At 36.9% G+C, this 72,089-nt stretch overlaps 2 protein-coding genes and 1 long non-coding RNA gene across 3 annotated transcripts; all 3 read right to left on the bottom strand.

Annotated features, from left to right (window-relative positions):
* Positions 1-37,062: 37,062 nt before the first annotated feature.
* Positions 37,063-37,783, bottom strand: LOC110891968. Its single transcript, XR_002565722.2, has 2 exons — positions 37,736-37,783; positions 37,063-37,266 (listed from the first exon to the last, which is right to left on the bottom strand). It is a non-coding gene; the product is annotated as an uncharacterized LOC110891968 (long non-coding RNA).
* A 21,859-nt stretch (positions 37,784-59,642) lies between these two features.
* On the bottom strand, positions 59,643-66,933 carry LOC110890113. Its single transcript, XM_035979389.1, has 8 exons — positions 66,526-66,933; positions 66,353-66,421; positions 61,204-61,335; positions 60,877-61,118; positions 60,455-60,781; positions 60,295-60,378; positions 60,011-60,199; positions 59,643-59,900 (listed from the first exon to the last, which is right to left on the bottom strand). Exons 3-8 carry the CDS (start codon positions 61,328-61,330, stop codon positions 59,736-59,738), a joined length of 1,134 nt encoding a protein of 377 aa, XP_035835282.1. The 5' UTR covers positions 61,331-61,335; positions 66,353-66,421; positions 66,526-66,933; the 3' UTR covers positions 59,643-59,735.
* Positions 61,395-63,996, bottom strand: LOC110890112. The gene is made up of 3 exons (XM_022137683.2): positions 62,456-63,996; positions 62,309-62,375; positions 61,395-62,225 (listed from the first exon to the last, which is right to left on the bottom strand). The coding sequence occupies exons 1-3, from the start codon at positions 63,946-63,948 to the stop codon at positions 61,476-61,478; spliced, it is 2,310 nt and encodes a 769-aa protein (XP_021993375.2). The 5' UTR covers positions 63,949-63,996; the 3' UTR covers positions 61,395-61,475.
* Positions 66,934-72,089: the final 5,156 nt, after the last annotated feature.

The following is a 72,089-nucleotide window of genomic DNA, read 5'->3' as shown; positions in this document are numbered from 1 at the left end:
TGATATTAATATGGGATAAATGTTTAAAATTCAGATGGCCGATGAAGGAAATCAAGGAAATTTGAATAATGTAACCAGAGTAACATTAACGTGGTTAATGAGAATCCAAACATTAATAACAATGGAAACCAAATGGATAATAGTGTCGTTCAACATATTGTGGCACAAGGAATCATAGATGCAATGCCATATATTATTCAAACTGTTAGGGAAGCCGATAACAAGAGTAAGCATAGCAGTAAGCGACCAATTGAACTTGAAAATAGCGTGAACAATGGATCTCTACTTCAAGTGCCCATTCCTAAAAGAAGAAGAACCATGCCTTAGGTTGTTCCTATAAAGAATTTTGGTCTTGTAAACCAATGGAATTCTCAGGCAACGAAGGGGCCATTGCAACCCTACGCTGGATAGAGAAGACTGAGGCAGTCTTAAGAATAAGCAAGTGTGCTGAAGAACAAGGGCGTAGCTTTCAAGGGGCCGGGAGGGGCGTCCGACCCCCTGAACTTTTCGCTCAGTAGTGTTATGTATGTACGTTTTGTGTAGAATTTTTTAGGTATATACGTTTTCGACCCCCCGGTTTTATAAAAAAAAGTTTACTATATAGAATTTTTAGGTTCGGTGATTTCCGACCCCCCGGTGGAAATTTTCAAGCTTCGCCACTGTTGAAGAAGATAAGATATTGTTTGCTTCTAATCTATTTAAGAATTCACCACTAGAATGGTGGAACACTATCCTCCAATCAAGAGGAAGTGATAGAACCTACAATATGGAATGGGAAGAATTTACGAATAAGGTAGAAAGGAAATTCTACCCACCTAATGAGAAGGAACAAATAGCAAACAAATTCTTAAATCTTTGGATGACTGGTGTGGATAGTAAGGGATACACTAAAATATTCTTCGAATATGCTAGAATAGTACCAACTCTTGCTTCACCAGAACCAGTGTTAATCTCCCGTTATATCTGGGGATTAATTGGGGAGATAAGACATGTAGTCAAGGCAGCTAGACCTCAAACCATAGAAGAAGCTGAAGAACTAGCAAATACCTTGACTGATGAATTAGTCCGTACCCGGGAAGAAGATCAAAGAAGGAACCTAACCCAGAAGCTCACACAAGAATTTCGTTCTGGAAATTTTAATCGTGGGAAAAATATAGGTTCTACCTCTACACCTTACTGTAAAAATTGCAAAAGAAAGCATTCAGGAAGATGCTCCATATACTGTAACTTTTGCAAAATATCGGGACACAAGGAAGAAAACTGCAGGAAGAAAACTAACAACAAGATGTTACAATTGTGGAGAACAAAGTCATATCAAACCTAATTGTCCAAAATTTGCTCCGGCTACAAACAACAAGAATACTCAAAATGCTAGAGCATTTGTTCTGACTGCAGATGAAGCCAAGATGACTCCAGATGTCATAGCTGGTACGTTTTTAGTTAATGATATTTTTGCTAAAGTATTATTTGACTCTGGTGCAAACCAAAGTTTTATTAATACGTCATTTTGCAAATTCCTAAATCAATCATTATGTAAACTACCACAAGAATGCTTAGTAGAAACAGCCAATGGAGAAACCATTAGAATTTCTGAAATCTTGCAGGGAGCAAGCATAAAAATTTTAAATCAGAAATTTATTGCAAACCTTTATCCTATGAATCTGGCAGGATTCGATGTTGTTTTAGGAATGAATTGGTTAATAGCCAATAAAGCCAGTATTTTATGTGATCAAAAGTCAATTCAAATAAATTCACCAAAAGGTAAAATGATCACAATTAAAGGAGATAAACCTTCTAGAACTACAAAATTCATCTCTGTGATGAAAACTGCAAGTTACATAAGAAAATGATCATTAGTGTATTTGATTTCTATAATCACTAACACTAAAGGAAAGGATTTAAAAGATATTCCAGTAGTATCTCAATTTTCAGATTTATTTCCAAAAGAATTGCCAGGGCAATCTCCAGATAGGGAAGTCGAATTCAGAATTCATTTAATACCAGGAACATCACCAATTGCCAAAGCACCCTATCGTTTGGCACCCGCTGAAATGCAGGAACTGAAGAAACAGTTAGACGAATTGTTAGAAAAAGGATTTATACAGCGAAGCTCATCGCCATGGGGAGCACCGATTTTATTTGTCAAAAAGAAGGACAGATCAATGCGTATGTGCATTGACTACCGTGAATTGAACAAGGTCACGATTAAGAATCGGTATCCATTACCAATGATCGATGATCTGTTCGATCAACTACAAGGAGCTCGATTTTTCTCAAAAATCGATTTAAGATCAGGATATCATCAATTAAAGATACAGGAAGAGGACATTCCTAAAACCGCATTCAGAACAAGGTATGGTCATTATGAATTTACTGTCATGCCATTTGGTTTAACCAATGCCCCAGCTGCATTTATGGAAATGATGAACCGAATATGTAAGCCATATTTGGATAAATTCATAATTGTCTTCATAGATGATATTCTAATTTACTCTAAGAGTAAAGAGGAACATGCAAAGCACTTGCACTTACTTTTAAGTCTATTGAGAAAGGAAAAGCTTTACGCTAAGTTTTCCAAGTGCGAGTTTTGGTTAGAACAGGTACAATTTCTTGGACATTTAGTTAACCATGAAGGAATTCATGTGGATCCAACAAAGATCGAGGCGATTACCAAATGGAAAACCCTTAGTCACCAACCGAGGTCAGAAGTTTCTTAGGATTGGCCGGTTATTATAGAAGATTTATTCGAGATTTTTCTAGAATAGCCATTCCCTTAACCAAGTTAACCTGTAAATCCATTAAGTTTGAATGGGGACCAAAACAAGAAGAAGCCTTTAGAATCCTTAAGCAAAGATTAACCCATGCACCCATACTAGCGTTACAAGAAGGAACTGAAAACTTTGTAGTCTATTGTGACGCTTCTAAGTTAGGTTATGGATGTGTGTTGATGCAACATCAAAAGGTTATAGCTTACGCATCTAGACAACTTAAGACTCATGAAGAGAATTATTCAACCCATGATCTAGAATTAGGAGCTATAATTTTTGCCCTTAAAATTTGGAGACATTATCTTTATGGTAGTAAGTTTACCGTATTCACTGATCATAAGAGCTTAAGGTATGTTTTTGGGCAAAAGGAATTGAATATGAGACAAAGACGTTGGATGGAATTTCTTAGTGATTATGATTATGATATTCAGTATCATACAGGAAAAGCAAATGTAGTTGCTGATGCTTTAAGCCGAAAGTATCAGGAAAAACCAAAAAGGGTACGATCTTTTAAATTAAATCTACAAGTAGATTTAAATGATCAGATAAGAGAAGCACAAGAATCAGTAATCAAGGAAGATCATGAAAAATTAAAAGGTATGCTAAAAGAGTTAGAACAAGGAACAGATGGAATTTGGAGATTCCATAAAAGAATATGGGTACCTAAATTAGGAAACCTACGTCATCGTATATTAGAAGAAGCACATAAGTCTAAGTATATGCTACATCCAGGAAGTGATAAAATGTACCAGGATTTAAGGAAAGATTTCTGGTGGATAGGAATGAAAAAGGACATAGCAACCTATGTTTCTAAATGTTTAACCTGTTCACAAGTCAAAGCTGAACATCAGAAACCCTCAGGTTTGTTACAGCAATTAGAAATGCCAGTTTGGAAATGGGAATTAATAACAATGGATTTTGTTACTAAATTACCCAAAACAAAGAAAGGTAATGATACAATCTGGGTGATTGTAGATAGGCTAACCAAGTCAGCTCATTTCCTACCAATGAAAAAAACTTTTAGCATGGAACAATTAGCTAAAATTTATGTAAATGGAATAGTTTCATTACATGGAATTCCTTTATCAATTGTTTCTGATAGGGATAGCCGTTTTACCTCTCATTTTTGGTCAAGTTTTCAAAAAGCAATGGGAACCAAGTTAAATCTAAGCACAGCTTATCATCCTCAAACAGACGGACAAAGCGAAAGGACAATTCAGACAATGGAAGACATGCTTAGAACTTGTGTAATTGATTTTGGAGGTAATTGGGATGATCACTTACCTTTAATAGAATTTTCTTATAATAACAGTTATCACACAAGTATCAATGTTGCACCTTTCGAAGCACTTTATGGACGTAAGGGCCGAGCACCAATCTGTTGGGCAGAAATTGGGGAAAAGCAACTATCTGGACCTGAGATAGTACAAGAAACAACCGAAAAGATTATTCAAGTCAAGGAACGACTGAAAGCAGCACGTGACCGACAGAAGAGCTATGCTGATAATCGATGCAAGCCATTGGAGTTTCAAGTAGGAGATAAAGTATTATTAAAAGTCTCTCCTTGGAAAGGAATAGTAAGATTCATAAAAAGGGGAAAGCTAAGTCCCAGGTATATTGGACCTTTTGAAATTATTAGAAGAATAGGAGCTGTAGCCTATCAGCTACAACTGCCAGAGGAAATGGCAGGAATACATGATATATTTCATATATCTAATCTCAAAAAGTGCTTAGCTGATAAATCGCTAATAGTACCTCTTAAGGATATAGAGGTAAATGAACAACTCAAGTTTGTAGAAAGGCCTCTACAGATTGAAGATAGAAAGGTTAAGAATCTCAAGCACAAGAGATTAGTTCTGGTCAAAGTGAAATGGGACTCCAAAAGAGGACCTGAGTACACATTGGAGCTTGAATCTGAAATGCAAAGGAAATATCCGCATTTGTTCCAGTAGATCTCGAGGACGAGCTATAAAACAAGGTGGGGAGAATGTAACAACCCTCAGTAAAATCAACACCCTCATAATATTTCCGACACCCTAGTATATCTTAAAATGTCCCAATATGTCTTTATATACACCCCATATAAGAAAACCGAGCCCGAAATATATAAAATCGTATTTAAAATAAATAAAAGTTTTAATCTAGGGCTGAGGCGGGCCGCGTAAACCAACCTCAACCTTCATGCGGGCGGTATCAAGGCTCAAAACTGACTTCGTTGATTTTTAAGTTAAGGCGGGCTGCGTAAGACCTCGTTTAAGCTAAAGCGGGCCGCGTAAGATCAACAACGCAGCGACACCAGAGGTCGACACGTGTCAACATCGTGGCTAATCTAGGCGATGACCCGGATCACCTAAACCCTACCCGGGCTAGTACGTGGGCCGCGTAAGCCCCGCTTATCTTTTACGCGGGCCGCGTGAGAGTCCAGTTCAGTAAGTATAAATAGAAGGCATCGGATTTCATTTCGAATTCGCTCACAACGTTTCTGTATCTCAAAATTCTGAAATATTAGGCATAGAAAGCTGGTATTATACCCCCTAATTAGCGAGGTTCTGCTCCATTGTAAGTATTATAACCCCAGTTTCGTATTAGATACGCTGCCTGATAGATTTAGGGTTCCGTAACAACTGTCGTGGTTCTGCCCGACGTAGTTGTTGGAATACCGTCTCGGGGAGGGTATCATTAATATTTTCAAAGGGTTATAATACTAACCTACGTACATTTGTATAAATTATAGATTATTCCCAGGAAACCCTTACGCGAAGTCTAAGATAGCAATGTGAGTTTATCCTCTTTTTGTTAACATTTTTGAAATATTTTACAAAACCTTAATTATTTTACAATGTGATTAAGCGATGATTGAGTCTTTGTAGTTCTTCAATTACTGTCGGTATGTTGGGGTTTTGTATACAAAATTTACTACTGCGAGTAGTAAGTCGGGGATGACAGTACGTTACCATTGGACAATGAGTTAGCCAATGTGTAATATGACCCACAAGTCAGGATTGACAGTACTGAATGAGTAATAGTGTAGGAATAAACAATGTGATCGCTCTCAGTACTGTTTTAATTAATAAAATGTTTCTTGATTAAACAGGGATTCACTCACCAGTATTTCCCACTGACAAATGTTTTTAAAACGCGTTTCAGGTAACACAATATGACAGCCAACTAGTAAAAAGCCAGCTGGAGAGCACTGAAGGCTTGGAAAACATGTGGCTATAAAAGTTACCTAATAAACAATGTTTTAAATTCAATGAAATAGAGTTTATCCCTATAAATGTATTGTAATAAGAAACTTGGGTTTTGCCCAAGTGACTATTAATATTAAATATGGTGGTTTTACTCTAATAAACATTTCCTAACTACGATCTTGATGTAATTTCCGCTGCCAATTTAACAAGCTGATACCACCAAAACTCTGAGTTCGCATCCGCCCGTTCCCGGGATAGATAAGGGATCGGGGGTTGCGACATTGTATCAGTGGTTGACTTAGGAAAAGTTTCCCAAAAATCATCCGCTGATGCCCCTTTTTCTCGGTACTTGGGACTTCTTTCTTCAGCAGAGGTTACCATTTTAAGGTCACCAGTGTATAATGGAAACACACCAGTGGGCACTATGGTTCCTGAAGAAGAAATTGCCTTCAAGGGAATCCCACTAATGAAACTATTGTCCAGGTGTAAACCAGTGGGTTCAACACCTGTAGTAGCTGCTCCACTTGAACTACTGACAGGAATTACTTGTAATTCCTGCAGTGTAGCCTCCTCAACTGTTGGTGGGTTAGCAATGATAGAGGCACCAGACTCAGTCACTTGTGGTATATTCTCATTGACAGGTGATTGAGAAGAACTGATTTGTGTCTTGGCTATATCAAGTGCATCCAACAGAGGGCTGTGGAAGTTGTACAGTGAGGATAGGGGTAGAAAGAGAATTTGCCCTGGGAGCTGGGCTGTGGAAGATAGATTCGAGTGAATCCATTGCTTCATATTGTGGTGTCCCTGTGGATACAACCTGATCCTTTTGAGAGAATGCAGGAGGAGTTTTAGGCTCAGGTTGAGGTCTTTCTTCCAACTGCTGTGAGGAAGTAGCAGAAGTGGTTATTGGTGACTTTTATGTTGTCACATGTATAACCTCTGGGACCTCATCTTCCAGAGTTACCTTTTTGGTAGGTTTGGGGGGCTTTTGGATAGTTTTCGTTTTGGGCTTTTTGGTGATTTTTGGTGTGGGTTTCACAGCAAGGGTTGTGCTGCTTTGATCACCAGGAGCAATGGGCTTAACAGCAGGAGCCTGAGGAGCAGTGGTTGCTGCTAAATTCTGCTCAAGGACCTCTGTTTGTGTTTTTGAAGGTTTTGACAACCTTTTGAATTTTTCAGAAATTAGGCTGTTTATTTGAATAGGATTTCCTTGGATAAGCACATGTGCATTATCCTTTGAAAATTTCTTTTGAAGATAAAAACTTAAAAACCTTGGAAACAATAAAAATGATTTTTTATTAACATTCTTAGCCATATTATTGAAAATTTCCTGAGAGTAGTTAAAATTTTCTTCAGCCATGATAGCATAGCCCAGGTATTGGATTTCAATGGGATTTCATTAAAATCTGTTGTTTTATTTAACACACACATGAGGAGGGTACGGAATAAAAACCTCATGGCAGGTGGAAAACTACGCTTTTGTAAAGTATCTTTTTTCATTTCTTCTTCATACCCACTCTCGATGAAATCAGTTTGGTAATCTGTTTTTGGGAAAGAGCTTTTACCTGTAAGATCATTGATTTCAAAAATCTCTGAAATGGTTTGAGGTGTGATGGTAACTGGAATTCCCCTTATTGATGAAGTAATGGCTAAGGGTTTTTTGTCCTTTGTTTCAAGCTTAGCATTTTTTCCAGAACTCTTGTTAGGTATCCAGGTAAATAGGAGCATTACACGTCAACAAAGTTTTGTACTTTGAAGACGAGAGTGCATCAATCACGGAGTGAAAGGTTATGTTTTGACTTGGTTTTTCAAGTATACACAGGTAGTTATGAGGGGTTTTGAATGGAAGAGCCATGGTGAATCGAAGATGGGTGAAAGCGAATGAAGAAGATGAGTGATTTGAGAGTGTTTGATGAAAACTGCGTTTTGAAAGGAATTTTGAGTTCGATTCGACAGTGAAAACCCTGTTTGGGGTTTTGATCAGGGTTTTATAGGTGGAAAAAGTGTATGCTGACGTGGCAGCGGTTACAAAAGATATGACGGCTAAGTACTGTCCACGTAACAACCTCTGATGAATAATGGATGACAGTTGTTTAGGAAACCACTGATGGAGCAATATCAGTGGTTTTCAACGGTAAAATGAAAACAGTGGCTGACTATAACTATCAGTGGATAACCTATCAGTGGATTAAAACACTGATGTTTAACAACAGTTTTTAACAAGGACAAGAAGAGAACAGAGGTTGACTTTCAGCAGTGGATGTTGAAACAGCTGCTTGCTTTTTGCTTTGCCAGGACACTAAGCAATTGCCTAGGAATTGGCACCCTCCTGAAGTGGACTTCCTTGTTGTATTGCATCCAGATGCCCACCATAACAACAATCCCTACATTCCCTAATATGCCCAAAGTATCCTTTCCTCCATTGCCTTCTATGCCTACCATCCCAAACCTTCCAACAACTCTTCCAAGCATTCCATTCTTCGCTCCACCTCCATCTAAAAAGTAGACAATGGACGATCTCTGCTAGATCCGAAGAAAATGCGTAGATTCATTGATCTAGCCATTAAAAGGGTCCTTGATACAACTATTTTACATGATTGTTGAGTGTTTTCTCATATACTTTTTGTTTGTTTGTTTTTTTCTGCGTTCTCTGTGTGGTTTGATATACTTTGTTGTAATATATTGTTACTGTAAATTGAAAAACTTCTAGTATGTTAAACCTTTTAGTGTTAAAGCCTCATATTTAATTTATATGGAAAAACTGATTTATCTACTATTTATTCTTATGAAAATCGTTTAACAACTGAATAAATAGTCATGGTGATGTAGTCCTAACATACATATAAAGTGAGGTGATTACCATGGAGGTTTTGTTGTGAATATTTAAAGAGAAAATCAAAAGAATAGTTTGATCAAATCAGATAAAAAAAATATGACCACTTGGAAGCCATTACTTAAAAACAGAAAATTACATTTAAAATATCTTAAAATCGTGTAAACTATTATGAATGCAGACATTTAGGCCCATAAGCCAAGCCCAACCTAATGTTAATGGGCTCCAGGGTTGTTATTGTATTGATCTATATATATGTACATGATATTGTGATGAATGAATAGGTTCTCTTTATCTCTTGTTTATAACACGTTATCAGCACCTTGCTCTTCATCAATACCTAATTGAATCGAAGAGTGCTTATTTAATAACCATAATCCCGTCTCGTTTTGGTATAGTAACAACCCCACGCGAAAGACTTGAAAGATCCGTGTAAACAATGGAATGCGGCGACCTTTTGGCTGCGTGATTATTATGACAGAAACAAAGGAAAACCACAACCAACCAACATGTGTGAATCGGCTGTCATCCTTGTGAACATTCAACCGCCCAATCAACCACAATCAGAAGTTTTGGTCGGCAACCTAACAACGAAACCCGAGGACACATGGATCAAATTTGAGGGTTTACTCAAGTGGACGAATCGCCAACGGAGATCATATGTTAATGCGAGTCACTACAGGAAATCATTGTTGCTGTCAAAGTGTTAACACCTGATAACTTTTGCAATAGTGGTACTTTAAGCTATTCGTTAATCTTCACTGCTCCCCAACTTGAAAATTCATTTTGATGATTCCCAAAAATATTTTAGAAATCTAGATTAAAAAAATGGAAAAGAAAATATGCTATTAGGGTTCCGGTGACGTGGGTTCCATTCTAAGGAAGATGATGTAATATTTCGTAGAAACGTCTATATAAACGACACTAATATTATTCATTTTCATTCAACTTCTATTCGTTTCTTCTATATTTTTCTTTATTCAAATTATATTACGTTATCAATGTCGTTTTGGGGAAACTTTTTCGGTAGTGACTCGGCTAACGAGTCGAATCAGGAGAGTGATCAAAACAATCAAACTAACAATCCGGGTTTATTTGATCTGAATGTTCCGTTCAATCTCAATTTTGCGTCTGATGCAAGTCAGGATCCTTGGGGTTTGGATGCCTTTCAAGGTAATTATGCCGATTATTATCCACCGCCGCCTGTTGGTTTCTAATCCTGTCCTGCTAGTGGCGGACCGCTGCTCGGTAGTTTTCAATCTCCTCCCGGTAGTGGTGGACCGTCTTAGGGTCCAAACGGTGACAAGGAACCTAGTGAGTTTAAAACCGACCAGGTATAACATTTATTTAGATGTTTATTTGTCGTACGTTTGATATTATTGTTTTTACGTTTGAAGTTAAACAAACGACCAGTTAATAAACCTTAAGCAAAAGTAAAGTAAACTTAATCTCAAAACACATACCAAGTACGATTTCTTCAATTTCAGCTATACGAATAAAAAAAAAGTTTGTTACTTCTATACGAGCCATATACTATCATACGGCCCGTATAGAAGACATAAACAATGCTCGTATACTGAGTATACGAGCGAATAAAAAATAATAAATGTTATATACGACCCGTATAATGTTATACAGGCCGTATACATTCATTAATTCTTACATATAAGTGTTTCGTTAGAAATTTGATAGCATGGATGATTTGGTGGAGTGGTGTAGAGAAGTCGGACGCCAAAATGGGTACGCCATATTCCCCAAACGCACTATCGACGAGAAACCCCCAAGTGGGCAACCGTTAAAAATTTGGTTAACGTGCGATTGTGTCGGCCACCACAAGCCAACAGCCACGGTGAGACGGACCGGGAACAGGAAAACTGGTTGTGAGTTCCAACTGACAGGAACATACAGAAAGAGGTCACGGTGTTGGGATCTAAGGGTTGACCATGCTCAGCATAACCACGAACCATTTGTGTATCCAGAGGGTCATCTGTCTCTAATGAGGCTGACTCTAGAAGATGAGAGGACATTAGAGCAACTGACGTACCAGAATATGAAACCATGAGACATGTCGGCGAGAGTCCAACGCATATACAACGCGTGCCAAATTGGGTCGAATTGAGCAAGTCGGCGAGAGTCCAACGCATATACTTTTCCACCACTTGAATATAGTTGGGTTTGTTTTCTTCCACGGAACATCTGAAAACGACGAAAGGGTACAGGATGTTTTCTTTATCCACCCGGAGTCGAACAGGTTGTGGCGCGCCTTTACGCATGTGTTGCTTATAAACTCCACCTACAAGACAACCGGTACAAAATGCCGCTAGTTCAGATTATTGGGGTCACGTCCATATACTTATCGTTATGTGTTATGCATGCGTTCATTGCCAACGAGAAAGAGGAAAACTTCATGTGGCTGCTACAGAGGTTGAAAGACTCACTAGACGGTGCTATGGAGCCCCGTGTAATAGTAATGGACAGAGATCTCGCCCTCATGAACGTATGTGCAAGCGTGTTACCGAACGCTAGACACTCACTTTGTAGGTGGCACATACAGCAAAACATTGCAAAATATTGCAAGCCAAGCTTTAACACAAGAAGGCTGGGAAAAGTTTGTATACAAGTGGGGCAGGCTAATTAACTGATGTGTGTTAAGTGTGTTATATTTTAGGTATATATTTTAAGCCCTTTTTACACTATTTAGCCAAGTTTTAAATTTTTAAAACACGATATTTACTAACACTAAACACACATATGGGCAAGTGCACCCATGGTGGACGTAGTATAGTGTTAGTAAGATACCGAGGTCGTCCAAGGACACAAGAGCTTTTAGTACCGGTTTATCCTCAACGTCTAACCAAATCAAAATGTTAGAAAAAGGTTTTAAATTAAGAAAATAAAACTAACTAAAATGCTGAAAAATAAATAAAAATAAAAACAGATAGACAAGATTAGGGGTGTGCACGGTTCGGTTCGGTTCGGTTTTTGGGCAAAACTAAAACCGAAACCAAAATGTCGGTTTTCGGTTTTTGAAAACCGTTTGGTTTCGGTTTTTTTCGGTTTCGGGTTTTTTGGTTTTTACACCGGTTCGGTTCGGTTTTTCGATTATTTCGGTTTTTGAAACAACATTATGTAAGATTAAAAGATAAAAGATATCATTTCAAATTTAAGGATCTTTCTTATATATTTACATCTAAGTTATTATATTTAGCCTTTTTAATTAATAATGTTTACATAAACTTAATCTTCTAATATATTTTTATGTTTCTCTAAAGTTTTTATTAAGACATTTTCTTTTATAATACTTTGAAGATTCTTTAATTTTAATATTAAATTTTGTTATTTGTTGTAGGCAATAAATAAATCATCTCAATTATAAACAAACATGTTAATGTTTTTATTATAAATACTTAATATTCAAGAATAAATAAATAATTTCTAGTAGCATGGGTTAAACACTTAAACAACTTAAACTTAAACGTAAAAATATATGTTTTTTTCGTTTCGGTTCGGTTCGGTTTTTTTCGGTTATTGAAAATAGTTATCCAAAAACCGAACCGAAATTTTCGGTTATTAAAAATCCGAAATCCGAACCGTTGGTTTTTGTTTCGGTTCGGTTTTTTCGGTTTCGTTTTGTCGGTTATTTCGGTTACGGTTCAGTTATTTCGGTTTTCTGCTCACCCTTAGATAAGATAAATCACTTGGATCCGACTCGTGTGTAGTGTAACCTTTGATTATTTTTGCACTTTTGCACTTGTTTAAGAGATTATCTTAGTTATTGTAGTAGGCCCCTCTTTTGAAGGCGACGTTACCCTCAACCCAGTAGTTTGAGTCAGCAAGGATACAATCCTAAAGGGTCGGATTATTGAAAGATAATTAATTAAGTTATTAATGCATAATGTGGTAGGCCCCTCTTTTGAAGGCGACGTTACCCTCAGCTAAGTAGTCTGAGTCAACAGGGATACAGTCCAAAGTAGTTGCGTTAAAGTTTTAATAGTAGTTTAACTTATGAGGGGATCAAAGAGTTTGGACCCCCGCCATCCAATACCTTTGGGTATTGAAGGAGGTCCTACTAAATTTGACCCAGGTCCTTTGCAGGATCTATACACTGAACAACGGCAAGACTCTTACCAAACCGTTCCCTTAACCCCCGACCAGGTAGCCAACATACCTCCATATAGACCGTGGAGATATGAATGGTGAAAATCTTTTATTTTATATAGACAGTAAAATAATGCCAAGACACCACAGACAAACGATAAGAAAGAATCACCTTCAACATAAGAAACTAGTAATTAAAGTCGTTAATACAAAACCAATTAAAAAGTGCAAAAGATTAAAAATAAAAAGTATTACACTAAACACTTGTCTTCACCAAGTGATGTAAGAGACTTAGGCAAACATGGCCTTTGATTGTCAAGAACTCTTACGATCAATCTTGGATCCCGAGACGACTCACACACTCTATGATGGACAATGGATGATGGTGGTGGATGATGGTGTTGTGATGGTGGTGGGTGGTGGGTGAAGTGTGAGAGAGGTGGTGTGCCAAGGGAAGAGTTGCAAGAGCTCCAAACACTCCTATTTATAGGCTGAACAGGAGCTCGGGCACGGCCCCGTGTCCGCTGGGCACAGCCCCGTGTCCATCTGACTCTCTCTCTTCATTAATTGTAATTCGCAATTACAATAAATGCGCCTGCAGGAAGTTGACCACGCCCCCGTGTCCGCTGGGCATGGCCCCGTGGTGGGCAACAGAAGCTTCTATGAGTTTGTTTTTTCTGCTGGCACTTGGGCACGGCCCCGTGCTCACTGAGCACGGGGCGTGTTCAGTCTTCTGTCTTCTTTGTTTTGCTTGGGAAGATGCTGTCGGGGGGTCGTGCATATCACTTTTGTTCCCTTTCTTGTATTTATGTTAGATTTTGCTGTCTTTTTGCTTCTTTTGTTATTTTGAGCTCATTTAATCCTGAAAATATAAAAGGAAGACAAAAACACAGTTTTTCCAACATTAGTACTAAAAAATGGTTAGTTTTAAGCCACAATTGATGTAATTTATATGTTGCATTTTGTGCACATCAAATACCCCCACACTTGAATCTTTGCCTGTCCTCAAGCAAAACTCTTTATAATGTGGCTTTATTCACTCCCAAATGGAATGGGTAGAAGAGAAGGTTTTTGGGCTTGTCATAGAGTGTCGGGATTTCCAAGATTATTTAGGTTTTATTTTTATTTATTTACAATCCTATTCGTCATGATTTATTAAAAACATTTCATAAGATAAATTATTTATTAGGGTATAACATACCTCTTTAAAATTCCATTTATATACAAGTTCACATACCTCACGGGGAATCACTCAACACTCGGCCGAAGGTGTATTTGTAGTGAATCACTTCAGAGCGGCATGGAACTTACTCCTACCATAAGCTTGCCAAGCAATCAATCCTCCTCCTTTTTAACTATATACCTTTGTAAATATCAAGAGGCCTTTTTGGGTGAAGGGTTAGGCTTGGGCTAAAGGTGGGTGGTTGGGTTAGTGGTTAGTAAAAGGGCGAAAAAGCGTAACAAACGTCGGTTTTTGAAAGACTTTTTATTTTTCACATTTTTTATTATATTTTGATGAACCACTTGTTTCAAATAAAGTTATTTCTGATGAACTTGTTTGTGTGTTTAGTTTCATCAATATATATATATATATATATATATATATATATATATATATATATATATATATATAGTGGAGGGTTCAAATGAGAAGACATTTTTTGTAAGAATAAAAAAGAACAAAATTCAACCAATAAGAATGCTTCATTTACTTCATTTAATTTTTGTATTTAATATAAGTGTAAGGGTATATTGGTAAAGCTAGATAGATCATTAATTGTTAGTCTTCCTTTTTAATAGCTAACTAAATTAAATTTGTAACTTATTTTCAAAAAAATAGATCTTTTCATATAAGAAAAAAAATTAATTTAAAGTGTAGGATAAATTATGAGGTGTGTAGGATGAATTACGAGTTGTGTAGGATAAATTTCAGTATGTGTAGGATAAATTTCAAAAACGTGTAGGATAAATTTTGATGTGTCTAGGCAAAAATTTTAGTGTAAAGGATGATAGTCTTTATGACTAATTAATTAGTCAAAAATAATAATAAATGAGATGAGAGAAAAACTATTTAATATTTTATAATTGTACCCTTTGTTCTTTTTCTTCTCAATTTAATTTTCTTCTCAAATGAACCTCCCCCTATATATATATATATATATATATATATATAGTGGAGAGTTCAAATGAGAAGAAATCATAAATTAAGAATAAAAAGAATAAATGATACAAAGGTAATTTGAACAAATCATTTAATAAGTATATTATTTATTTTTGCTATTCAAATAATGAACTCTAAAGTATATCTTATAAAATAGTTGTGCACCTTACACAATAAAAACAATCATGCACATGATCTTACATATTCAACGTTTCCTACACTATTAAAATAATGATTTGGCATAGGGTACAAAATGTGTAGGACTCTAAAACTTTTAAATAATTTTGCGACTCATAATAAAATATGTGTAGGAAACAACACTTTTAAACATTTTTTTCACTTCTAATAAAATTAGTGTAGGATCCAACACATTAATGGTGGTGAAGAGAAAATTATGGTGACTTTAATGAGACTTGAGTAACTATTTAAAATATTTATTAGTATTCTACATCAAATTGTCTATATTACCCTTAGTAATTAAACCATTAATTAAAAGTGGACAAAAATGATATCTTAATTCCCAACCATTGATCAAAAAAATAAAAGGTCTAGATTAATTTATTTTTCTTCTTTCAAGAAGATTCTTCTCAAATGAACCCCCATATATATATATATATATATTTAACTAGGAAGAGTCATTAGAAAACCGAACGTTGTTACTAAAAGAAAGGGTTAAAAATAAAAAGGTTTAGGTGGGTATAAAGGGTGATTGTTTTGGGTTAAGAAATGAAAAGGTTTAGGCTCAAAAGGGTTAACTAGGGGGATTTTGGATAGGTGTTAAAAAAAATGAAAAATAATGGTGTAGAAAGAAAAAAGGGTTAGTCCTAATGCTTCCATCATTTACTTAGTCGGGTTTAAGTTGGTAAGGACCGGGAATGTATTGTTTTGGCAAGTTCTAGAGTCGTACGAACCAAGCAGCCATTCACACAAGAAACGAAAAATGAGCATTTAGTGTAAAGATATGTATTTGTATGCTCGATAAAGGCCCAAAACTCACTTTTGTGGGAAAGGGTTTTTTATGTGATCAAATATATGTAATCAAATCTTAACTAAGTTTTTCATGCCTTTTCATAATTTTCTTATGTTGGTTCTTTTTATCACGACGCTATCGGTTGTAAATTTGTTAAAATATAACCTTGTTAGAACTTGAATTTCCAACTTAAACTTAGACAAGTAAAAAAATGAAAGTTTTTTTGAAAAACAAATTTGGGGTGATTAGCAGTTCCAATAGAGTTTTGTGTAAGGCTTGTTATTAGGACTTGCAAGATTCAAGGTTTTAGCATCCCCCCCCACACTTAAATTACACATTGTCCTTAATGTGTCCCAAAAATATGTTTTTAGGTTGATTGAATGTGTAAAATGGTGTTAAAAGCAAAATTTTATGTTACTAGCATCCTGGACATGGCCCCGTGGTGACCGGGCACGGCCCCGTGTTCAGGTGCCAGCGACAAAAATTAAAGAAAAGAAACAGAAGCCTGGACACGGGGGCATGTTCAGTGAACACGGCCCGTGTCCAGTTACCTGAACTGGGCAATTTTCTGGAGAGTGTGCAGCACGGGGCCGTGTTGGGCGGACATGGCCCGTGCTGAGCTTACTGTAATGAAGAAATTGTTGTCGGATGGCCCTGTTTTCGTGCATGGGGCTATGTTTCTCGTTTCCCTTGTTATCCTTTACCATCATGAGTGTTTATTACAACATTATCCAAACCTTAAAACCACCATTTCATTAAAAACCATAGAGAGGTACATAGTCCTAGAATGCTAGTAAGTTAGATAAGTAAGCACAAGAAGCTTAAACCAAGGAGTTCTGGCCTACATGTTATTCTAATTAGCAAAATTTCTGAGAAGATAGTAGTCTCGGTTGAATGCGGCTTCATAGAACTCCTTCCTCCAGGTATGGACTCCTCATATGTCGGCGAGCCACTCCTCTATCTCACTAGGGAGGAGGAAGGAGGGCTCGTTGGCGTCGGTTTGAGGAGGTGCAACTTCCACCGGGACTTCTTGTAGATTTTTAAGAGGAGGCTCCGCTGGAATGTCACCCCATCCGGTAGGGTTGTTGACTCCTAGGTTCCAATCCTCTTGAGGGAGGACGGGTTCCATGGGAGGTGTTACAAGAATATTTAACCTCTGGTGCAAGAGGTTAATCTCTTGAAAACCATTTTCCAGCCCCACCATAAGATAATTTATACGGTCTATTAGGACCTCCTCTGCCGAAGTCATTTCATCGAGAGCTTCTCATAGCGCCATGACGTAGTCTACAAGGGTAGCTTCAATGGAAGGCCTCCTTCCACTTCTACTGTTTCTTTTGCATGGACGATGTTCCACTGTTTTCACTTGACATTCTACGAAAGTAAACCGAAAACATCTTAGTGTTAATGAAACAGTACCTTGGACACGGCCCCGTGCTCAATGAGCACGGCCCCGTGTTCACCTTTCTGCAGAATTTTGAAACAAGGAATCTTGAAGTTTTAAGTTATTTGTCTAACTTGTGAAGCCTTTTTGAACAATAGTAACCTAAAACAATGTTATACAACTTATTTTTAACAAGATTCTTTGAACAAAACTCAATAATCCTTGCCATAAAGCTTGAAATCTCAAGCTTTAATGGAGGTTTTTGGAGAAAGATGAAGAAGAAGGAAATGGATAAAAGAGGAAAGGACAAGATGGTTGTTGGAACCTTCTTTTAGAACATACCTAGGATGGTAGGAGAGAAGATCCCTTTAAATCTTTGTCCCTGGATGGTCCAAATGTGCAGGATTCTTGGCTGCATTTATAGAAAACGACAGCATGCTGGACACGGCACCGTGTCGGCTGGACACGGCCCCGTGTGCAGGCAGGATCCTGACACAGTTTGTCCGTATTCTGACGTAAGGTCAGAAAGGAATCTTTTGGTGGACACGGGGTCGTGTTGGCTGGGCACGGCCCCATGTCAAAAGGCTGATTATGAAGTTTGTCTATTTTCAAGGAACTTATCTGGATCGGGTGGTTCCTTACTGGATGGAACAACCCCAAAGTGCCTAAGATACCTTAATTGATCTAGATTAAGACGAGAACGCAAGAGGTTGTTGGTGAGGGTGATTCCTATGCTAACTGTAGGTGGACAAGTCCAACCCTTTTCCGGGCTCTTGTTAAAGAAGGTGTATGCCGAATCACTCAGGACTATGTATGCATCAAACGAAGTCGATGGGGAGTCCTTCACGGCACAATCGGCACAGGGACGACTATCGTCCAAGTCTTCGCTAGAGTTGAAGGTATTATCGAGAGCAGCGAGGTTGTTTGAATGCGACCCCAACACTTCTTCTTGGTAATCGTCTTGAGATGAATTAAGGAAATCCATCTTAAGTTCTTTTAACCAATTAAGAACTAGATCTTCTAGTTGAAATAGTTCATCAAGAAGCATTTCTCCTTGAATATCTGGTTGGGCGCCTTCGAGGGAGAGATAAGGATTATTTTTACTTTCGCCCCTCTTAAGGCTATAGGCAAACGATGGGTCTATATAGTGGGGCATATAGTTTAGAAAATAACATTCTAATTCTTTATGATCGCCTCCACATAATTGACACCACGTACCAGAAGAGTGCCAAAAGTAAAAAAGATCATTATCACTCATTTTTGTGTCAAAAATTACCAACCGTCGGGATTTTACGGTTCTGTTTTCAGTAACTGAATCTTGGGCACGGGGGCGTGTTGAGTGGGCACAGCCCCGTGTTCAGCTTACTGTCTGACTTAAAACAAGATTGCCAGTTCCAATGATTGGGCACGGGGGCGTGTTCAGTGGGCACGGCCCGTGCTGAGTTCTGCAGAAGCTGAAAAATTAAGAAAATCCTAAAAAAATAAAAAGAAAAATAAAAAAATTGATTAGGCCGCTGATTCCTAACTTTCTTAAAATCCTTGTGCCCCGGCAACGGCGCCAAAAACTTGATGTGCGTGAAGTGTGTTATATTTTAGGTATATATTTTAAGCCCTTTTTACACTTTTGAGCCAAGTTTTAAATTTATAAAACACGATATTTACTAACACTAAACACACATATGGGCAAGTGCACCCATCGTGGACGTAGTATAGTGTTGGTAAGACACCGAGGTCGTCCAAGGACACAAGAGCTTTTAGTACCGATTTATCCTCAACGTCTAACCAAATCAAAATGTTAGAAAAAGATTTTAAACTAAGAAAACAAAACTAACTAAAATGCTAAAAAATAAAATAGAAATAAAAACAGATAGACAAGATGAATCACTTGGATCCGACTCGTGTGTAGTGTAACCTTTGATTATTTTTGCACTTTCTTACTTGTTTAAGAGATTATCTTAGTTATTGTAGTAGGCCCCTCTTTTGAAGGCGACGTTACCCTCAACCTAGTAGTTTGAGTCAGCAAGGATACAATCCTAAAGGGTCAGATTATTGAAAGATAATTAATTAAGTTATTAATGCATAATGTGGTAGGCCCCTCTTTTGAAGGCGACGTTACCCTCAGCTAAGTAGTCTGAGTCAGTAGGGATACAGTCCTAAGTAGCTGGGTTAAAGTTTTAATAGTAGTTTAACTTATGAGGGGATCAAAGAGTTTGGACCCCTGCCATCCAATACCTTTGGGTATTGAAGGAGGTCCTACTAAATTTGACCCAGGTCCTTTGCAGGATCTATACACTGAACAATGGCAAGACTCTTACCAAACCGTTCCCTTAACCCCGACCAGGTAGCCAACATACCTCCATATAGACCGTGGAGATATGAATGGTGAAAATCTTTTATTTTATATAGATAGTAAAATAATGCCAAGACACCACGGACAAACGATAAGGAAGAATCAGCTTCAACATAAGAAACTAGTAATTAAAGTCTTTAATACAAAACCAATTAAAAAGTGCAAAAGATTAAAAATAAAAAGTATTACACTAAACACTTGTCTTCACCAAGTGATGTAAGAGACTTAGGCAAACATGGCCTTTGATTGTCAAGAACTCTTACGATCAATCTTGGATCCCGAGACGACTCACACACTCTATGATGGACAATGGATGATGGTGGTGGATGATGGTGTTGTGATGGTGGTGGGTGGTGGGTGAAGTGTGAGAGAGGTGGTGTGCCAAGGGATGAGTTGCAAGAGCTCCAAACACTCCAATTTATAGGCTGAACAGAAGCTCGGGCACGGCCCCGTGTCCGCTGGGCACGACCCCGTGTCCATCTGACTCTCTCTCTTCATTAATTGTAATTCCCAATTACAATAAATGCGCCTGCGGGAAGTTGACCACGCCCGCGTGTCCGCTGGGCACGGCCCCGTGGTGGGCAATAGAAGCTTCTATCAGTTTGTTTTTTCTGCTGGCACTTGGGCACGACCTCGTGCTCACTGAGCACGGGGCGTGTTCAGTCTTATGTCTTCTTTGTTTTGCTTGGGAAGACGCTGTCGGGGGGTCGGGCATATCACTTTTGTTCCCTTTCTTGTATTTATGTTAGATTTTGCTGTCTTTTTGCTTCTTTTGTTATTTTGAGCTCATTTAATCTTGAAAATACAAAAGGAAGACAAAAGCACACTTTTTCCAACATTAGTACTAGAAAAGGGTTAGTTTTAAGCCACAATTGATGTAATTTATATGCTGCATTTTGTGCACATCATAACTCAATGACCGATTATGACTACAACTACTGGTACGAGCGTCTACGAGCAGGACTGCCAAACAAAAGACGTACTAGTAAGTTTCCTAGTAATTTTCTTATTAATCGTACTTATCTGACTTGTCATGACTAAACTTCACTTTGTATTCAGAGATCATGGACTACTTGTTCAAAAACTGGTTAGAACCATATGGAGACCGGTTTGTTTCTTACTGGACCGACCAGCATTTGAACTTCAGACAGCGCACAACCAACAGGGTAGAGAGTCAACATGCGCTCTTGAAGAAATACCTTGACGAACCCAACCACACGTTGGATAAGGTTGTACCGCTTATCGATCAGCTAGTGAAAAACCAGGTCACTGAAATAAAAGCCAACATTTAAGCAAGCAGGAGCCGGATAATAGGTCCATATAACGAAATTGTTTTTGATCTCATTCGAAAGAATGTTTCACATGCATGCCTGGACCTGTTATCAAACGAAGTTCAAGTAATAGAGATCATAAAAGCAGCTAATGGTACATGCGTGTGCCATTTGTTTACAAGCTGTGGGTGATTCAGTGGGCATTGCTACACAAGAGTGATACACCCAACCTGCAAGGCATAGCACGTTTGTCCAGTTATAAAGTGATCATCATGAAGTACCAACGAAGGGTGCTAGGCAAAGGAAGGGTAAGCAAAAGGTAGCAAAATCAATGGAAGAGGCACTGACATTACCTTTACTGCTTGCACTACAGTTTAACATATTCAAGCACTACCAACAGTTCATACCACGTTGTGAGTGCAACGCAGGAATGGTTCTAGTAGAAGAATGTGGTAGAATCGATCAATGACGAGGTGCGGAATCCCTCGACATCGTCAGAGAATCACCAACAACGATATCAATGCTTAACATGTCCAATTTCATTAAGAGAATGTGAAAGTACAACAGATCCGTATGCAAACTGGACAGAGCTTCGCTATGACAATCAGGCAAAAGGTTCTAGACAAATGACCCTACTCCACTATTTATAGGCAAACCAGGGAGGTGTTGGTGTCATCTGATTGGATGGCCATCCGTCCGGCCGGATGACACATGCCATCCTATCGGATGAGACTTGATAGTTAACGTGTCGTTCCCTGTTTTGTCTAGATACAAAATACATACATATACAAATATACAACCACACATACAGGACAAAATACATAGACTCGATACAGACGGAAGCTACAGACATAATGCACTAACAGACTCCCCCTTCGATGTAGTTGTAGTCTTCCTTCCTACATAGTCTTTACTTCACCTTCCTGCTGCGTCTCCTAGCCTTAGCTTTCTGTCTCCTCGCCTCTGCTTGTTCAGCTAACATTTTCCGTCTAAGAGGCCTGCCGATCTCATTCCAGTACTTTCTATACTCAAGATCACCATCTCTTTTCCTATCCCACCTTGGGATCTTCTTCTCCTCAGATTCAATTGGCGTTTGGTCCGTTGGTGGAGGTCTCATTAGTTTTCTTCTTCCCACAACTGCAGCTCTCTCAGTTATCTTTCTAAATTTCTCGTTGCGCTTCTCTTTCTTTAGAAACTCCTCCAACTCTAAGTCTCTGAACTTTGTCTGCCAATATCTTCCTGAGTTGATATCCTTTTCAAAGCATAAGTTCGCCATCTTTTGATATTGTTGAGCCTGTGCTTTATCAGGAGCATCATAAACAATCTTGTTGAAACATAAACGTTCAACATCCTTCTTCGAACAATTCACCAACCACATAGGATCCAACACATTGATCCTCCTTGCCTCTCCTGTCTTCTTATCAAACAACAAGATAACCGCTTCTGCTGTGCTTTGATTGTACATCCAACCATGGAAGTCTTCATAAAAATCATGTTCCATTGCACGCAGTGGCATATTCTTTAAACATCTCGGCGGTTTAATCTTCAATGTTACATCTTTTTCTCCTGTGATTGGATCAAATTTGACAATCTGCTTTGAAAATTGTGGCTTCCAATCAGGAAATCTATTATTTCCCTGGAGCTTTATGTAGTCCCATAACTTCTGGTCGTGTATCTTCACATCAAGACCGTAATAGAATTGTTTGATATTCTTGGTTTGCACTAGCTATTCCACATCCCACCAATGGAGTGTCTTTATGTTTGATAGAAACTCAAAATACTGACACCCCTGTTCCCTTCTATAGCATACACTTTCAAGTCTTCAAGATAACCCCAAGACAGAATGTCACCCAGAGATTTTTCTGGATGATCTGTGAAGTATTGCAGTGGTCTCTTGTATTTCCTTTCTTTTGGCATATCCTTGAACCAGTTCTTTCTTCCTTCTAACAATGTTTCTTGTGGTACTGTCTCAGGAATACCCTCAGTTGATATCTTTTCCACCACTTTCCTACGTAATTCATCTTCATTCTATGACTTGAACATTTCAGCAAACGTTGGAAACGTGTCATCAACACCAGAGTAACGATAGGGTGTATCTTCTTCAGATATATCAGAACCCTCTTCAACTTCAACATGATTGAAATTATCAGCTTCATTTGCAAGCTTAAACTCATACTCTCTCTCTCTGGCGACGATGGAATCTCATCTTCTATATCAAACTTTAGATTACCGTCATCCATCCCTAATTCCTCCAACATCTCTTCTCTGGTCCTAGGTACCTCTAACTCCCCCTCAAATGCAGAATGTAAGTAAATAACTTTGGGCTGAGTTAGAAATACCTGATCAGCGTGTTGTTTGCCAGAAGAAGAAGACTCCTGATGCTGATCCTCCACTTGTTCATTCAGCTCATCGTTAAGAAAATCATCAAGCAATTGCTGAACTGAAGGCTTCACAATTAGCAACCCAGTTGCCCCTTGATCATCATCGTCTTCATTTTCACGACATTTATCAATGTCTTCAAACAACTGATCTAACTCCTCATCGTCAAACTTTTCCTCTTCCTCTTCTTCTTTCTCTTATTTATAACATAGTAATTTCACATCAGCTGCTCTCACCTTCCCTTTCCGTTGTTCAACTTTCACCATACGAATGACATCATTCAAATTGCAAGGCCGAGAGACTGATTCACCCATAAGGACAAAGCCTTGTTCTGGATCAACTTCCGTATGTTCTTCATTCACCTCTGCTTCTGTCATTTCAACATCATCACCTTCAGGGTGACTAGAAGAACCTGCAACCTCTTGAGTATCAACTACTAACCCTTTCTTTTTCTGTGTCGCTTCTTTTTCTAACTCTTTCTCCCTAGCGACTCTTCTTTCCTCAACCCTTTGAATCTCTAACTCATTATACACAGCTTGGACATTGATTCCAAGCTTGTGTTCCATCACTGTATATAGCATATTCAGCTGCTCGTCTTTTACAATCTTATCTGCCCTTAGAGCTTCAATCTCTTGCCTTAGAACTTTGTTTTCATTAGAAGACGCCTCATGAAGATCACCAAGCATTTGATGCGGCGTCTTGTTTGTTTCATTCATGTTCTCATACTTTGCATTACTTCTACAAGCTCTGTAGTGAGTTGATCAATTAATTTAGCATTATCACCCAGATCTTCTATCAATGCATCTATTCTTTCAGCATGATCATTCACTGCTAACTTCATCTCCTCATTCACTTCCTTAGCCTTGGCAAGCTTCTTTTTCAATTCATCACGATCAGTCTCAACTTTTTCCTTTGCCTTTTCAAGACTACTAACTTTCTTTGTCAGATTCTTGATCTTTCCATCATGAAACATGTCGTAATCGCCTTCAGGATATCATCAGTAAATTCACCATGAATGTTTGGAAAACCTTCAAATAAACCAGGAGAAGTAACTTTCTTTGGCTGTGACTGCTCTGGATCATCTGTAATGTGAATAGTTGGATTCTCTGGTGGTGGTGGTGGTGTAGACTTTCTTTCACCTATGAATTGAACTTCATCATCATCACCGACTTTCTTCTCAACTCTAACATGTTCTGGACTTTCAGGCTTTTCCTTTTCAGCTTCTGCACCCTTGGTAGTTTGAACCTCAGGTGCTTTGACACTTTGAACTTCAACCTCTGGAATACTTCGAGTTTTTTGCACTTCTGGAGTTTGAATACTTTCAACTTCTGGAGCTTTGCCACTTTGCATCTCAGGCATTGTAGCTGACCTCTTCCTGGCTCTCACATTCCTTGGAATAACTCCTGTTTGAACAGCTTTGCGCTTCTTGCGGAGTTTCTTTTTCTCTTCAGGTAGGAATGTAAGTGGAATCCTCTTCATCAGAATCTTTCTTCTTCTTTTGAGGCTTCACCTTTAGCTTTATTTTTCCAACTCCAATCTTTGACGTTTCAATCTCAGGCTCCGTATCGCTTGAATCACTAACAGTTGCACTTGAATCCGTGTGAGCAACTCCTTCAACTTCTTTTTCTTTCAAGCTTTCAGCCTCAACGTTCTTTGCAGCTTTAGTAGCTTTGGCCTCTTCATTCTTTTTCAGATAATCTCCAAAAGACACATTCATCAGATCAACACCTTGTTGAATCACATCTTCTGGAGGAATTACTGTTCCATCAACAAGTCTTGGTGGGGACTTTTTCTTTGCTGGCTCTGCAAAACAAACATCAATCATTAATTAGAATGATATAACAAAGTATAATCAACAACTTTTGGCTCAACCACTTTAGGTGATACTTTAGGTGACCTTTTTCTCTTTCCATCCTTCACAAACTAATACCTAAGCTTCTTTTCATGCATCTGACTCAATCCTTCAGTCACATCTTCAGAATTACTTTTCTCATGTCTCCATGCATCATTCTCAGGTGCCATATAATTTGGATTTGCAATCTTACAAATCATTCTCTTAATTCTTGGCTCCGGATCATCTTTCAAACCTTTATATTGATTCAATCTACTCAAGGTCTCACTTGTCCTGTGATTCAATTTTAGTTCATCATCAGGATCTTTCGGAAGATCTTTCACTTGATCATCTAACAGCAACTGAATGAATCTTGGATACATGATATATTTTTCACCTCTGATGTTGTCAATCATGTGATCAAACAACACTTGTGAAATGTTGTATGATACAAGTCACTTAAAATATTAAATTTTAACAAAAAATGGCTTAATTATAATCAGATGAAATAAGGAAAACATGACAAATTATGTTATACTTTTTAATGATTTTAGATTTATACATACCAATTTATATGTTAGTTATTTTATTATATTTTGAGTTATGTCATCCATGCTCGTAAATTTTATTATATTGAACATTGAAGATAGTTTTGTTTGCCATATATCCAATTTAAAACATTAATTCATCTCAATTCTTGTCTATGGTATATTAATAAGTAAAAAGAATATTCTCATTTTTGTTCAAATTTAACATGTGGAGGTACTTTTATATACAAAAAGTTATTTACGGACATTTATAAGTTAAAAAAGAAAGTATGTTGGTTTTTATATGCAAAAAAAAGTGGAGTGACTTTTATGAAACAAAAAAAGAATATTAGTTTTTCAAGTTCAAAAAAAAGGGGAAGGTGTTTTATCTGCCAACGCCAATAGCTTTTTGCCCATTTACCTAACAAAGTTCTTTCATGTTCTTAGAAAATGATTTTCACTATCCTTAATTAGAAAAAGCCTTTTGCTAGCTTTTTGCCCATTTACCTTCCAAACTTCTTTCATGTTCTTAGAAAAAGATTTTCACTATCCTTAATTTTATTCAATTCCTTGAAAAAATCAGCTGCCATCTAACTATATATAAAAGGAGAAGTAGAGCTGATGTAACTTTGCATACGTGTCAACTAACTAGATATGCCACGTAGGTTTTGTTGATGTCAAAAATAACAACTTTATTTAATATTAATAATACATAAATAAATGTGCGATTCTTTGATTTTGAAATTTGAATAACTTTGTACATCTCAGAAGTAATGTTTATATCACGCCTTTTCACCATTCTAATCTGCAAAAGAAATTCAAAACCTCCCACAAGAAAACCTCCATGAATCCAAGTCCCCGAGAGAAGTTCACGATAAATGCCTAGGCTCCACCTCCCAAATCATATTCGCCTTTGATTCTCTTCCCTAAAACTGACTCCCTTCAATCTCATTGTTCTCCATTAAACCAACGAACTCTAAACCCTAGTTCACGATAATTTACGAAGTATTCATGTCTACGAATTTGGTAGTCATTTATTAGTCGGTTAGTGTACGTTTTCTTCTCAACCTTTACTGCTATGAACGAAATTCCATTGATGATTCCACTTTAGTGTATGTTTAGTCTTTTTATCATTCATTTATGTTCATATTTAGGGCTTTTTTAACAATCGATGTTCACGAAATCACCTTTTTGATGTTCATCTGAAATCCGAAATCTTGAATCATTTTTGAAGCTTGGCATATATGTTCATATGTTTAATGTTTAAAATCTCCAGTTGTTTCTGAAATTTCGAGTAGAGATTTCTATTTTCTCGAATCGTGTTTCTTCTGAACATTTTGGAACTTGGCCTTCATCTTTATTGCATTTTCCTAGCAATTTCCAAATATAAGCACATTTCCAAGAGATATATAAACATCTTGGAAAGTAATTCACTTCTTAATAAGCATGTCCAGTTCTTAAACACTTGATGTTATTGAGTAAATATCTCATGTTTAATATAAATTTATTTTATTATTTGTTTTGAAGCCATTATAACTTGGACTGTTAGGCAATTATTTATTGTAAAGAAATTTGCAAGAAGGACAAGTGGTGCATTCTCTTCAGGTTCTACTTTTGTTGCACCGGAACTCAGCATTAGAAGGAAGACTTCAATTACCTATTGGAAATTTAGTGAAAATTAGTTTTTTACTAAATATTTTGGACATCAATAATATTTATATATGTGTTGTATAAATAATAATTTATGGGTTTGTGTTCAAACTATGTCCAAATAGAGCTAATATTTAATGTATTCTTAAGTATAATGCAAATGTGAATTCATTAAATTATTTTACATCATATTTTACATATAAACGTAGACAAAAACTTTTATCATTATACTTATAATACTAACAACAACACGTCCATCGGACGGGTGTCCACCTAGTATATGAAATGTCCAAAACTCCCATTACAATCCAAGCTGAAATAGGATGTTGTCCTTATGACCTTGTGTAGGAATATTAATTGGACAATATCGTAATTGTGTCTTCCAGGTGTTATCCAAAGTCTAGTGAAAGCGTTATAATAATAGTACTTAATCTTTAACACTCAATCAGTCTTTTAAGCATGATTATTTTCTTTCTATCTGCCTATTCAGATTTATACACATATATTTACAACATATTTACATTAGCCGGCAGAGCATGAAGAAAGCATTTGAGATTGCGTTTGGGTCAAATTATCTGCAAATATAGCTTACCTAAATATAGGAGTATTGATAAACGGATTCTTGTTGTTTGGAGATTGTTTAACAACTTAGACCTAAGAACCTAATAATAATCCCAGATATCAGTTTCCAACAAACCAATTGTAGTCTTAACAAACCCAGTGACTTTTTCTTATTTGCGTTTATTTATTCATTGGGACCACCATTCAGTGCATGCTCTATATATATACAGCCCTCTAAGACATTCTCACTCACAATTTCATCAAGTTCCAGAGCCTTAACAGTTTGCAATCATCCTACAATGGCTTCTACCTGCTACCTTTACGTCTTTGTGCTTGCACTATTTTCCGTCACAACCAATGAGATGTGTTATGCTTCACGTAATTTGCTGCAAGCTAATCCAACAGTGCCACAACCACAAATACCCTCCATTCCAACACTTCCACAACCACAGATGCCCACCATCCCGACACTCCCACAACCACAAATACCGACCATCCCCACACTCCCACAACCACAGATGCCCACTTTTCCCACAATCCCTACATTCCCTAATATGCCCAAAGTATCCTTTCCCCCATTGCCTTCTATGCCTACCATCCCAAACCTTCCAACAACTCTTCCAAGCATTCCTTTCTTCGCTCCACCTCCATCTAAAAAGTAGACAATGGACAATCTCAGCTAGATCAGAAGAAAATTCGTTAGATTTCAAGGCCCTTGATTCACTATTCTACATGATTGTTGAGTGTTTTCTCATGTACTTTCTGTTTGTTTGTTATTCTTTGTGTGGTTTGATATACTTTGTTGTAATATATTGTTAATTTTAAGTCAAAAAGTTACATTGTTTTAAACCTTTTGGAGTTAAAGCCTCCAGCTAAGTTGATGACTATCTTTCGCTAACTAAATTAAAAGCAGTGGAACCATTCAATGATCTTGCTGGATAATAATTTGCTCAAGCTTGCAAGAGTAAAGCCAATGAATATATTTGTCTCTTAAGTAGCTTCCTATGACCTGCTGGATCACATCCCGTGTACAATTCTTATTCAGGAATTCAATCTGTTTTACATATATAACTTCAAGACTTCATATTGATGATTATGCTATTGATTCTTCCTTGTTGCGTCTGAACAGATTGAAATAACACTCGACAATGTCTATTGAGCATATGTGATCCTTAAGCTCATTCCTTCCCGCCATGGCAAATTCATATCTCTTGCAATCATTATCCAAAAATTATGAGCCGTAGAGATTTGCATCCTCCTTTCCTTATGAGAATATACAATGTAAAATGATCTATATCCTTGCCATCTTTGGTTCTTGGGGCGAGAGTTATAAAGGAAATGTTGGAGAGTTATAAATATATCTTATCAAGTGAAAAGCTTATCAAACTATCAGTGTTTTTGTATTACAAGTGCTTTTGACGTGTGGATATAGCTAGTTGTAGTCATGTAGTCCTAAAATTCTTTTAAGGAGAGGTGATTGCCATGGAAGTTTAGCTTCAATTGGGTGCGGCTCCAAAATTCAAATGGCAGTCGATGATGTCTGAAGTGGCACGTCCTGGAGCTGATGTGTAGCTATACCGATCTTATTTAGAGCGGCCATTACCAGTACCGCATTTCGTTGTCCTTTCATGTCTTGAAACTATCATGCCACGACCACTGATGTGCTACTTTCACCCTGGTTTTAGCCATCGCCTGTCCTTCAAAATTCATTTACTTTCAAAGTAAATTCCACGAGAACTATAAAGAATCAAAGCATAACATGAATCCTAAATCAAGAATCCAAATTAACAGATGTGGAGCCCATGCAAGGAACGCCTCTCATTAATCATGTAGCAGTGTAGCACAAATTATTTGAAACAACTTAAAATAACAAAATTCTACCATCTCATATCATAATAAAAAAAATTACATGTTTTGTCCTTTATCTTAATACCATTTTTTAGACGGTGTCCTTTCGCGTGAAAATTGATTAGTTTTGTACTTGACGTTTCAAAATCTTACACTTTACATCCTCTAGTCCTAACCCAATTAATATTTCTTGTTGAATATGGTCATGTGGCCCCTATATATGGGTATTGCCGTCTTTCATATCCAGATATACAAATAACCTTTTTTCTTTTTTTATTATATAAAACCCATTCTCCCCATCCCACCCACCTTCATCATCTACAACCAGCGCCACCCATCAATCTCCACCACAACGTACATGATTACAAGTAATTTCAAACCTTAATTTCATCCCCAAACCCAATGCAAATCACCTGCATCTTCATCAAAGCCCTAGAGTTTGCTGGCGAGATCTAAGATGGGTGGTAGCAGGCTATGGCGGTACTGAGAGAGAGTGGTAGATAGAGTTGTGGATATATATATATATATATATATATATATATATATATTATGTTTTAAATTTATTTTGTTTTATTTTCTAAATAATATTAATTTATTGGGTAAAAAGACTAAAAGACCCTTGGGTGACCAGATTTAACAAGAAATTATAACTGGGTTAGGGCTAAAAAACATAACATGCAGGATTTTGAAACAGTATGTACAAAAGTTGTATGTTTTCGCATCAAAGCACACCGCTAGAAAAATCATATTAAGTTAAAAGACAAAACGTGTAATTTTCCCGGATAACAAACAATCCCTACTATCTACCCATGTATTTCACCTATATAAGCAGCTAAACAGCCTCGTCAAATGACAACCAACATAACCATTAACTTTAAAAGTGAATTGCAAGTTTTGTCCTTTATCTTTATACCCAATTTTAGACGTTGTCCTTTATCTTTAAAATTGATGAGTTTTGTATGTAATGTTCCAAGCACGTGTCCTTTAGCCCTAAACCAATTAGATTTTTCTGTTAAATCTTGTCATGTGAGTTGCACATCAGGGCATATTTGTCTTTTCACCATTACACAGACTATTGTACAAATATTTAACATCGAGGGACTATTGTGTAAAATATTTAAAAAGATATATAAAATAAATCTATACTATCTCTCTCTTTAAAACAACTTTACTCTCCTCTCTCTGTTAACCTCCCTATCTCTCTTAACTTCCCTCTCTTTCTACCTGAATGTTTAAAATCATTCAAACAGTGAAGATCATAACGGTTTGAAATGAACAAAAAGGATCCAGCAACGGAGGACTTGGAACGATAGCGGAGGACCTGATTCAAACACGAAGTCGATGTACGCCAGGAAGCTCGACGAGGCGGAGCAAGTGGGGGCTATTGACCGACTGACGGTTCTGAATCAGATGGTTTTGGCGAAGATGGATAGGGTTTTGGGTGTTAAACTTGTTAGTGCATACATCTGTCGACTTCGTCTTGTATCGAGTCTAGTACCAGATATGTTAGATCATGGCACATTGTACGGGAAAATAGAGTTTTAGAGTTGATTTCCCACGAAATGTTGTTTTCCCGCGAAATGTTGATTTCCCACGAAATGAACATTGCACTTTCGTGGGGAATCAGAAACTCTATAAATAGGCTAGTGATCATGTCATTTGGTGGGGAATCAGAAACTTGTACCGAAGTGCTAAACAAGATGTCAGTTTGTACTATTGAGGGAACAAGTTTGAGGCTACCCCCAGTCAAAGTCCAAAGACTAGTACAGCTTTTAGCGCTGATGGTTCTTCCAGTCCAAATGTCAGTAGATATACTTCATCATTTTCAAGCTTTGATCCTAACAGCAACACACCAAGTCCTCAGAAGCAAAATTCTACAAATCTGCTGTGCAATGTTACTTTGAACATTCAGAATGGTCAACATCTTTCTCCAGAGCTGGCTAAGCAACATATGGAATCTCTTGTAGCTATGTTAGAGTCATACGAAAGCTTAGTTGCAGGAAGAATTGGTAATCCGATGCTCACAAAAGAAGATTACGACCATATCGATGCAGAAGAACTTGAGTTGATGGATGTGAAGTGGTGTTTAGCAAGTGTTGTGAGGAGAGAAGAAAAGTTTCAACAGATTACTAGCAGAGATGAGTTTCGAGGAATGGCTACCTCTCCATTGGGCTTTGACAAATCTAAAGTAACCTGTTTCCGATGTAAAGGAAAGGGTCATTTTAAACGGGAGTGTAATAATCAAGAATCAACTGGGAGTCAAGAAAAGAACAATTATTATCAGAAATCAATTTTTCATAAGATTAAACAACAATCATCCTCGTCTCATGTCAATGACAACGGAAAGAAGAAAGCTTTAATCATTCATCAGGACGATGAAAAGGTTGCGGAGGGTTTTAGTTGGGACAAATACATACCTGATTCAGCTCTAGTTGCCCGAGTTCTGGAAGATAAAGCTAGTCAGAAAAGAATTCCAATATTTTCAGATCTAGGAAGTGATGCTGATACTGATGATGAGGAAGAATATCTTAACAAATGTAGAAAAAGTATTGATCCTGACAGCTTTAATTTTTTCTATGCAGATAAAGTTGAGATGCTGAATCAAAAGAAGATTGACAGATTGAAGAGAGAGATGGAAGCCGCAAAATTACTTGCTGATGAAAAGGCAAAGATAGAAGCTGGAAAAACAAAAGATGAAGCAGTGAATGAGAATGCTATAGAAAAAATTGTTGAAGTAGAGAAAGTGGTAGAGAAAATAGTTGAAGTTGAAAAAGTTGTCGAAGTGGAGAATATTGTCGAAGTAGAAAAGATTGTAGAGATAGAGAAAGTTGTTGAAATTGAGAAACTTGTTGAAATTGAAAAGATTGTCGAGGTTGAGAAGATAGTTGAAAAAGTTGTTGAAGTTGAAAAACCATGTTTGAAATGTTCAGAATTTTGCAAAACTTGTGAAGAAAAAGACAAAAAGATTGCTGAATTAGAGAAGATGAAAGAAGATTTACTGTCTGATGTGAAGTATGTGAAGGAGTCGTATGATGTACTAAACAGGACAGTTGATAGTTTGAAAAGCAGAGCGTCATCAATGAGTACATTGAAGATTGTGCTAAGCTGAAGAAGGAGTTGGAACTTGAGAAGATTGAGAGTGAAAGGATTAAACGATTATTGTTGAGTTATACTACTTCTGATTATTTGATTGATCGTGTATATCCTACTGTTGCAGGTCTTGAGGCTTTCAAGAAAGAAAAGACTGAAGATACTGATACTGGTAAGAAACCAAGTGTCAAGTATACCAGATGTCTGCCTCCTATTTTTGAGAGTTATTCTCCCAGGAAACCAAATGAGGAACGAGTAGACAAGGCTCTAAACATCAAGTTAAAGTCTGAAATCATTGATGAATTACCAGACAATATTGATGTCACATTCACAGCATCTGACACTGATCATGAGTCTGAGTTAGTTAAGAGAGTTGTCGATCAGGTGGATATGGATGAAGAGTCAAAGTGGAGTCTAAGTCAGATAGTTCGAGTTCGTCTGAGAAGAGTCCGAGTTCACCGGTTAAGAGGGTTTACAACAAGGAATTTTTATTATCAAAATCTAATTTGAATGATGAATCAATCAATTTGGCTTATATTTTGAATGATTCAGACAAATTATATTCTGATAATGAATTCCCAATAAGAAGTGTTAAAACTGAAATGATCAAAAAGGTTTTCAAATTAATAGAAATTAATATTTCTGAAATAAAAGATTTAAATCTTTCTGCAAAACCTAAACCTTACACTTCAAGGATTAAACAAAGAGTAAACAAGAAAATGGGTTACGGTTGTGGTTATGGTTTTCAAAATAAACCAAACCATAATGGTAATCTAAAAAAGAAGGGTCTTGGTTTCATTTCATCAGAAAATTATAAAAATCAGAAAACTTATAAACCAAAAACAAAATTTGTTTCAGGAGGAAGTTCAGAGGATGAACAGAAGAAACCGTTCTGGAAGCAGTCAAACCAGGAGTTTCTTGCTGAAGTGAAGAAGAATGTGAGAAAGTTTGCTCAAAGAGTTGACAGAAAAACCTGTTTCAAATGCCAAGAAGTTGGACACATAGCTTGGAATCGCCCCAAGAACAACTATACTAAACAGGGAGTTTCTTCTAACTCTGATTTGAAAAAGACTTGTGTTGATAAGAAATAACAATCGTTGAAAAATGGTAAATTGTTTGAAAATTCTTGTTCTGAAAAGGGTGAAAGTTCAAAACGTTTTTACAAAAGAAAAGGTGATATGAACAAGAAAAAGTGGGTGGTTAAATCCGAAAGTAATTCTGACAATGAATCTGATTCCATAAAATCAGAGGAGTCATTAGTTGAGAAAAAGATTGTGGTTTCCGTTCCAGAAATGAACGATGAAAATTTTCCGTCATTGTCAAAGGAAAATTTGATGTCAAAAGTTGGGAAGGTTGAGATCTCAAATCAATTCTTCACTGATAAAGGAGAATTTGATGTTGAGAAGGCTTTCAACGGGAAAGTCAAACATATTTTCAGTAAGATGGTTGACAGGAAGGTAAAATGTGCTAAAGAGTTTTACAAATCAAAATGTTGGTGGGATAGATGTGTTCCAAAATCACCCAAGGCTGGTCAGGCATGGGTGGACATTATGTTTGAGTAAACACCTGACCTGCCGGAGCTCCCAGGTTGGTAAGAGTAGAGCAGGAATCGGCATCATTCTTGAAATGTTTGTTTGGTAAATCTATAGGTGATATCTTTAAACTGTTATATTTTGATTTACAAGTGATTATGGTTGGTAAGTGAACCTGTAAGTGGTTGAAAGAGGTTTTCATTGACAAGTGGTTAATCAAGGTTATTAAGTTGAACTTGATTGGATCATACTTACAAGTGGTATTTTGGAGAACAAATGATGAGTTTATCCCCTAACCTACAAATGGTTTGAAAATCAACAAAACTAATTTTCCGGAAAAACCATTTGATTAAAACAAACTTAAGTGTTTTGAAATCACAATGGGAAAATAGTTTGTTGTGATGGGGAGTTCTGATTGTTTATGCCGAGTGGCGATTTGAAGTGATTTGATATTAGTTGTCAATTTGTTTGTACAGTTTGTTTTTCAAATTTCTTTAAATGTGTTTGCATTTTAGGGGGAGTATAAATTTCACAGAAAATCCAAAAACATTAGAAAATTTGAAAAAGCCAAAAACATGATAAATTCAAAAAAATGAGAAGCCAAAAACATGATAAATTCAAAAAAATGAGTTTTGTTGTATAAAAGAGGAAATGATAGTACATCAGTGGACAATCATGGCATGCTAAAGAATTGGAAAGTTAAATAGTGATAAACGGTCGCACTGATGATGTGTCAGTAGGTTTTTGCACATTTAATAGATTGTGACGAGATATAAACCTAAATTTCAAACTTACTTAATTCGTGGGTAACATCTCTCGGATATATGGGTAACCCCCGAAATCTTGTTTGAATGACCCCTCTTTCTGAGATACTAGGTCTTTATGCTTAGTGATATCTGGGGTATTATCCCGGGACTTCTACTGAATGGAAATTCTGACCTAGTCCCCGCATAATACTTTTTGCAAATGCTTGAAATACAGCGCCACCCTCAGCAAATTGATGAAACAATAAAATTGATAGTCATTGCTGTTGTAAAAAAGATCCTCTAAAGGGGACCCACCAAAAGTCGAGCTGTCATCTCTTTGCTGAACGGAAGTTCTGACCTGAGCTCTCACGGTTTCGCATCTAACCCCTTACAGATATCATCTAGGTATACTCACCTGTAAGACTGGATATTGGGATCTGGATACGGGAGTATATTCTGAGGTGGGACACGCGAATAAGTTTAAGTCTCTAAAACACTAATTTCGTATCTCGAAACAGTTGAACTTTGTGTGAAAATTTAAGTAGATCAGTATACTGACAATCTAGGTGAATTCTTTAGAACTTAAAATGAAATGAAGCTTAACGGTGTTGGTGATTTGTCTCATAAACTGATATAATCCTCTTACACAAACTCACAAAAATATTGTATGTAAATATTTCTTTACTGCATTTCATTTTGGTTATTTCACAAAATTCCAAAAAGACTTTCGATGTGTTTTAACATAAATTTTAAAAAAATTCAAAAAGATTTTAGGCAACTGATATTGAAGAGCTGATTTTCAAAATTCCGAGTGCTGAACATGATGAACAGGTTTGGGAGAATGTGATTGAAAAGTTTTTAAGTAAAAAAAAGGAGTCTATAGAAAGAAAAGTGTTCTGAAAATGAATGATTTGTTTTCTAGTGGTCATCAGTAATGTCATAATTTGTTGTATCTTATTTTTATGAAACTTATGTTTTGCGTAGAGGATTTGCAGGAAAGCCTGGATTCTGATTGAGAGTAGCAAGCCAGGTTGCGATCCTGATTCTGTAAAAGTCAGTCTATGATCCAAGCATGTTTTGAGGAGGAGTCTGTTAGAGAGAGTTTGGGAAGTTATCTGTTGGTGCTGATATTCAGGAGAAGATAGAGCGAGTCAAGAGCAGGAAAAGCCCAAAGACTGATAAAGACTGAAAACGTTGAAGACTCGACACTTAAGACTCATCAACATCTGAGGGGGAGTCTGTTAGTGCATACATCTGTCGACTTCGTCTTGTGTCGAGTCTAGTACTAGATATGTTAGATCAGGGCACATTCGACGGGAAAATAGAGTTCTAGAGTTGATTTCCCACGAAATGTTGTTTTCCCACGAAATGTTGATTTCCCACGAAATGAACATTCCACTTTCATGGGGAATCAGAAACTCTATAAATAGGCTAGTGATCATGTCATTTGGTGGGGAATCAGGATATTGTACCGAAGTGCTGCCGGTATTTCTTGTGACTGTAATCGCTGTTAATTCAATATACAAGAAGGTTAAAGTGATATTCAAGTTGTTTCGAGTCTATACGTCTGTTTCCGCCTTTCGTATAGTCTAAGAACTCTTCCGAATGACTTATTCAGGTCGCGATTCGATCCTACAAAACATAAAGGAAAGATTCATAAGTGATGTTTTGGATTTATGTGGTTGAAATGTAGATCTGAAATGTTGTGAAATTGATGTGTTAGGGGTGGATGATGTGGTGGTTGGTGGATGGGTAGTGATGGTGCGGTTGCAACGGTGGTGGTTATTGTCACACCCCGATTTTCGGTTTATGCAGAACGTATGGCCAGGTGTGACGAGAGCGGCAATCGTTACAATCAATCGAGTAAACAACATATTTGAAACATACAAGATGTTCATCCCTACATTTGATTCGAAACCATAATTTACATTACATATGTCTTGATTGAAATTTGAAACAACAACTTTAACTACATTATTCAAAGTTCTAAACATAACAACCAAAAACGGATGACATCACAAAAGCTTGCGTTCTTGATAACCACTTGAACATATTTTTCCAAAGCCGTCCACTAATCTCCTGTAATACATGTTAATTTTGAAAACGTCAACAAAAGTTGAGTGAATTCATGTTATTTTGTTTTCGCATCAAACGAGTCCCCAAAACATTTGTAGTAAAATTCGTTTTTATATAGTATGATGAAAAATCGTATGATCATTAGTGTGTTGCAAGGACACTAATATGTATGCCGAATAGGAGGCAACCAAACCTTGACAATTTATCATGTGAGTCAACGACACTAGTTTAGACACAAAGGCACTCATAACGATCGTGCTTATCGTTGTCGTTAAGAGTGGGGCTTGCCAAAACCCAAATAGATCTATTCGTTTGTTCCTCAGTACTTGTTTATTCATTAATGGTTTTAAACACCTATCCGCATGCGATCAATATAGTTTCATGGTAAGCATCATACTATTTGTAAGATGTATACATCCCCGAAAGTTTAAAACTATAAACATTCAAAGTAAAAGGGGAAACATGAACTCACAGATTTGCGTTCCGTGCAAATCTCTATTCGATTCCTTGTTCGGGGTTCGTTTCTTGACCTTCAAGTGTTCTAATCTAGTTAGACACTTAGGTTTATGTTTATTTATCGTACAAATATTCTATCTTTGTATTTTGTTTTTGTGTTTTCATATATATATATACATAACTTCTTTGTATATATATTTATTCTATTTGATTTTTGTTTGAATGGGCTTAATTTATGTTTTAGAATTTAAGTCTATTTTGGGTATTTGGTGCTTATGGGCCTAGCCCAAATAATTTGTCAAAAATGGGTCAAGTCCAAATTAATTTGTAGAAGTGGGCCTTAGCCCAAAATATTTTATAAAAGTGGGCCTAGCCCAATTTAGTTTATATTTGTGGACTTAACCCAAATAATTTGTGGAAGAATGGGCCTAGCCCAAATTGTTTTTCTAAAAATATATCTAGTCCATAATAATTTGTAAAGATTGGGTTTTTAGCCCAAGTACTTTGTAAAGTGGACTTTAGCCCAAATTTGACTAAAAATATATTTTTAGTCCATTGTTTTGTAAAAGTGGGCCTAGCCCAAATTTTTATTTACGAGAAATGGGTATTAGCCCAATTTGAATTTATGGACTACTTTTAAAATATAGAATTTTGGGCTAGTAAAAAATAATAATGGTAATACTTGTATTTTTATAAAAAATCTATTTTTTATAAAAATCATTACTTATGCCATAGTTGAATCATTTTAGTGCATAAACTTGTGACGGCTCGTATTTTGTTATAGTCGTTTTACTACTTGTCGATTTGATTTATTCGTATCGTTTGTCCCGTTTTTATCATTTGTTTCGTTTATGCCATTTTAGTTTGTCCAAAAGTCCATATTGTCCAATAGTGTCCGAATTTGGCCATTTGTGTTTTCGTGTCCAAGGATGGACTTTTTATTTCGTTTTTCAAGTTCATATATATATATATTTTTAATTTTTATGGATGTGTAACAATTTTGCATTTGTTCCTACTAGAACTAACATATGATGTACACATCAAAATATATATACTTATGATACTTGATGATTATTTTTGTAAGTACACATTTTATTCAAAAATATATACTTGTCATTTTTATTTAGAAATCTTTTTATAAAACATGGATTTATGTCTTTGTCCAAAATTTGTTTAACCATGTTCAAGACCTCAAATGTTTGTTTTAGTTACATACTTTCTTGTTTAACAACTTTTAAAAACATAACAAAATTTTATAAAAATTTTTCCATAGTTTTGTTTGAAATATGGATTTTTCCCCAAGTTTATACAAAACTTGTTTTTAAATTATTTCAATACAAAACATCATCAAGTATCAATATCTAACAAAATTTGTCAACAAAAGTAGAATGAACATGATATTGTTCTTAACTTTCCTAAAAAGGAAACTTTATACCTTATTTGTGCCAAAAATTTGTAGAACAAGATTTTATGAAAAACTCTTGTTTTAGATGTCATTTGAAGCATATATATGTATTCAAAACGTTTACTACCAACATATTTCTTGATTTTGATTCTTTCCAGAAATGGAAACTTTATTCAAGAAATTTTTCAAAAATTTATTTTCTTGGTTTTAAATGGTTTCTTACATTTTACTAACATGCATGTTCATCAAAAATTCATGTTCATCACTTTGTTGATCAATCTTGGTTGATCCTACATACATGTATGTAGATCATATTTTTGAGTAAAAATAACCAAGATTCAAGTTTATTAGGCTAGATTTCTCCAAGTTCATCTCTTAATCATAGAAAAATCATGGTTAAAAATAATGATTTTTAGTTGTTTCTTGTTGTTTTTTTATATGGGGGTTTATGATGAACTTGTAAAAGAAATCAAGAATAAAAGTGAAACTAGTATGATGTTCTTACAAATTTTGCAAGGAAACAAAGATGATGATAAGAAATCTTGATGATTTTAGACTTCAAGTTCCACCAAAAAACTCCTAATAGCTTTTCTAAACACCCATGTAGCTTGTTTCATCCATGGACATTCATAAGTGTATGAACTCTTGAGTTTGGAGAATGAAAGAAGATGGTGTAAGGGTTGTTTGGATCTAGCCGAAAATTGAAGAGAGAGAGAGAGAGAGTGGTAACTTTTTATGGTTTTTGGGATTATAATAGAAGGTGGAGTGTAAGAATTAACTAGATCTTGGAAAATGCCACTAATCAAGCATGTCCTTGTTCCAACAAAGCAATTTGATGAGTGAGCTTAGATGGGGGTCCCACATTTTTCGAAAATTCAGCTAAGGGAGAGAAGTAATGGCTGAATTTTTATTAAAAAAAAATCTTGTTTAAACATAAACTTTAAGCGTCTTTATAACTTTGATATTTTATATAAAAATATCTACAAGGTGTTAATCTCTAATATTTTAAAGTAGTGTGACACTAGGTAAAACTAGTTCACCAATATTTTTAGTTTGTAATTGGGGTGAAAAAGTCCGTTCGGGTCCTGTACCGGGTTAAATACAGACACCGTGTTTCGTTTGGATAAATACATAACAAAAATTATTTTTGCACTTGTTTTATTATACAAAGAATTAATCCAACTTTTTGGACTAAAAATTTTATTATTTTTGACAAGGTTCCGGTACCGGCTTTGCTGATTGACAGTTTACTGAACTAGTCGTGCAGCTTAACGCAGCAAGATTCAATTGCGGATTTTGTGTCGTTTTTAATACCCATTATATTATTTATGCCAAATAATATTTAATTTTGGGTTTCCGGAATGTTACTGTTTCGTTCTGCAGAATGCTGTACACTTCCGCAGGCTTGCTGTATTTTTCTGCAGACTTGGACAATTTGGTTTTTAATTGGAGTTTTCTAAATAATAAGGCACATATTATTTTTGGGCAAAGCTTTTTATATAATATTTTTGTAGACATATCCGTATGTCTTGTTTTTATTGTGTCAGACTGTACCGCGACTAGTACTGACATGTATCGTTTATTCGCGTTCTTATTGTTAGTCTAGGATATTATTTCCAATCGCAATGGATTTTTTATCATAATTCACTTTGATTTTGTAATTCCTAGACTTTTAAGACTTTAATTAATTAAAATCAAGCCAAACACGCGAAAATAATAGTTGAAATAGTTGTTCAAGTTGTACGGAATTACCGGAATTTTGCCATTTGTCACAGTTATGGTGGAAATAGGTGGCGTTGGTTATGTTGGAAACATGGTAGTGGTGGTGCAAGGAGTTTGTGGTGGTGGTGTGGTGAAAGTACAAAAGGAGAGTGACAGAGTAGAGAAAGAAAATTGGGTTTTTTGAATCTTTGGTGTTAAACTTTTTTTTCATAAAATGGTTAGTTATTTAAGTTATTTATATAATTAGTCCCTGAAAGGTAAAATGACAAAATTCCCTCATGTGCAAGTCATATAAAAAGATTTAATAGAAAAATTTAATTGAGTTAGTATCAACGGATATAACGTGCAAGATTTTGAAACTTTAAGTACAAAACTCGTTAATTTTAAAGGCAAAGGACATTGCTTGAAATTGGTATAAAAATAAACATCAAAACTTGGAATTCACTCTAACTTTAATCAATGAATATTGCTACTATCGTCCTATGTGTTTCACCGGTTTTTGTTATTTCCTATCACCAACTTCTAGTCCTCCAATTAACCTCAAACATTCGCCCACAAGTTCAAAGGGAATATAGAAAACGTCACCTTATATATAAAGCATTCCCTCTGTCACACCCCGAAATATCAGAGCATTGGCGTGACTGGACTGATATCTTCATTGCACAGCGGAAGCAAATAATCTAAGTCTTTTAGATATTGAACGCCCACTAAGTACTCGACTCCACATGGTTCTCCTATTCCAACCGTGCCTTATCTTAGAAATACAACCTGAGAAAGAAACATGCGAAAAATCAACATAAAGTTGAGCGAGTTCATAGTTTATTTGTAAAAGATTTGAAATAAATCTTTTTGAATGACCGGTTTTTGTTGTATTGTTGAATGTTTAAATACTTGAATATTTAAATACTTGAATGTTTAAATACTTGAATGTTTGATTACTTGAATGAAAACATGGTATGTAACTTGTAGAATGTATGAGTGTTTGAATGTAACTTGTAGAATGTATGAGTGTTTGAATGTAACTTGTAAAACGTATCTGTAACTGAGTACTATGAATGTTTGAGATCGCTAGTGGTTTGCAAGGCCACTAACATGTGTCACGACATAGGAAGCCACGAAACCTAGGCATTTTTGTCAACTTTGTCTGAGACACAGAAGCACTCATTGGTAGAAGTAGGCCAAGAGTGGGGTTGCCTGAAACCCATTAGATCTAACCTTTTGTTCTGCGGTCTGAATGTATACGTTGATTAATGGTGCTTATGGTAGCCTATTCGGGACATGATCTAAAATGTTTCACTTGAATGTTTTTGTACTCCGTCATACCATTTTGTAAACATTGTAAGCTCTTGTATTTGTATTTTCCCATAGTTTAGAAAACTAGAATTTGTGTATATGCATATTTCGAAAAATACGCTTGTTTGAAAAACCGGTATAAAACATAAGCTTTTCGTAAACCATTTGTGTTTGTTAAAACTTTCTTGTAAAATGGTTTATGAATATGTAATTCTTGTATGCTTTGCAAAATGTGCATGTCTTTCTACCCCGAAAACATTTAGAAAAATGTAAAACAGTGAAAAAGTGGGGTTATGAACTCACCTGAATATTCCTGTTCAAAGCTACCTAATTACGACTTCGTGATGTCGTTTCCAAGGCTTGACTTGCTAGCGTGCATTCTACAATATTCCTAACACAGAATATCTTATAAGTTTCTAAACGCAGTAACTAAATTACGTGTCACCGAGCTCTACCGAATCATTAACCGAACGATTTGACGGTTTGTTGTTAACTTGAAAGAAGTGAAGAAGTTATACTTGTTGGCTCATTTTGAGAAGTCGTATGTTGATATATAGGAATATTCGTATAAAAGTAATATATAATAAACTTGTATTATATATCGCGTCTTATATGAAAATTATCAAAATATGGTATTTGCCGTTTAGGCGTTTGAAATAAATACAAAATGTTATATTTATTTTGTAAAACAATCATCGAGTCGTTGTGTTTGAAAATAAATATATATTATATTTATTTTTGTAAAAGAATACAAGTCGTATGATGCTTTGAAATAAGTATAGAAGCTATATCTATTTTTATAAAAGGAGTTATTGTTGTTCGATATTTAAAATAAATATATAAATTATATTTATTTTAGTAAAAGAATCGTCGGGTATTCGGAATAAATATATAACGAAGTTGTGTTGTTTAAAATAAATATAATAGTTATATTTATTTTATAAAAGAATCGTCGAAAATGATATCCAAATCGTCGTTGTCATGATATTGTAAAGTGTTATCCGAAATGTTATATACTTGTATTTAATTTTATAGAAATCGTTTGTAGTCGATTGGTTATGCTTCGTTTTATAATAAAACGTAATTATTTTACGGATTTTCTCGAAAAACGGGCAGAGTTTCCTCTGTTTTTGGACGCCCCCGACAACACAAGTTGTCGTCATTTTATCAAAATTCAACAATTTCTCAATCATCAATAACTACGTATTTTTGTAAAACGACAAAATGTAAACTAAATATTAATCCGAATCGGTTCGAGCTCGTTTCACGAATTTGATAAAAATATATATATTCAAGTTAATTCGCCGTTAATCTTTACCATTCTTCAAGTTGAACGTCGAACAAAAGTTGACTGGGTTACCGAGTCAACCGAGTTGACCGAGTCAACTGAGTTGACCGGCTGACTTTGACCGAATTGACTCGGTTCGACCGAGTCAACCCGAACCGCTCCAAAATCTAGCCCGAACCAAAGCTGTTGACCATCCCAAACCTCTTAACCAGCCGTGACTGTTTGACTAGGACCCGAACCGAGTCAACTCGGTTCAACCGGGTTGACTCGAACCAACCCGAAACGAAGTCGTCACCAACCTGTTCTGGTGATAATCATCATCATCAGACTTTAACAAAAGAAAGAGAGGGAAGTAAACCGAGAAGGGGGGGTATTTACCGGGAATCTGTCGGGTAATAACAAGAACCGCCGGTCCGAGTTACAGACCGCCGGACCGAGATACGAACCACTGGTCCGAGAGACAAATCGTCGGACTGAGACGCCGACCACCGCTGCCGCTGCCATCGCTCGCCACCACCATCGGTTTTCTCTCTCTCTCTCTCTCTCAGTCTCGTCCCTCTCTCTCTCCGCCGTCTGACCGCCGCTCACCACCACCCGACATTGGTGGTGGTGGTTCGTTGTTGATCGAAGAAAAAAGAGGGGGTGTCTGTTGCCTGAGAACCGAGCCGAAGTGATGGGGTTTCCCGAGTGGTCTGCCGGAATACGACCAGCATCAGCCGGCTTGTCGCTGGCGCTGTTTATCAGAAAAAGAGGAGCAGGAGGAGTGGGTGTGTGTGAGGGGAGTGAGGTGCCGGAAACCGGCACCGGCCGGCCGGATTCTGCTCCGGTTGTAGGAGTTTAGTCGAGAGAGAGAGAGCATCGGGTGGGTGCTTCTTTGTTGTCTGCTTGTGTGTGTGTGTTGTTGCTTGAAGAAAATGAGGATTTTAACAAAAGTGCAGTATTTATCTTAAGAATTTGGTTAGTGGGCTTTGGGCTTGGGCTCGAGGCCCACAAGCCCAATCTCGCGTTTAAAGTGGCCCGAAATCTCCTACAAGACGCGTCATTAAAACCCAAACTCCTCGTAATGCCATAAATTATAAGTTTTGGTCCAAAGATAATTAAAATTATGTATGTAGTCGTTGTCGCGTCTTGATCGTCGGTTGCGTAAAAAGCGCGTAAATTGCGTCGTTTACCGTTTCTATTCCGTTTTTCAATCCGGTTTCAAATACGGTTATTAAAATTCGAAAACGAAACCAAATATATCATAATATGTTAATATCGAGACTACATTCGAGTCCGGTGCTTCCGTTTCATCGTTGTTTGTCGGTGCGTTACTGTTTTCCGCGTTCTTCGTTCTCGTTTGCGTGTTGTGTCGTACGGAAGCACTATAAATTCGCGAAACTAAATTATAAGTATAAAATACTCGTATAAATATCGTGAATGTTGGTGTTGTCAGTATTTCATACGGTATCAGTCCGTTGTCGCGTAATATTCAGCAGGTTTCTCTGTAAACCACCGTTCGCGCACTGTAAGGTCGTATAAACATTCCTAGGCACTCCGAAGACCTAATTAAGTTAATTTGACTCGTAAACAGTATTTAATGTCGCGTAACACGCCTGTTAATCACGTATTAAGGGCGTAAATTGCCGGTTGTCACATTCTCCCCCTGTTAATAAAATTTCGTCCTCGAAATTTAGACTACGTTAACTCCTTAGAGTTACGTTATGCGTAGAAAATACGAATAGTACCAGAGTGAACGATCATGAAACCGAATCAAGACTTATTCGAATGATGTGAATTCAAGGACGTATCGCAAGATGCAAATGAATTCTAGAAATGATTGCATCCAATGAATGAATTTAGATTTCAACAAGCTCAAATGTAATAGTTTGCATGAAATGCTCGATCATGATCAGCCCAAGCTGCAAGTTCTACCGACGCCACAAGGTGTCGTAGTTATAAAAAATAATTCAATAATAGTGGTGATTAAACAAGTATCACCTGTGTTTGAAGTCAAATGAAAGCGCAATAATAAATCGAAGCAGATTTAATCTAGATCAATAAATAGATAACTAAATCCGTGTATGAGATTAGCGCAAGCTTCAATTTAGTGAAACGCCACCACAAGGTGTCGAAGTTAACAAACGACTTAATGGAGTCGTAGACCAAACAAATCTACTACGACTCAGAACAATGAAACGCTTGTTAAAACGAATTCGAATATGGTGTCTTGAATTGAATATGTGTAATGAACAAGTTCAAACAATTGAATTTGACTTCGGCGCAAGCCGACAATAATTACATGTATCGACAAGAAAAACTTTCGGCATGGTCACAACGAAAACCATGTATGTAACTTGAAAAGAAAGGGATTTCAAGAAAATGTGTTGACCTGATAACGAAGAAGCCAACAATTACAATAATGCAGGTCATTCGAATCACAAATCAACAATTAGATTTGGCGAAACAATATTTGAGCTTCAATGAAACGCTTTACTCGAAACGAAACCACATGCGTAACAAACGATGCATGGGTAACATATGAATTTTCAAGAAATGAAGCAAATGAACATTCGCTATAATGAAGAAGTTATTGTGACGCAATGACCATTAAGAGGAGTAGAGATGCAAAAATCTACTCAGTAAATGTGAAAGTCGAAATTTCAATAAAAGAAATTTAAGGACTTTACCTGGGGTTGCATGTGACGACCAATTGTTAGGTGACATTACCATGGAATGTCAAACATGGCATATTCGTCATTATTGAGTTAGGGGGACTACGGAGACATATGTCTTCTCCTTAGCATGACTCGTGTCGTTTGCAGGACCGCGTGCCAAACTGCCGCTTCCTCGAAAGTCGTATGTGACGTACTTCAACCTCCGTTGATGTATAGCTTAAGTTTCACGTATACCTGTGCACTAGCTTTTCGTTATGCGTAGGCTGCCTGCTCGGGAAGTCAAAATATCCTAGACGATATGAATAATAGTGTGTGCCCGAGTTAATATTCGCGGTTCCTACGTGATGACCTTTAATGAACTTCAACATAAGTTTCCGAAGGTCTTAAATGCATGTTTCCTAAACTCTCAGAGTTTTGTGTATTGTATGTAATTGTCTTTGTGTATCATGTGTAAAACACCACAATAGCGTATGTTTCATAACAAAATTTTGACTGCTCGTTTTTTGGCAACGGTTGGAGACCATATTCGAGTCTTAGGCGTTCTGTATGTATTTAAAGTCTTGATGATCTAAGTCCCAGTGGAAAATGAGGTTAGAGCTTAGGTATCTCTACAGACAACCCTATTCGCTGTAACTTATAGCTCTGATACCAATCTATCACACCCCGAAATATCAGAGCATTGGCGTGACTGGACTGGTATCTTCATTGCACAGCGGAAGCAAATAATCTAAGTCTTTTAGATATTGAACGCCCACTAAGTACTCGACTCCACATGGTTCTCCTATTCCAACCGTGTCTTATCTTAAAAATGCAACCTGAGAAAGAAACATGCAAAAAATCAACATAAAGTTGAGCGAGTTCATAGTTTATTTGTAAAAGATTTGAAATAAATCTTTTTGAATGACCGGTTTTTGTTTTATTGTTGAATGTTTAAATACTTGAATATTTAAATACTTGAATGTTTAAATACTTGAATGTTTGATTAGTTGAATGAAAACATGGTATGTAACTTGTAGAATGTATGAATGTTTGAATGTAACTTGTAAAACGTATCTGTAACTGAGTACTATGAATGTTTGAGATCGCTAGTGGTTTGCAAGACCACTAACATGTGTCACGACATAGGAAGCCACCAAACCTAGGCATTTTTGTCATGAGACACAGAAGCACTCATTGGTAGAAGTAGGCCAAGAGTGGTGTTGTCTGAAACCCATTAGATCTAACCTTTTGTTCCGTGGTCTGAATGTATACGTTGATTAATGGTGCTTATGGTACCCTATTCGGGACATGATCTAGAATGTTTCACTTGAATGTTTTTGTACTCCGTCATACCATTTTGTAAACATTGTAAGCTCTTGTATTTGTATTTTCCCATAGTTTAGAAACTAGAATTTGTGTGTATGCATATTTCAAAAAATACGCTTGTTTGAAAAACCGGTATAAAACATAAGCTTTTCGTAAACCATTTGTGTCTGTTAAAACTTTCTTGTAAAATGGTTTATGAATATGTAATTCTTGTATGCTTTGCAAAATGTGAATGTCTTTCTACCCCGAAAACATTTAGACAAATGTAAAACAGTGAAAAAGTGAGGTTATGTACTCACCTGAATGTTCCTGTGCAAAGCTAGCTAATTACGACTTCGTGATGTCGTTTCCAAGGCTTGACTTGCTAGCGTGCATTCTCCAATATTCCTAACACGGAATATCTTATAAGTTTCTAAACGCAGTAACTAAATTACGTGTCACCGAGCTCTACCGAATCATTATTGACCGAACGATTTGACGGTTTGTTGTTAACTTGAAAGAAGTGAAGAAATTATACTTGATGGCTCATTTTGAGAAGTCGTATGTTGATATATAGGAATATTCGTATGAAAGTAATATATAATAAAGTTGTTTATATATCGCATCTTGTATGAAAATTATCAAAATATGGTATTTGCCATTTTGGCGTTTGAAATAAATACAAAATGTTATATTTATTTTGTAAAACAATCATCGAGTCGTTGTGTTTGAAAAAAAAATATATATATATTATATTTATTTTTGTAAAAGAATAGAAGTCGTATAATGCTTTGAAATAAGTATAGAAGCTATATCTATTTTTATACAAGGAGTTATTGTTGTTCGATATTTAAAATAAATATATAAATTATATTTATTTTAGTAAAAGAATCGTCGGGTATTGGGAATAAATATATAACGAAGTTGTGTTGTTTAAAATAAATATAATAGTTATATTTATTTTATAAAAGAATGGTCGAAAATGATATCCAAATCATCGTTGTCGTGATATTGTAAAGTGTTATCCGAAATGTTATACACTTGTATTTAATTTTATAGAAATCGTTTGTAGTCGATTGGTTATGCTTCGTTTTATAATAAAACGTAATTATTTTACGGATTTTCTCGAAAAACGGGCAGAGTTTCCTCTGTTTTTGGACGTCCCCGACAACATAAGTTGTCGTCATTTTATCAAAATTCAACAATTTCCCAATCATCAATAACTACGTATTTTTGTAAAACGACAAAATGTGTTGGTGCACTTGTGTCTGTACTTTGTCTGTATTCGGTCTGTATGTAAACGATGTCCTAAGTTAGTCTGTAAGTTGACCAAGTCAACTATCCTCCTAGTTTGACTTGGCCAACAAGATGTAATTTGTTTGTCTGTATCGAAGGATAGCCTCGAAGGATACTGTTGATCCTTCGAGGTGATCGAAAGATAGGCTTCGAACTATAGACCTCGAAAGGTGATCTTTCGAGGTCCTTGCTGATCCTTCGAAAGCTTTCTATCCGAAAGATGATCCTTCGGACCATCTATCGGATCCTTCGACCAGATATCCTGTGCTGGGTATATATATACCCATGCAGTGTAGTGTGAAAGTCAGATGCACACTTAGAGAGACAGAAAGTTAGAGAGTAGAGAGCTTCTGTCCGAAACTCACACACACACACACTTTGAGAGTTTGCAAACTATTTGTAAACATTGTGCTTGTAACCGGAACCTTCATACGTATTAATACAGTGGTGTTAATCGGTGAACTCTTGTGTGTTTGTTTCTTTACTTGCTTCATCTCGGTTTGCCTACTAGCTTGGATTCCGCACTTGCTAGTGGGTTAGTATAACAAGGTTTAGGTTCGTAATCCTCCGCGAAAAGGGACCTACAAGTGGTATCAGAGCTTGGCTCTTTACCTTGTTTAAAACCGGGTTGTTCAAGTTCCTTGGTGTGTTTGGACACTTGGTTTAGCACCCGTTTTTGGTAGTTTTCTGCATAAAAACGCGTTCTAAACCTTCGGGAGTGTTCAAGGTTGGGTTGGGTAACTTGAAAACTTGTTTTTAAGAGACTTTGATTTTTCCGGCCATTTTTCCGGTGGTATCTCCGGTGACTGTTCTGGATAGGGTTGTGTCCATTTTGGGTAAACTTTTTGAAAATCCAAAAAGTTGGTGAAAAGTCAGACCTGCACATACCTTCTGCCGAAAGTTGTGCACCAACCCATCACCTTTCCCACCTACCCGTCTACTTTGTGTCAGTGTGTCAGAATCTTCCGAAAGATATCCTTCGATATCGAAAGTTCATCTTTCGATTAGGGACAGCTCGAAAGATTAGCATCTTTCGAGTAGTCTTTCGAAGTCTAAGGATCATCCTTCGTTTCTGGAATCTTTTCGAAAGATAGTAGTCCGAAAGATAAGGATTCATCTCGAAAGATAAGGATCTTTCATTGTGAATCTTTCGAGATCAGTATTCGAAAGATAAATATCTTTCGAACTGTGAATCTTTCGAAAGATAAGGATCTTTCGAGGCCTGTGTTCGAAACATAAGGAGAATCTTTCGAAGTCATCCTTCGAAAGATAAGGACCCTTCGTATAGTCAATCTTTCGAAGTCAATCCTTCGAAGTCTTTGTTCGAAACTCAACAAGGATCTTTCGAACCTTGTTGATCATTCGAACAAGTATTGATCTTTCGAACAGGTTGTATCTTTCAGTTCATATCTGTTTTTGCACTTAACAGTTTGTGGTGTGTAGGTTTGGTATTTATATTTGATCAAAATGAGTTGTACTAGCCCTTGGGATTGGAGTACGGATCCACAACCAGATCTAAAACAGATGTCGATGGCTGAATATATGACGAGTACCATACCTAAACAACAACAGTCAATCAGTTCAAGTCAATGGGCATTGGTATCCAACCAAAGTCAAAGCATACAGAATACTTTGGTAGTGGGAGGAGAAGGATATGCAGCTAGAAAGACACGCCAGGATCTGTTGAAGAAGAAATTCGAATCATTTCATTTCTTAGAGAATGAAACCTTAAATGATATAACTACTCGTTATTATCATTTGATGTGTGAAATGTGTTATTCTGGTGTTCTTACATCTCAACAGGAAATGGTAGCACGGTTTGCTGATGCTCTACCTCCAAAGTGGAACCCATTCATAGAGTTTTTAAAGCATACGGGCGTTTTAGATGCTGTCAATGTTAATATCTATGAATTCATTCAGAAGTTGGAGCACAAGAACGAAGTGGAAATTCAGAAAGCTCAAAGGATTGCACTCACTCAAAATACAGAAATGTATTTGCCGAGTTTTGGTCCTTCAGCTAGTTCTAGTTCTGTTCAGCAACCGAAGCTTCAAACGGCGTTTGAATCCAATACAAGCTCTTCTCAGTGTCCACAGTTCAATCAAACCCAAGTACAAGCTCAAGTTTCCACAACACAGCCTCAACTTGATCCAAGTGTCGATTGTGGTCCGGTCATACAGTTGGGAAACGGTGATCAAACAAGAACTGCATTCTATGCTGAAATTGTCAAAAATGTCAATGATGATGAACCTTCGGGAAATGATGATAGTTCAGGATATAGTGGCAGCTCGGATGAAGAATCAGGTTTCAATGAAAAATCAGATTTAAACGAAAGAACTGATTCTGAAGCTGATAATTTGTCGGATGATGCCAAGGAGACAAAGGGTCAAAAATCTGACTTGATCAAGAAAGCTGATGCTACATCGAGCGAAATGGAGAAGATTCTCACTGAAGGTGGATCTTTCTCTTCTCAGACTGCATTTGTGGATAATGTCACAGATTCTACAAGTCAGGTTCAAACTAAAACTCCTAGCATATGTAGTGATTGTGCCGATATGAAACTTAAATGTGATGAATTGAAACGTGAATCTGAAACGGTTCATAGTCACAATCAAAGTTTGGTTATTGAACTGTCAAAGTGCAAAGAGGCAAACATGGTGTTAACTCAAAACGAAAAAGATTTTAAATCTGTAATTGAAACCCTAAAGAAAAGTGTTTCCGAATTGAACAAAGTTGTTTATCATAAACAAGTTAGTATTAACGATTATATTAATCTTGTTGAGGAAACCAAAAAGGAGTTAGCCATTGCCAGATGTGAGCATGATGCTATCAAGCAAAAATTGGAAAGTTATTCCAACTCCCGATTTGTGCTTGATCACATAATTGACGTTCAGCAACTGAAAGGGAACGTGAAAGGAGTTGGGTATAAGGCGTGTCCACCTCCTTTGATGAGCAACTATACCAAGATGCCCGATGAAGAGGAAATGCCTCGGTATGAACCCAGTGTGCCTCTTAATGTTGAGGAATTTGCTACTGGCCTAGGGTTCAAACCGGACAATTCATCGGTGGGCTCATCTGATAACAAAGAAAAGTCATCATGTGCTTCAAATCAAAGTCCTCCAACTATTGAGGAATGTGATTCTTCAGATGATGAATCAGATGTGAATGACCAGGATGAATCACTTGATGAGGCGAAAGGAGTAGAAATTCCAATTGAGAATCATATTCTTTGTGATCCTCCTACTCCTGTCGTGCAATCTGTTGCCAAGAAAGTGATAAATCCTGTCAAAGATGTCAAGAATGACAAAGAAAGTGTGTTTGCTGTTAAAAGTAATAATTTGTTGTACACTTTGGTCGGAGATGTTAAAATTTATTCAAGCAATGATTTTCAAATTAAAAATGTCAATCCATCCTTGATTGATAAAGTTTTTGAAGATAACACGAGCAAGTTTTTGGGAAAGACGATCCCTGGAGTTACTGTAACTCAATGTGATCCAATTCCAAAGGCTGAAATCAGAAAACAATTTGGAAATCAGAAATCACCGACAAAGCAACAACCAATTGCTTTTAAGGGTAAACAACAACAACGAGCTCCAAAGCCAAAGGCTAAGGTTGAATCAAAAGGAGCTCGTTACAAGAAGAAAGCAAAAGATGTTAAATTTGTAGCATCAAGGGGTACAGACAAAATTGAGACTTTTGAAAACAAATCAAACACCGATTTTGTACAAAAAGTCAAGATTTTGAAGCGTAACAGCGATAACAATTACACCCAACACACAAACGGGTGTGATGAACGTGCAAGTACCTCAGGTTCTACAGGTTCAACATCTGCCAGTCGAACAAATTCTCCTAAGTTTGTTGAAAGGAGAACGTGTTTCAAATGTGGGAAGTCTGGGCATATCATTAAAGATTGCACAAACTTGCCCAAACCAAATTTTGTTGAAAGAACCCCCTCTGAACAAGGTCACTCACAACGTTGTACTGTTTCTCCAAAACATGATAAACGCACTATTAAAGAGCAAGAAACAAAACAACGACGTAAAAATGTAAAGGTGATCGAAAAGGCCTTAAAACCGGAAACTGTTAAAAGGAAACCTAGTTTGTCACAACCATTAAAACCAGAAAATGTACATAATACACACTCTGGTAAACAAAAACAAACTTGGAAACCTAAAACAGGTAAAGGTTCAAAGGGAGGTGTTGTGCTTGAAAATTATCAAGAGGTTGAAATTACATTTCTTGATTCTCAGGGGCAACCCAAGTCTATGAAGGCTTGGGTCCCCCTCTCCAACTAATCTCTGAGCGAGTGTGCAGGAAGTTCCAGGAGGAACTATCGATAGTCATAGGATTATTGATAGTGGAATGTCCTTGCACAAGATAGGCGACAGAAGAAATTGTTGCCTTTGATGGAGAAAAAGAAAAGAAAAAGAAAATGTGGTTGAATGATGGTGCATAATTCGACCAAATGAAGAACATGCCAAAATTTGGTCATTATGGTTTTTGATCGGGTCCTCAGGAAAGGATGAAGTGAAATGTGTGCAGATGGTTTGGCTTGGATTGAACATCCGCGCACCATTTCTGAAAGAGAAAGACAAAGACCTTCGCTGGTGCAATGTGGAAGACCAGCCGGACCCGGAGGTTTATGAACTTGTTGCTGTCAAGAGATTATTCAGTAGCTACAAATTCGACTTTGAAGTCCACACCGGGTGGATATCCAGTTGGGAGAGTACTTAGATTCTTTGCAATGCACGGAACAGTTGCAGGATACGTCTTTAAATTTCTAATCTCTCCTATACTTGTCGATATTTGAGCTGCTTTGTGAATTGTTATTATCTCGTACAGCACTCTTTGGCCTGACACGTTGATCTCAAATATCACCTCACACGTGATTGTTTCTTTGTGAAACTCGTCAATGTTGTCATGGTCCGCACCGCTTACCGACATGCCAACTCATTTTTCCAAAATTTGTTAAATCTTTTCTGATAAAACTTAATTTTGGTAAATGGCATTAAGGTCAAGCAAGAGTAAACCAACATCGGAAAATCATTTTTGTAAATATCTTTGTGTGTTTTTAAATTTATCTTAGTTTATTGATTTTAGGGGGAGTAAATTCAAAAATCTGAAAATCCAAAAACATCGAAAAATTTCAAAAACACAAAAACAATAGAAAAACAAAAATGAGTTTCCTGGCGAGCAAAAGAGAAAATGATAGTACATCAGTGGTCTATCCAAACCTCTTTAAACCTTAAATGAAAAACGATAAGCAGCTCTATATAAGATGTATCGGTAGGCTCACAATCATTTTAAAGTGTGCAGGGTGATATAAATCTTAATCGACTGAAGATCAGGTGGGAACCATTCATTGGCATATGGTCTTAGTACCGAAATTTCGTTTGATAGATTGCCGAGGTTCTGAGATATTCGGTCTTTATGCTGCTTATCATCTGGGTATCATGGTTGTATCTTTTACCGAAAAAAAATAACGGGGACGCAAGTCTAGATCTTCCATGATACTATACATACGTGTACATATTACATACTGCATTCGACCTCAATAAGTGATAAACAATCACATGTCCAAATCAAATAAGTGATAAAATATCACATTTATCCGGGTGTCAAGTTCGTCTCTCTGCTGTACGGAAGTACTGACCTGTTCACGGACTTGCACCTGTGCCCTCATGCATATGAAAATCAAGTTCCTCATCAATAAGTGATTATATCACATAGGACTTGTTTTCAAATCAAAATAAGTGAGTATCTCACAGCTTATACGGTCAAACAGATGATAATCGGTATACTCACCGGTAAGATGAACTCTCGTGCATACCTTGATACGGGAATGTGTCGTGATGTGGATGAACACCGGTCGGTAAGTATAAATCATACCTTAACGTATCCCCTCGCCATGATTACATCTGATAAGTTGAGCTTAAGTGGACAACAATACCGATAATTGTTATAGGATGCTTATCTTAATGTTAACTAACTGAACAACAAGAGTGTTTTGGCATGACCGTACACTGATATGATTCTCTTACCCTCGAAACTCGCAAAAAGAATGTTTGTATATATTTATTTATTTACTGCTTAACCTTTATTGTCTTCTTTTAAACAGTTTCGTCGTTTGGTGCATATCAGCACGACATTAGCGGTGATGTCGTTTGATAACACTCAAAGGATTTTAAATTGTTGTCCTTTACTTTCAAAAATACCAAAAAGATTTTAGGTGTGTTTTAATATAAACTTTATAAAAGCCAAAAAGATTTTCTTTCTACTTTATTTTCGATCGTACGATGTTGGAGCTCGAGTCTTCGTTACCTGAAACCTGAACGAAAACCGGATTGACTAAAATCTTCATAAACGGTCGAAATTTGCATGGTTTTGAAAGTTAAAGACTTAAATTGACAAATTTATTAAACTTTCAAACTGTCGGACGGTGTTTGATTGTGACATGGTCATTCGTGTGTCATTTGTGTATACTATATTCCAAGCAGTTGTTCTCATTATGCGTTTAGATTTCTTGCATGTGCAGATTCTAAAGGCTAGGAGAACACGGTCGATGACAAGCTTTGGAATGAAGACACAACGAGAAGGCGCTCAACTGATGAAGATGATCGAGTTGCCGCTGGCCATCACCAACACCACAAGGATCTCACTTCATAAAGATCAAGTCATTCGCGAGCATAACTCAAGGGGGAGCTTATGTTAAGGGGGAGTTTGTCAACACACTTCCTAAATGATACGGGTAGTTTGTTGATACACTCTCTGCTTTCAAGGCGTGAAGACTTTGAAGATCCTCCGACATTGAAGACTTGAAAGGACATCAGAGTTTTGGTAACTCAAAGACCAAAGACCGTCGAAGTTCGAGACGAGTCTACAACTATAGAAGATAAAGACAAAGCTACAGCCAAGGGGGAGATTGTTGGTGCACTTGTGTCTGTACTTTGTCTGTATTCGGTCTGTATGTAAACGATGTCCTAAGTTAGTCTGTAAGTTGACCAAGTCAACTATCCTCCTAGTTTGACTTGGCCAACAAGATGTAATTTGTTTGTCTGTATCGAAGGATAGCCTCGAAGGATACTGTTGATCCTTCGAGGTGATCGAAAGATAGGCTTCGAACTATAGACCTCGAAAGGTGATCTTTCGAGGTCCTTGCTGATCCTTCGAAAGCTTTCTATCCGAAAGATGATCCTTCGGACCATCTATCGGATCCTTCGACCAGATATCCTGTGCTGGGTATATATATACCCATGCAGTGTAGTGTGAAAGTCAGATGCACACTTAGAGAGACAGAAAGTTAGAGAGTAGAGAGCTTCTGTCCGAAACTCACACACACACACACTTTGAGAGTTTGCAAACTATTTGTAAACATTGTGCTTGTAACCGGAACCTTCATACGTATTAATACAGTGGTGTTAATCGGTGAACTCTTGTGTGTTTGTTTCTTTACTTGCTTCATCTCGGTTTGCCTACTAGCTTGGATTCCGCACTTGCTAGTGGGTTAGTATAACAAGGTTTAGGTTCGTAATCCTCCGCGAAAAGGGACCTACAAGATGTAAACTAAATACTAATCCGAATCGGTTCGAGCTCGTTTCACGAATTTAATAAAAATATATATATTCAAGTTAATTCGCCGTTAATCTTTACCATTCTTCGAGTTGAACGTTGAACAAAAGTTGACTGGGTTCACGAATTTCCTACTCAAAATTGTCCCTTATCTCGAAACTACACAATCTTGATCTTGTTCATATTCAAACATCAATCCTAAGAATCATTGTCTTCCGCTACAAATTATTTCGATAATCAACAATATGAAATCTCCAAAACTCCCATCATAACTTAGACAATATCGTAATTGTGTTCCAGATGTTCTCAAAAGTTTAGTCAAAGCGTTCTAATAATAGTACTTAAGCTTTAATTGTCAATCTGTCTTTTAAGCTTGATTATATTTTTTTCTATCAGCCTTTTCAGATTTATATATATTTATTTACAACATATTTACATTAGCATTTTAGGGCTGAGCCTGAGCATGAAGAAAGCATTTAAGATCGCGTTTGGGTCAAATTATCTGCAAGTATAGCTTACCTAAAAATAGGAATATTGATAAACGAATTCTTGTTGTTTGGAGATTGTTTAACAACTTAGACCTAAGAACCCAATAATAATCCCAGAGATATCAGTTTCCAACAAACCAATTGTAGTCTTAACAAAACCATTGACTTTTTCTTATATGCTTTTATTTATTTATTGGGACCACCATTCAGCGCATGCTCTATATATACGCTCCTCTAAGGCATTCTCACTCACAATTTCATCCAGTTCAAGAACCGTAACAGTTTGCAATCATCCTACAATGGCTTCTACCTGCTACCTTTACGTCTTTGTGGTTGCACTATTTTCCGTCACAACCAATGAGATGTGTTATGCTTCACGCAATTTGCTGCAAGCTAATCCAACTGTGCCACAACCACAAATACCCTCCATTCCAACACTTCCACAACCACAGATGCCCACCATCCCGACACTCCCACAACCACAAATACCCACCATCCCAACACTCCCACAACCACAGATGCCCACTATTCCCACAATCCCTACATTCCCTAATATGCCCAAAGTATCCTTTCCCCCATTGCCTTCTATGCCTACCATCCCAAACCTTCCAACAACTCTTCCAAGCATTCCTTTCTTCGCTCCACCTCCATCTAAAAAGTAGACAATAAACAATCGCTACTAGATCAGAAGAAGCTTGTTACATGTCATTGATCTAGCCATTAGAAGGGTCCTTGATTCAACTATTTTACATGATTGTTGAGTGTTTTCTCATGTACTTTTTGTTTTCTTGTTTCTGTATTCTTTGTGTGGTTTGATATACTTTGTTGTAATATATTGTTAATGTAAATTTAAAAGTCCCACTTTTACCTTTTAGTGTTAAAGCGTCATGTTAATGAATAGGGAAAATTTGATTTATCTATTATATCACTACTAGAAAACTCAAAATTTCTTACACCGTTTTTCGTCAAAAATGCGTCACAAATAGCGATATTTATGACTAATTTACGAGGAAAATTTGATTTATCTATTATTTATGCTGATGACAATGTTCAATAACTAAATGAAAAGCAGCAGAAACATTCAGTGATCTTGTTGGATGAAAATTGCTGTTTGCAAGAGTAACGCCAACGAATATATTGAATTGGTCGTTCCGGGTTATAAATGAAGAAGTGTTGGAGAGTTATAAATCAATCATATCGAATGAAAAGCTTATTCAAAATATCAATTGTTTTGGATTATAAGTGGTTTTGAGGTGTGGATTTAGTAGCCGAAGTGATGTAGTCCAAAAATACTTTGAACAAGAGGTGATTGCCATGGAGGTTTTGTTGTGAACATTCAAAGAGAAAATCCGAAGCATAGTTGTTTGATCAAATCAGATAAACAATAGGACCTTTTTCTTTACTTTTTCAAAAAAAAAAAAAAAAAAAAAAACCAAAATCTCCAATAAAAAACCGGTGCAATTGTCCATCTTACGCCTGGCAAAAAATGTCAAATGAGTAGAATTATTAATAACTCTACAGGTATAAAACCTTCACATATTTCAGAGTTGATTACTCGGATGGTCGTCCTGTTTTATGAATTTCGAGGGACAACTTGTCCACGGTCGGTATGATATATGACAAGGTTTTTAGTATCCAAGAATCTAATCGAACGTTGTTAAGTTATTTAGTATCTAAAGGGGCATTAACCATTACACATTTTTTGTAGAGGCGTTAAAATGCTGATGTGGTGAAAAATGCCTCTTATGGGTAACCATTATGGATAGTCTGATATATTAAAAATAACACGTCTACATTAGAGTTCAAGTTGAAGTAGAATCTTGTCCTTATAACCTTATGTAGGAGTAGTAGACAGCAATGAGTTCAAATAATTATTTTCAGATCACGGTCATTATGACACTTATTAGGATTATACTGCTTGTTATAATCATAATTAAGGCATTAGTTTAGTCACAGCCTACATCAATGCTAAATTATAATATTTTAGCTTTTAGTCTTAGTCAGTCTTTTAAGGTTACTATTCTTTCTATCGTCCTAGTCAGAAATACATTTTATATTTTACAACATTTAGATTTTGCATAAACATTATAGCAAAAAGCATGATGCAAATGTTTGAGATTGAGTTTGGGTCAACTTTTCTGCAGATATAGCTTACCTAAGGATAGGAATATCGATAAACAAATTCCTCTTGTTTGGAGATTGTTTAACAACTATAGACCTAAGAACCCAATAATAATGCCAGATATCAGTTTCCAACTAACCAATTATAGTCTTAACAAAACTAGTGACTTTTTCTTATATTCTTTAATATATATTAGGACCATCGTTCGGTGCATTCTCTATATATACACACTCCTTTGTGCGTTCTCCATATATACACTGATCTGTTGTGCTTTCACTCACAATCTGATATAGTTCTAGAGCCTCAACAGTTTGCAGTCATCCTACAATGGCTTCTGCCTGCTACCTTTACGTCTTTTCCCTTGCACTATTCTCCATCACAACCAATGAGATGTGTTATGCTTCACGCAATTTGCTGCAAGCTACTCCAACAGTGCCACAACCACAAATACCCACCATTCCGACACTTCCACAACCACAGATGCCCACCATCCACTACAAGAACATCGTCGGTATTGCTCGGACGCTATTGACTGACTGTCGCCGGTATTGATGGCTGTCGCCGGTATTGATGCTGCACTTTTAGCGACGACAGATGTCGTCGCTAAAAGTGTCGCCGGTGTTGACTTTCGTCGGTAAAGGGTAAAGAACAATAGCGGCGACACGTGTCGCCGCTAAAAGTCTATTTTTTTTTTTAATACAGCAGCTGTATATACAGCTGCCCAGCCAGTTTTACGGCCGAAAAAAACAAAACCTGCCTATTTTCAAACAACGCAAGCATACGCAATGAACATAATCAACATATACTAAAGGTAATCTAATTAAAAACTACGTTTAAGTCGTACATTATATCCTACAACGTTTAATTAAATCCAAAGCATACATTAAAAACAAGTCACTCATCGTCATCGTTATCGTTGGGTTCATCGTCGGATTCATTATCGAATAAGTTGTCAGAATCGTAGCCTTTTGACTTTCCTTTTCCTTTTCCTTGTGAAGCAAGATAGTTGTTAAGTTGGCTCAAAAATGACGGGGTTTGGAACAAGCTGTTAACAAAATCCTACAATAATAGATAGCAAAACGTATATTAGCATATTAATTAACGCTACCAACATATATTTAACAAGGAAACATGCGTTCGTTTGTAATTTTTTAAATTGCGCAGTTTACCTCGGAAAAGGGTTCTTGCGTCCGAGCTTGCGAAGACGACATGTTAGATGACGAGTGCGAGGACGTGTTGGAAGAAGGTTTAGGCCCCATCCCGCGGTACCATCCTCGCCGCTCACCCAACGCTTCCTGATACGGGGCAATTGGCGGACCCTCACCGCTCCATTGACTTGTGGCCTGTTGTATGTTCCGCTGTATTTTACGAAGATGATTAAATATATGTGTGTGTATATATATATATATATATATATTTGTTATAGAAAATAATACTTAAAAGAAATACTTACGTAATTTTGTTCAGCAACCGGATCAACCCAATTCCCTTGATTGTCCGTGTGGGTTTTAGCATACGTAGGTACCCAATCCATATCCTGTTTAACATTAAACTTAGATTAGACATTAAATAAACAAAAGCTTACACACACGCACACATACATAAAACATTACATTTTTATAGGCGGTGCTACCGTACGAAGATGTCCCCCCACGGTATGGGAATTGTTGTTTCTCGCGTACTAGTGTGTTGGCCTCGCTTCTTTTAATATATTTAGCTTCCCGGAAACCTTCAATGGTTCTCAACCAGTTATCATAGGGCATATCCTTGGGATGGAATGCCCGTGCACTCTCAAGATCATTGTAACCTCCCTTGCTCTTAAATAATTTTTTAGCCTCGTACTTGCGGTCAGAGTACCGCTTCATAAGCACAGCCCTAATGCCACCCGTCAAGTTTTTGGCCTCATAGTCACGTTCCACTTCATCAAAATTGAAATTTTCCTACAAATTAAATAAAAAAGTTAAAATATCATATATAAATTAGATTTGCATGTGCTTAAATATTTGATAAAATTTTATGCATATAAGTTATTTACCCGTAAGTGGTTCATGAGGGCATCCTTGTAATGTTGTTCAACGTTATCCCATCCAATTTTATCGAAGGGGATGGACCGCCACATATACAGGCCGGCCTCCCGTGAAAACATATCCCTTGATTTACCAACAGGGGTATACGTCACCTGCCTGTCAAACGTAAGCGATACAGGCCCCCCCGCTTTTACCAGACGCCTTAGTTTCTCGTTTTTTGCTTTCCCCCTAACCCTCTTCGGGGGAACCGCTGCAATTAAAACAAAAATAATTAGTAACAACATTTATAATATATAAAATATAAGGACTACAAAATAATTTAGTAAAAGACTTACCGTCTGTCTCATGTGTGCCACGAAATCCACCAGGAGGAATCGGTGGATCACCAGCGCCGTCACCCCCATGTCCCCAGGGGGCCACATCAGCCATCAGATACGCGAATATCAACAATATCGAAAACATACTCCCTATAAAGTTACAAATGTTACAGCATGTGTATCTAATACAAATTAAGGGAAAGTACAACAAGTGTAACTCAAATTCAAATAAATATTTCAAACAAGTGTTAATCAATTACAAATCAATAAAAATTACAATAACTTTTCTTTTAGTCAGACTCCACATAATCGGGATCATCCTCATCATAAGCAGCCTCGACCTCATCAGAATCAGTCTCGACTTCAAACACTTCATCGACGGTGGCCGTTGGGGGATCAACTTCAATTGAAGGCTCACCCGCAGTAACATGAGAAGATCCAATTTGAAAGTATTGGGTCAAGTCAATGACAAGTGGACAGTCAGATGAAGAGTTGTTGTCAACAACGTCACTATCTTCTAAGCTTTTGCCAACATTTTGAACCTTATTGACGCGGTCATCACTTAATGGCCGATCCCAAATTCTTCGATGATTAACATTTTCGACTACCCACCTATGTTTATTTTTTTGGTTTCGAGACGTTTCTTGGATGAAGAACACTTGTTTGGCTTGCGAAGCAAATATGAGTTGATCGTCTTTGTCCCATTCATGTTCAGTGCTTATACTGGTGATATTATTGTCATGGTTTACACCCCTTTGAGTATCAAACCACTTGCACCGAAATAGGACAGTGGAATAATCATTTGTATAACGCAACTCAATAATTTCTTCTAATTGGCCATAAAATTTCACACCGTTCTCTCCAACCACTTCCACCCCAGAGTTTTGCGTTGCGCATTTTGCATCACGTTCAAGTGTCTTAAACCTAACACCGTTGACTATGCAAGCAGTGTAAGTGTAAGCAGTCATTTTCGCACAAATTGAAAGAGCATACAACTCCGGGTGGAATTCTGGAGAATTTTGTGTTTTCATCGAATGGACCTAAAAAATATATAGTAATAATGTTTGTTATATATGTATTACCTAGCAAGTATAGAGTAATGAGTGTTATATATGTATTATACCTTATGGAGAAACCATCCCGGAAATTTGGTTTTAAGATCATCATGGGGATGTGTATGTTTGAATTCACTACATTGATGACAAATATAAGAAAGGAACGAAAAATACCAATTAACAGATTATGAAATGTTAAAGATAGAAGCACTCACTTCATGTACTCCCTAACTTCTGCGCAGTTTTCGAGGACAAACCATTCCATCTTGCTTTTTTCGATGAATGATAGATATTTCTCCTTTCTTGCGCCAACATAACGACATTTTGACTCAAACACCCATAACTTTCTTTTTTCAACAACGACATCATCGTTTCTATCTGGGCGATTGAACTTAGTCTGAACATCTTTAAGGTACATTGAACAAAATGTTAGAGCTTCTTCAAACACATAACATTCAGCTATACAACCTTCAGGCCTTGCCGGGTTTTTAACATAGTTCTTTAGTTTTTTCATGTACCTTTCAAATGGATACATCCATCTAAAAGCTACTGGACCTCCCGCAATCGCTTCATCAGGTAAATGCACAAGTAAATGAACCATAATGTCAAAAAACGCAGGTGGATAGATCATCTCTAACTTGCATAAGATGGTAACAATGTCATCCTTTGCTTTCTTCATATCATCCACCGATAGTGTTCTAGAGCAAAGTTGCTTAAAGAACATACAAAGGTCTACTATTGGTGTAGATGTATCTTTAGTCAAAAGCCCTCTAACCCCAATCGGTATCAAACGTTGCATGAGGATATGACAGTCATGAGATTTCAACCCGGTAATGTTAGCATTGTTATCTGTCACCCTCTTACTGATATTCGATCCAAACCCATCTGGTAATTTAACATTTTTTATAAACTGACAAAAAAGTTTTCGATCATCGGACTTGAATGAGTACTTTGGGTGGGGACTTAAGAACTTGCCACCCGATTGTTTCAGCCATTGTGACGGCCGAATGTTTAGTTTTTCCAAGTCAGACCGCGCATTTGGCGTGTCTTTGCTCTTATCGTTCATCAGAAGAGTACCGAGCAAGCTGTCGCACACATTTTTCTCTATATGCATTACATCTAAGTTATGTTTCAGCTGCAGAGAAGACCAATACTCAAGGTCAAAAAATATGCTTCTTTTGGACCAGTTCAACTCGAAATCTGACCGGGTTATCCTCCTACCTCCAAAATCTGGATGCTTGCCTGGTAGACGATTAATTAAACGACCTAGTTGAGCTTCTATGTCAGCTGGGCTAAACTGTCTCGGAGGGTCTCGTGTCTCGGGTCTCCCGTTAAAGTCGAGACTTGTTCTCCAAGGATGGTTGGCATCTAAGAACCGGCGATGGCCAACATAAGCACATTTACCAGTTACACGTATTGAAGGAGTGTCTTGGTTACAAGTTGGGCATGCCATGTAGCCTTGTCCGCTCCAACCTGATAGGCTACTACGGGCTGGAAAGTCATTTATGGTCCATAACAACGCCGCCTTCATTGTGAAGTATGTGTTTGTTGCTGCGTCTTTAGTACGTACACCTGTCTGCCACAATTGCTTAAGCTCATCCACTAACGGTCTAAGGAAAACGTCCATGTCTTTCCCCGGTGATTTAGGGCCAGGAATCAACAAGGTCAACATGAATGTGGACTCTCGCATGCATAGCCAGGGAGGCATATTATATGTGGTGAGTATAACCGGCCACGTGCTATGAGTCGAGGATCCACTACCGTTGTGAAAGGGATTAAAACCGTCAGCTGCAAGCCCTAAGCGAACATTTCGTGGCTCCATCGCGAAGTTTGGGTACTTTTTATCAAAGTCTTGCCATGCAGATCCATCAACTGGATGACGCATAGTCCCATCTTCCGATCGTCCGGTACTATGCCATATCATATCTTTCGCTGTGTGCCTTGAACAATACAAACGTCGTAGTCTAGGCGTCAAAGGAAAGTATCGTAACACCTTACGAGCCACCTTCGTGCCTTTTGTGTCTTTATCGACCCATCGACTCTCATTACAAACGGGACAATTTTGCAAGGACTCGTTTTCTTTCCAAAAGAGAGCACAATCATTTGTGCACACATCTATCATCTCATATGCCAAACCAATCTTCTTAAATGTCTTCTTAGCTACATAATACGAAGGGGGAATCTTGTTGCCTTCTGGCATTGACTCTCGCAACAACGAGAGGAGTCGATCTACTCCTTCATTTTGAAAATGGTACGTATCCTTTATATTCAAAAGTTTTGCTAAAAAGTCGATAGAAGAAAACTTAGTACAACCAGGATATAATTCTGTTTCAGCTTCCTTTATCAGGTCTTCAAAATCATCAACAACACCGCTACTATCTCCATTCGAGTTCTCTTGGTTAAGGTATGTATCTTCTTCCATACGCTCCCCCCTAATGTCTTCAATAACGTTTACCATACCGTCTTGTGGCGCAACATCGTTTACTTGTGCAATTGGAGTCGTGTCCCTGTGATAGGTCCACGAAGTGTATTCCTTCCAAAATTTGTTAATACGCAAATGGTATTTCATTTCTGCCATAGTTATTAAGCCGGAATTTTTACATTGGGTACACGGACATCTAACTTCATCGTGGTTTTTTATCACTCTTTCACACATCTCGATAAATGACTCGAGTCCTTGCTTGTAGTGAGGTGAATGACGTGGGGAATCAATCCAACTTTTATCGATAGGCATTATGCAACTGAAAGAAAATCTAATTTAGGATTAACAAGACAAGGGTAGGCTGCTAAACCCACTTTTTGAACACTTTATCTCACATGTGAATGTGTATTACATGATTGTTTGTTTAAGAAAAATTCGGCAGCATTTCCTCTTAGCTCCCAAGTATATATGTAATGATATATATACCCGAGGAGCAAAGAGAAAATGATAACCGAATCCTTCTTAAACAAACAATCATGTAATACACATTCACATCCTAAATGAGATAAAGTATTCAAAAAGCAGTCCCAAGATAAACGGGGACAACCCGAAATTAATTTCTAAATCAATTTCGGGCGGGTATTTCTAAGCTCGCTATGTTTAAAATGATTACTTCAAACACGGGTACAATTTTTTAAGCTTGTTATGTTCTTAATGATTGTTTTAAATTTTGGGCGGAATGTTATGTTTTAAATCATGATTTCAATTTCGATTGGGTGTTTTCTTAGCTCGTTATGTTTGAAATGATGATTTCATACATACTAACATACACAATTTACATACCTAAACTAAAAATTATACAATTTCTAAACTTAAAAAAAAACGAACCATTATACAATTTACATACACATTTTTCAAATACACCTACATTATACAATGTAAACATACTAACAATTATACAAACATACATACATTCATTCATACACTTACATACCCACATACAACTTAAACTAAAAATTATACAATTTACATACTAACAATAATACAAACATACATACTAACATACTAAACTAAAAATTATACATTTTCTAAACTTTAAAAAAAAAAAACTAACCATTATACAATTTACATACACATTTTTCAAATACACCTACATTATACAATTTACATACTAACAATTATACAAACTTACATACATTCATTCATACACTTTACATACTAACAATCATACAAACATACATACTAACATACACAATTTACATACCAAAACTAAAAATTATAGAATTTCTAAACTTTAAAAAAAAAACTAACCATTATACAATTTACATACACATTTTTCAAATACACCTAACATACACAATTTACATAACAAAACTAAAAATTATAGAATTTCTAAACTTAAAACAAAAAAAAAAAAATAAAAAATAAAAAAAAACAATTTACATAACAATCATACCAACATACAAACATACATACTAACATACACAATTTACATAACAAAACTAAAAATTATAGAATTTCTAAACTTAAAACAAAAAAAAAATAAAAAATAAAAAAAAAACAATTTACATAACAATCATACCAACATACAAACATACATACTAACATACACAATTTACATAACAAAACTAAAAATTATAGAATTTCTAAAATTAAAACAAAAAAAAATAAAAAATAAAAAAAAACTAACCGGTTTTTGAGGTGGTGACCGGAGAAGAGATGGTGGTGACCGGAGAAGAGATGGCGGTGACCGGAGTTTCTTCCACAAACACAAAAATACACAAAAAATAGCAAAAATTAAAGCCTATAATGCGTATGTAACAAATGTAGAGAAGAAATGTAGCATAAACATGTTAAACTAACCGAGTGGGCCAAAATTCGGGAAGAACCGGCGGTGGAAGGAAGAAATTTGGGGGGAAAGTGAAGAAGAAAGAGGGAAAGTCGCTGATAAAGTGTTTTTACGTTTCGACTTTTAGCGGAGACGCTATGTCGCCGGTATTGATCCTGTCGTCGCCGCTATTGGGTTAATCAGGATAAGATTTGTGTGGCTAGGGTTTAATGTGGGACACAGACTTTTAGCGGAGACAGCTGTCGCCGCTAATAACCTAATTTTGTCGCCGGTATTGCCTTTCAAGTCCCCAACCGTTAGATCAGGATTTTGATCAACGGCTGGGGTTTGGTCTCAGGTTGTGTCACACGGATCGACCAATAGCGGCGACACAAGGGCCGTCGCCGCTAATGGTGTCGCCGCTAAAAGCCTCCCTTTCTTGTAGTGATCCCCACACTCCCACAACCACAAATACCCACCATCCCCACACTCCCACAGCCACAGATGCCCACCATACCAACAATCCCTACATTCCCTAATATGCCCAAAGTATCCTTTCCTCCATTGCCTTCTATGCCTACCATCCCAAACCTTCCAACAACTCTTCCAAGCATTCCTTTCTTCGCTCCACCTCCATCTAAAAAGTAGACAATGGGCGATCTCTGCTAGATCCGAAGAAAATGCGTAGATTCATTGATCTAGCCATTAAAAGGGTCATTGATACAACTTTTTTACATGATTGTTGAGTGTTTTCTTATATACTTTTTGTTTGTTTTTTTTTTTTCTGCGTTCCTTGTGTGGTTTGATATACTTTGTTGTAATATATTGTTACTGTAAATTTAAAAAGTTCTAGTATTTTAAACCTTTTAGTGTTAAAGCCTCGTATTTAATTAATATGGAAAAATTGATTTATCTACTATTTATTCTTATGAAAATCGTTTAACAACTAAATAAATAGTCGTGGTGATGTAGTCCTAACATACATATAAAGTGAGGTGATTACCATGGAGGTTTTGTTATGAATATTTAAAGAGAAAATCAAAAGAATAGTTTGGTCAAATCAGATAAAAAAAATATGACCATTTCTAAGCCATTACTTAAAAACAGAAAATTACACTTAAAATATCTTAAAATCGTGTAAACTATTATGAATGCAGACATTTAGGCCCATAAGCCAAGCCAAACCTAATTTTAATGGGCTCTAGGGTTGTTACTGTATTGATCTATATATATATGTACATGATATTGTGATGAATGAATTGGTTCTATTTATCTCTTGTTTATAACACGTTATCAGCACCTTGCTCTTCATCAATACCTAATTGAATCGAAGAGTGCTTATTTCATAACCATAATCCCGTCTCGTTTTGGTATAGTAACAACCCCACGCCAAAGACTTGAAAGAGCCGTGTAAACAACGGAAAGTGGCGACCTTTTGGGTGCGTGATTATTATGACAGAAACAAAGGAAAACCACAACCAACCAACATGTGTGAATCGGCTGTCATCCTTGTGAACATTCAACCGCCCAAACAAGCACGATTAGAAGTTTTGGTCGGCAACCTAACAACGAAACCCGAGGACACATGGATCAAATTTGAGGGTTTACTCAAGTGGACGAATCGCCAACGGAGATCATATGTTAATGCGAGTCACTACAGGAAAACATTGTGGCTGGCAAAGCGTTAACACCTGATAACTTTTGCAATAGTGGTACTTTAAGATGTTTGTTAATCTTCACTGCTCCCCAACTTGAAAATTCATTTTGATGATTCCCAAAAATATTTTAGAAATCTAGATTAAAAAAAAATGGAAAAGAAAATATGCTATTAGGGTTCCGGTGACCTGGGTTCCATTCTAAGGAAGATGATGTAATATTTCGTAGAAACGTCTATATAAACGACACTAATCTTATTCATTTTCATTCAACTTCTATTCGTTTCTTCTATATTTTTCTTTATTCAAATTACATTACGTTATCAATGTCGTTTTGGGGAAACTTTTTCGGTAGTGAGTCGGCTAACGAGTCGAATCAGGAGAGTGATCAAAACAATCAAACTAACAATCTGGGTTTATTTGATCTCAATGTTCCGTCCGATCTCAATCTTGCGTCTGATGCAAGTCAGGATCCTTGGGGTTTGGATGCCTTTCAAGGTAACTATGCCGATTATTATCCACCGTCGCCTGTTGGTTTCTAATCCCCTCCAGCTAGTGGCGGACCACTGCTCGGTAGTTTTCAATCTCCTCCCGGTAGTGGTGGACCGTCTTAGGGTCCAAACGGTAACAAGGAACCTAGTGAGTTTAAAACCGATCAGGTATAACATTTATTTATACGTTTATTTGCCGTACGTTTGATATTATTGTTTATACGTTTGAAGTCAAACAAACGACCAGTTAATAAACCTTAAGCAAAAGCAAAGTAAACTTAATCTCAGAACACATACCAAGTACGATTTCTTCAATTTCACCTATATGAATAAAAAAGTTTGTTACTTCTATACAGGCCGTATACTATCATACGGCCCGTATAGAAGATGTTAGGATCTGAGTTTGATATGATTGTGTTTGTTTAACTAAAATGAAGATGAAACAGAAACAATTGCAGCGGAAATAGATTTATAAACTTTCAACACAATCAAAGAGAGAACAATTTTAAGCAAACTTGTTTAACATAGAATTGAATGATTGTATTTGATTACAATAATGAAAATCCTATTCAGTATACTTCTTAATTTTCTTAGGAACCATGACCTTTAGATCCTCAGCACTCGCCACCATTGGAAGATATGGTCCAAAGATAACCGACTTCTAACATCCGATATTCTGTTAAGCTAGGATGTGACCCATCTTCGCTCCCAGATGTTGTATTCAGATCTCTTCAACATAGGTGGTTTGAAGTGTGAACCAAGGTTATTATTGACATCCTGTGATTGTGACGTCATTCTGGTTTTTTTTAGGCACTGAATAATCAACTTTGTACTTGATTATACCTTACTCTGTTTTATAACTAAAATGAACAATTAAAAGTATCAACGATTTTGAGCTGAACTTTTTACGTCAAAATGATTGTTAGATCAAGTTTGACTGTCCGGGCTCTAATACTAATTGTTAGGATCCGAGTTTGATATGATTGTGTTTGTTTAACTAAAATGAAGATGAAACAGAAACAATTGCAACTGTAATAGATGAATAAACTTTCAATACAATAAAAAGGAGAACAATTTTAAGCAAACATGTTTAACATAGAATCGAATGATTGTATTCGATTACAATAAACAAAACTATTGCATGCATGCACAAAGTCTCCCCCTTAGCCTGAGCTCACAGTGATTGTTCGTACAAAATGACTTGGTGATGAAGAGAGCTAATAGAACAGTACAGGGTACTGTTCTATTTATAGTACAGAACAAACCACGGAAGCATCTATGCTGACGTCACCATGAAAGTGACATCTAACATCCTAACAACCTATAACCACTGATCTATACAAACACTGCTTACTAAACTACTGATTACAAATAATACAAACTACAAAGTAAACTACTGCTTCTCATTCCACTATTATAGCCCCAGCAGTGCTTTGTGTCTTCAGCAGTACATGAACCATATCAGTAGATTGAGCATCAGTGCTTAGTCTTCAACAGTCTTTGAGTGTTCAGCAGTTGTTGTAGATCATCAGTTGTTGTAGAAGGGCAGTAGTTAGAGGATATCAGATGTTAGGCCACATTCAAGGGGAAAGACTGATGCAAACAACTGCTTATTGTGAATCCACTGATCTGATCCAGTTTTAGCTTTATCAACTGTTCCTTTAGTAGGGTTCAATCCCAACAATCTCCCCCTGGAACTGATGATGCCGAAACTCTTCATTATTCTGGATTTTTATTGTCTCATCAAGAGTTCCCTAACTTGACCTTTGAATTTTAATTCAAAGTTCATAGAGTCCTCATCATCCTCATCCTTGCACAGTGGAAGCTCAAGGAGATCTTGTAAATCTTCAACACCCAGGCTAAGTGCTTCTTCCCTTGATATGTGCTTCACCTTACCATTGGATTTGAGCAGAGTCAATACGTGGGTCTTTTGATCAGACTTCCACTTTAGTATCTTTGAATCCAATGGGTTTCTTGGGAGAGTTTTTATTGCTGATGAGTTTGGAGAATGAGGCCTGGTGATGACAACTTTGGCAGGGTCTTGAGATTGTGCTGAGTCTTGTTTTTCTGCCATAAGTGTCTGAAGAACCATCTTCATGATGTACTCTTCTTGAGCCTTGTCTTCTTTTTTCATTATATCCATCTGCTTTTGTTTCCTTCTTTGATAAAGGATGGTAGCAGGTGGAACAGTGGGTCTCCTGATTGTTAACTTTTGTTGTTTGACTGGAACCACTGCTTCTGGATAATCAGGCTTTTTAGGAGCAGTGGGATCTCTCTTCCTCAACTCTTCCAACCTTTTGTAGGTAGCTAACACTTTTTCTTCTGACCACCTTGTAACCTGGTTCCTTGACCCATAATCAGCAGCTATCAGCTCTTCTTTCATTCTTTTCAGCTTTAAGGCCCTTTTTGGTAAATTTTTCTTGTACTTGGCCCATACTAGAGGAGTTTGCTTTACCTTGTCTTGAATCATCTTTTGAATTTTGGCTATCTCCTCTTGTAGTTCACTGATGGTCCATTCTTTATATTGATACTTTTCTGCCCTGTACTTCTTGTATGCCATGGTGTATTCAAGGTAGTCATTTCTCATGCTTTCATCATCCTTTTCTGATAATTTCTGAGAAAGGTCTTTTGAGAACTGCTCTAAAGTTCTAGCTTTGGTAAGCAGATATTGCAAATTTCTTTGAATCACTTTGTTCGACTTTCCCTCTGTGTCTCTTTTAGATATATCCTCTGCTTGTTGGGCCTTTATTTTGAGATACTCTTCTACATTTCTTGGCAAAGGTTAACCTTGAATAGATGGGAGATTCCTCTTTTCAGGGTCATCTTCAGAGTAGAAGGATTTGATTTCCTCCCTGACTGCAGGAAGATCTAGAGGATATTGTACTCCTGCAGGGACAATGGCAGTGTTTTGATTGAAGGCTTGAACTAAAGATATTGGAACAGGGTTTGGAATGGTGACAAGGGTCAGTGGTTGTGTAGATGTTGGAATTAGGGAAGTGTCATCTTCCAGTACAATGTTTGTTACCCTTCTCCCTTTGTGCTTTGGAGAAGTTGGTGGTGTATTTGTGGGTTTAGTGGTGGTGATTGAAGTGGTAGGTGTCTGACTAACAGCTGTTGAAACAACTGGTGGTTCAACCACTGTTGTCACTACAACAGTTGATGTGTCAACTGTTGTCTTCTGTTTTTTGGCAGGTGGTTTTTGTGGTGGTGATATTGTTTTTGGTATGGCAGTGGATTGAGTCTGGGTTGATGTAGTAGTGATGGCAGTTGTTGGGATAACATCTTTTGAAACCACTGTTGTATCAACAACTGTTGATACAACAGGTGTCTTAACATCTGTTGGTTTGGAGGTTTGATGAGAGGAACTTTTGGGGATTTGAGGAGTATGTTTGGTGGTTTTGGAAGGTGTGGTTTTGGGTTGGCTTACTTTTCTGGTAAGCTGTCTTCTTTTTG

This window comes from Helianthus annuus, chromosome 11 (assembly GCF_002127325.2).
Source record: "Helianthus annuus cultivar XRQ/B chromosome 11, HanXRQr2.0-SUNRISE, whole genome shotgun sequence".
NCBI lineage: Eukaryota > Viridiplantae > Streptophyta > Magnoliopsida > Asterales > Asteraceae > Helianthus > Helianthus annuus.
Note: the sequence above shows the minus strand (reverse complement) of the source record. Positions and strands in the feature narration are given on the sequence as shown.

Excerpts from the sequence above, each read along its gene's own strand:
- LOC110890113 (XM_035979389.1), bottom strand. The coding sequence starts at position 61,330 with ATGTTTTCGATATTGTTGATATTCGCGTATCTGATGGCTGATGTGGCC. Across the intron at positions 61,119-61,203 it reads TGGCACACATGAGACAGACG|CGGTTCCCCCGAAGAGGGTT; the intron begins GTAAGTCTTTTA and ends TTTTAATTGCAG. Across the intron at positions 59,901-60,010 it reads CGCAAGAACCCTTTTCCGAG|GATTTTGTTAACAGCTTGTT; the intron begins GTAAACTGCGCA and ends CTATTATTGTAG.
- LOC110890112 (XM_022137683.2), bottom strand. The coding sequence starts at position 63,948 with ATGCCTCCCTGGCTATGCATGCGAGAGTCCACATTCATGTTGACCTTG. Across the intron at positions 62,376-62,455 it reads GAAGTTAGGGAGTACATGAA|TGAATTCAAACATACACATC; the intron begins GTGAGTGCTTCT and ends TCATCAATGTAG. Across the intron at positions 62,226-62,308 it reads CGGGATGGTTTCTCCATAAG|GTCCATTCGATGAAAACACA; the intron begins GTATAATACATA and ends TATATTTTTTAG.